At 40.8% G+C, this 72089-nt stretch overlaps 3 protein-coding genes across 3 annotated transcripts in view; all 3 read left to right on the top strand.

Annotated features, from left to right (window-relative positions):
• The first annotated feature begins 22418 nt into the window (after positions 1-22418).
• On the top strand, positions 22419-26885 carry rdh12l (retinol dehydrogenase 12, like). Its single transcript, XM_034150369.1, has 7 exons — positions 22419-22549; positions 22823-22938; positions 23888-24043; positions 24131-24235; positions 25003-25212; positions 25326-25518; positions 26443-26885. Exons 1-7 carry the CDS (start codon positions 22536-22538, stop codon positions 26543-26545), a joined length of 897 nt encoding a protein of 298 aa, XP_034006260.1. The 5' UTR covers positions 22419-22535; the 3' UTR covers positions 26546-26885.
• A 5363-nt stretch (positions 26886-32248) lies between these two features.
• Positions 32249-43525, top strand: LOC117498343 (phthiocerol synthesis polyketide synthase type I PpsD-like). The gene is given in 8 exon segments (XM_034150380.1): positions 32249-32316; positions 32782-32935; positions 36284-36444; positions 36607-36813; positions 36961-37142; positions 37298-37687; positions 37689-42795; positions 42826-43525. Coding segments are annotated over 8 exon segments (6309 nt in total). The 5' UTR covers positions 32249-32258; the 3' UTR covers positions 42876-43525.
• A 17979-nt stretch (positions 43526-61504) lies between these two features.
• Positions 61505-72089, top strand: part of LOC117497946 (solute carrier family 23 member 1-like) — a 15730-nt gene continuing 5145 nt past the window's right edge. Inside the window, exons 1-2 of the mRNA XM_034149984.1 lie at positions 61505-61531; positions 71616-71753. Of these exons, the coding sequence (XP_034005875.1) occupies positions 61505-61531; positions 71616-71753 (165 nt within the window). The remainder of the gene's footprint in view (positions 61532-71615; positions 71754-72089) is intronic.

Raw genomic sequence — 72089 nt, forward strand, 5'->3', positions numbered from 1 at the left:
CAGGTTAACCTTAAAGAAAGCCCTCAGGATTATAAAAGACCCCCATCACCCCAGCCACAAACTGTTCTGTCTGCTGCCGTCTGGCAGGCGGTACCGCAGCATCCGGACTAAAACCACCAGACTCAGGGACAGTTTCATCCCCCAGGCCATAAGACTATTAAACACCTGAATTTAGAAACAACATCCATAACATTCATCTGGCTGCTACTTAGAAATTATTTATCTAATATATCATATTCCAATCACTTGTATATAGACTCGTATTGCACTATTTCACTTTTTACTATTTTACTATTTTTCTTTTTGTATTTACTTGCACTATTTGTTCTGTGTAGCCGATCTGTTTTATTGTGTTGCACTGTTGGAGGAGCCTGTGACCTAAGGGGGGGGGGGGTAGGAAACGTTCTAAGCACATGGTGTAGTCCCATAGCTGAGGATTCTGGGTAGTGTAGTGTCTTCTGCCATCCACACACTCCGAAAAAATATTTGTTTCTCCGAATCGAAAGGGGAAAATACAAAAGCATTGTACACAATTTAAACCAATCAATGTTGTGTAATTAACAAGGATAATCTGGTGTTTTTGAGTTGATGAGTAGTGCAGATATCACTGTAAATAAAATCAATCGACAGTAAGGAGAATACTTACTTCCGGGTGTAAAATCCTCCGTTATCCAATGGGAATGGACGCTCAGCTCTTTGGGTCCGTAATACAATAAAGGGGACTTTATAGGAATAGGAATATAATTATCTTTTAAATAACGTTAACTAAAGGGAACAATTTATTTGACACAGCTGAAGCTCTGGCCTTCCTTAAAAACTAACTCATTTAATAAAAATCACAGTTGTATTACACACAATGCACTGTTTTTTGAGAACAAAAATTGGTGAATAATGCACCATAATACATTCTGACGAAAAATAAAAATTATTATGAATACAAATAAAATAAAAGAAGCCTCTCGTGAGTTACTACAAGCTATAAAGTAGATTTTAAAAACGTTTTATAGAATAAAAGCTCAATGCTGGACGTTGTAGAAATGCGTGTGTGCACCACGACAAAGGAGCCTCATTCACTTTACATTGGGGTTGTTTGCGTGGTGCAGACACGTAAATGTAGCAAAGTTCGTGACTCCACCACGCACTGCGGTGTTAAGGAGTCGTGGTGGAGTCACGCATTCTGGTGAGACCAGCTTGGCTGTTTGCTGTCTACGGGTCTGATTCTGCTGACCACGCCCCACTGCAGGAGAGGGGAGACGTGCTCTGATCAGCTGCTGGGCTGTCAGAAGAGGGGGAGAAAAAGAGATCTCCGTCCTCCGTGTTTTATTATATAGAGTCGTTATTAATTTGTTTTAAAGCTCAATAAATAACAAAGAAGACCTTTGACCGGCATTTTTCTAATTTTGTCCGGAAGATTTAAACTTTAACGGACATCTTGACCGGCGAAAGAAACTGAAACTGAAACTCTGCCGCACGGTCCCCTCGTTCCTTGGAAGAGGCGGAGAGGTGGGTGTTTGTCATCTGCTGGTGGACTAACCGGAGAGAATTACAGTGTTTGCCTCGACGGGAAGGGATTGGATTGAATTAAAGCAGCGGGAGCAAACACTTGCCTCGGGGAGGGAGAAAAAAAGCCACAGCGGAGAATAAACAGAAGGGTAACCATGGTAACTATGGGCGGGAAGTCTTCTTCGCTGCTTTTGTGGCAGACTACAGCGCCACTTACAGTCCTGGCATATGTACTACAGCGTCTCCAGCGCTTTCGAGCGGCAATGGCCGGCCGTGGCCCAACCCCACATTCCCCTGATAGGTGGAGAGTTGGCCCAATAGCCGTAGCGCCACTTCTGTGACGACATAGAAGTGTTCAAATCTGGATCAGTCTGTATCAGATCCGTTGCAGCCCCTTTTGTAGAGATTTGGGTATGGAGGAAAATAGAGAGGGTTGTGTTTTCTGACACTTGGTGAGTTCCCTGGAACACCGGGGACACATATTCATGTATAAAAGACGTACAAAAGTGCATTTTGCATGATAGGTCCCCTTTAATGTAAAACTAACTATTTCGTTGTAGACCTATTAAGTGCAAAGTGTGAGTGAGAGTAACTGTTCAGAGTCTTAGCCTGCTTCCAACAACAACACCGTCTTGTGAATAGGCCTTTCGAGGTAGACAGGTTTAGTGAGGCGCTTTCCCTTTCCATCCAGGGTAGAGTCGCTGATAAGCAGCTTGAGCCTTCTCACTCTTCCATCCCCTCCTGGGTACACTTCCACAACCCTGGCCCGCTTCCATTGGCCACGTGGTATAGTGTTGTCTTGCAGAATGACAATGTCATTTATCTTGACGTTTCTGCGGTCCTTGATCCACTTTGGTCTTTATTGGAGATTAAGGAGGTACACCTTATGATGGGGAAGGCACCTTATTTCTTGAGAGAGTGTTGCTTCTTGAACCATCTTGATTATGGTCAGCTCTGCATTTCTCCTCTCCTCTAAGTGGCTTCACAGGACCTTGGCTTGAGACCTTTAATTTCCTTTGCAAGGCGCTTGAGTCTGGCAAAGGCTTTAACCACTCTTGACCAGTCTGAGAATTTGTGAAAGTGATCTAGTAGCGACTTTACTTCGTTTGCCTGGGTATCATGAACCTGGGCCTTCTTAAGCTCTGGGTCACTACTCACGATCTCTCCCACCTTGACTTCTCCACTTGGTAGCTCTTTCTGCCAAAGTAGGTCTGGGCCTGTGAACCAATTTGAGGCTTGAAGTTGCTGTCCTGTGAGACCTTTGGAGGCCTGATCTGCAGGGTTATCCTCAGAAGCTCTTTCGACAAAGTCAGATTCCAGCACCTCAATGACATCTGCAGGTGAGACTTCCTTAATCTGTGTTCTACAGACGTAGTGTACTTCCCTTGGGAGGTTTGAAGACTGGAGACCTGGCATCACTTGCTTCACGTTTACCTGGTGACTTACTCCAATCATATCTCCAATGTCGAGACAGCGATTGCCAAAGCCGACAACACTCCAGCCCAAATCTGTTCTCTGTGCAAAGCACTGGTTTTCTTCACCAGGCACCACTTCTCTTGGGACGAGGGCTTGAGGACAGTTGCAGCCGATAAGCAGGCCAATATCACAGCTTTGCTGACGAGCGATCTCATCTGCGAGGTGTTCAAGATGAGGCCATGCCTTTGCAGTCTCTGGTGTGGGAATATGGTCTCTGCTTGCAGGGATGAATTCTCTTGAGTAGGTTAAGAGGTATTATCCTGTCCGAGTAGATTCCTCTCACTTGGAGACCAGTTAGCTTCCTACATGACATGACTGTGCTTCTTGAAGCCATTGTGGAGAGCTTTAGCTGCACTGCTTCGTTCTTTGAAATGCTCATTGAAACTATGGGTATTTGTAAATGTTGATAAGTATGTAAATGTAGCTTGTAAATATGTTGTATGATATCCTCTATTGTTTTATGTTGTTTTATGTTTCATGTGGAACCTAATTGCTAAAGGTCTCCCTTGAAAAAGAGATATATGATCTCAAGGGACAATCTGGTTAAATAAAGGTTTGAGGGAGTAGTTTGTGCGAAGAGCCTTTGCTGTTTCTTCAAGGATAAAGGTTGTGTCACTCTGTGTATCGAGGAGTGCATACACAAGTATTTCACTATGTGGCTCACTTGTGGATGACACCCACACTGGAATGATTGTGGATGTATGGGGGTCTTTAATATTCTGGAAGACTGTATTGGATGTTGCCTCACGTGGTGTGCTTGCCGCTTTACTTTGTGGACGTTCCATTGTGCTTTCTCTTGCACCATCATGTTTTGTTGACATTCTTTCTTCTCTGGTGCGATTGTCGTGGAGACAAGTTGGATGTCCTTTCTCGCATGTTTCGCACATCTTTCTGTTTTTACATTCCTTTGAGCGATGGCCAGATTTTAAACAGCCAAAGCACAACTTCTTCTCTTGAACAAACTTGACTCGCTCAGAGATTGTCTCATTCCTGAATTTGTAACATTTGTGAAGACCGTGTCCTGCCTTATCACAGAAAAGACAGTGTGTGGCGTCTGCTGTTTCATTTGTCTCTGTAGTCAATACGTTTGATACAGGACTTCTGTTCGTTAAAATCTTGCCTTTTTTGCTTTCGCTTGATTTTAGAGCATGGAGAGATGTTATTGGGTTGCAAGCTATTTTGGCTTCACGTGTGATACATTTAACAAACTGGCTGAAGGTTGGGAACATGTGATTTTGTTCTTCTATTTCTGTGACCTTTCTGTTCCAACTTGAGGTCAACCAGTCTGGAAGTTTAGCAAGCATCTTTTGGTTTTCGTTGCAGTCGTTAAGTACCTCAAGTCCTTTTATCTGTGACATGGCAGCCTCACAGCTGCGAAGGAAGTCAGAGAGCTCTTAAAGTTCTACGCTGCCTTTGGAACTTATCTTGGGCCATGCATCAAGCTTATCTCTGAAGGCCTTAGCAATGAGGAATGGATTACCGTACCTCTCTTCTAGGATGGTCCACACGGCATGATAGGCTGACTCTGTGCCTAGCAGGAAGTAGCTCTCTACGGCCTTCTTGGCAGGTCCACCCACATACTTTCTTAGATAGTATATCTTTCCTGCTGGGATGTTTTTCCTGTCGATGAGTGTACGAAAGGAGACCTTCCAGTCATTGAACCTCAGTGGGTCACCACTGAACGTTGTAGGCTCAGGTACAGGTAGACGACTTGCACTGATGGACTCTGCAAGAGCTCTGATAAGAGCTGAAGTACTGTCTTCTTGTTTTTGTTGTGTCGCAGCTTGAGGTGGTGAGTGGTTTTGCAGTTGACTGCTTTCATGCTTGAGTTCTTCTTTCACAACCAGAGGAAAATGTTGATGGAGCAGCTCGCTAATTTCTTCATCTGAGCATGCATTCTTTTCATATACTTGATGTCTCGCCTTAGCAGCTTTTAGCTTCCTTACTCTTTCTAATCGCTCTAGTTGTCTGCGCTTGGCTTCTAACTCTCTTTGCCTCTCAGCATGTTCTGCCTCCTGTTTGGCTCTTAACTGAGCAGCTTCAGCAATCTGTTTGGCTCTTAACTGAGCAACTTCAGCTTCAAGTATATCAAGTTCTTCGATCTGTTGTTCTAGCATTACTTCTAAAGTCGCTTCATTTGCAGCAATTTCAGCAGCGGCTTCTTGTCTTTTGATAGAAGAGAGGAATGAACTTCTTGATGTGGCTCTCGAGTTGCTACGAGAATGAGTCGAGGACCTGGTGCCATGAGAGCCATTACTTCTCTTAACAGAGGCAACAGATATGCATACAGACTCTGTCTGGTTTTTACCAATTTCTTCATCCTTGTGACTTTTATCCTTTCTTGTGTCTATTCGTTCTCTTGCAGTCTCAATGATTTTCTTTGTTACTGCTTCACAGGTGTCTACTCTGCAACGTGTGTCATGGTTGGGAATGTCAATGAGCCTCAACTCTTCATAAGCAATATTCACATCATTGGAGGTCTTGCTTACCTTAGTGATGTATTCATGCAGCAGGTCATTAGAGCATTGACCACTCAGCGCTTGTTTGGCTTCCTTTGTGATATCTTTCCACCTCTTGTAGCTCACACTGAAACGGTGTACAAGTCTTGTTACTTGCTCATCGTGCAGTTCTTGGCCCTTTTCCGTTAACTTCCGGACTCTTTGGCTCCTTTGTGGCTCTTGTGTGGAAAGGCTATCCATTTTCGGATCTTCAGTTGCCTGTGGTTGCTCGTTTTCGACTACACTCACTTCATCACTCTTAGTGTAAGACTCAACATCTGACATTTTACTTGTTTACTTACGTTTGTTTTTAACTCTAATATTTAATTATTTTTAAAGCTAAGTAGTTAGCCAATTTAGATATTAGCTTTGAGTTATCTTAAGCTTATACACAGCTATTGAGCCTTATTTAAGTGATAATGATATAGGCAAACAACAAACTTGGTACATTTCTTCAACACTTATTACTTGAACAGTGGCGAGCCGTGACTTTTATACCTAGGCCCTCTGACCCCCACCCCTTCCCTCGAAAAAAAAAAAAAAAAGTAGAGTTGTTACGTCACAGCGTATACTTCAGCGGAATATCAAAACAACGGCCCGGGGTGTAAAACGCATCAATGACAGCGACCCTCTACCACACAAAACAACACCATTTATATAAACACCTATCATGACAGGGCACCCACAGCCAAGTAACAATTACAAATGAATTAAGTCGGCACGGCGGCCCACATTGAAAATGACTTAGGCCTACCTTTGATGATCAAATCACTTAAACACAAAGTCCATCCTCCTGTCCTGGAGGATGGACTTTGTGTTTAAGTGATTTGAGCTTTTTACTATAATCATATTATTTCTTATGTGAGCACGTTATCAGGATCCTATCCAAAAATAGCACGTTTCAAACTGTTTTAATTGATTTCAGAAGAGAGATTTTCTGTATTTTCGTCATATATTTCTGTGCACCAATCAGGATTTAGCAACATTTAAATCATGATGATGAGCATTGCTGCCAATCAAATCTGATCAAACTAAACCTACAGACTCATGAAGAAGCAAATTACATTTGTTGGTTTTATGCAACAATTATGAGTTATTGTTGATGTTACTTAACCAAGCCCCTTTGAATGTAGGTCCCCAATTGCCTGCTTTGATTGGTTCTTTTATGTGTTTTCTCTTTCAACCTTTTATTTTGTATAGTTCTTCACACATCTTATATCAACATATAGGTGTTCTTTATTATTTGTTTTATGATTACATTACATTACATTTAATTTAGCTGACGCTTTTATCCAAAGCGACTTACAATTACCGATTACAGGGACATTCTCCCTGGAGTAACTAAGGGCTAAGTGCCTTACTCAAGGGCAGACTAGTGGTTGTGTTCCTGGCGGGATTTGAACTCACAACCTTCCGATCTTCAGCCCACCTCACTATCCATTAGACCACCACTACCCTGATGACCCTGATCAACCATGAAATTCGTTGGTCTGACAATAAATTGCTGAATCATAATTAAATGAAGTTTGGCAATTGTGTGAGCACCACATAGACAGTTCTATTCACCTCCATTGCACTGATGAGGCTTGATAGTTAATGTTACTACAAGTAAACAGTTACTGCAGCTGTTGTTGTTGACCTTTTAAGCAAATAAACAAGTCTAAAATAATGAATGCATATGAAAATTATGTTTCAATCAAATCACACAATGTGTTATAAACTCAGTTAGTATGAGAGTCATGATTATGAAAGGGGAAATTCTGTTTTCTGCACAGACCTATAGGGCCAAACACTAACTGCACTGTACATACCAAAAAGCAGCTTTAAGGCCATGAGGGGGGAGGGGGGGGGTTATGTTACATAAACTTTGTATTTTTCAAAGAAACATTGCATAGTTTGGATACACAAGGGAGAAAAAGAACGATAAATCATCTCTGGATAACATCAAACAGGACAAACTCTACATGACCTTCCAGATTTTGCATCTGTTCAGATTTCTCAAGAGAAAAAAAAAATCAGTGAGAAAAACCTCTAGCTTGTTTGAAGGAAACTGGTTTGGCAGAGCTAAACGCTACAACGTGTTTCAGTCAACAATGCAATGGTGAGATGAAGGAGTCTGTCATCTGCTGTAACAAGACACAGTTTCACATTTTTAAGGTAGAGATTGGTATCTCAAGAGATATGGTGCAGCAGTTGAAAAGTTATTACAAGTGTGAGATTGGATCAATCAATCAATCAATCAACAACTTTATTAATCCCGCAAGGGGCAATTGGTTATGAGCAGCAGCTTATGTCATATACAAAGGCAGGAACATACAAGAAGAAAACACACACAGATACACCCGGGAGCACAGATGTGGATAATTCCAATTTACACTATAAATAGTTCATAGCATCACAATAATAAATAAATAATCAAGTTAAAAGCCTTTCAAGAATTTAAAAGTTTGAGTGCAGAAGGGATGAATGATTTTGAAAAGCAATTAGTCCTTTGATCAGGTAGAGCATATCCACGCCCTGATGGCAACAGACGAAATTCATGTGAAAGTACATGACCTGGAGAAGTAAAGAAGAGCGGTTTGAGCCAATGAATGGCACCGATTATGTGTTATGTAACCACTCAAAGAGGTGAGGGAGGCTACGAGGGTGAGGAAACTAAATACAGCAGCATGACGGGGGGTGTAGAAAGAACCAGACTAAACAGAATGTGAGAGATGGCCAAATCAGTAGATCTGTACAGAAAAGGTGAGACAGGAGCTGAGGACTCTGGGAGATGTTTATCGAGTCCCACAGTGTGTATGTGTGTGTGTGTGTGTGTGTGTGTGTGTGTGTGTGTGTGTGTGTGTGTGTGTGTGTGTGTGTGTGTGTGTGTGTGTGTGTGTGTGTGGTGTGTGTGTGTGTGTGTGTGTGTGTGTGTGTGTGTGTGTGTGTGTGTGTGTGTGTGTGTGTGTGTGTGTGTGTGTGTGTGTGTTTGTTAGGGGAGGGGTGAGGGACGTGACCTTGGAAAGATATTGTTATAAGGTTGTAGCTCCCTCCAGTAATGACACAAGGCTGAGGTCTTGATTTAAATACGGGGTTTATTTTGTGGGACCTATTCCAACCCGTGAGAACTGGGTTGTAAGACAACAAATATATAAAAGGTCAACAATAAATAAATATGGAATAAATGCATGTCATCACTGTTAATGCCGCTAAATAAAACAATAAACGGCACACATATCCCACACAGCATGTAGCACAAGCTAACAATAGCATGTAGCACAAGCTAGCGCATAGCATACATACATACATATAACCTGCAGCTCAACCACACACATTTAGACAAACAACCAGCACAAAAACGTACCTCGTAGGCTTCTAGTCATCTAGAGGGGCTGATATCTTTAACTGCATTTTTCCCTTAGTTTCCTTAGATTTTCTTTACATTCTGCGTTGCTCTGCAGTTGCGACTATCAAGTGCGACGATTAAACAAACAGGTGTAACACAAAACACCGCAGATTAGTTCCGCCTCTATTAATGTTGCACATAAAAGGTAGGAACCAAAAATACAACGTGGAACAAAATAAACAACAGAGAGTGAAGACAGTTACACTCCCACCAAATCACTTGTGATTTCCATAAACATTTTTAGAAAACCAATATACATTAATGTAAAACTAACTATTTCGTTGTAGACCTATTAAGTGCAGAGTGTGAGTGAGAGTAACTGTTCAGAGTCTTAGCCTGCTTCCAACAACAACACCGTCTTGTGAATAGGCCTTTCGAGGTAGACAGGTTTAGCGAGGCGCTTTCCCTTTCCATCCAGGGTAGAGTCGCTGATAAGCAGCTTGAGCCTTCTCACTCTTCCATCCCCTCCTGGCTACACTTCCACAACCCTGGCCAGCTTCCATTGACCACGTGGTATAGTGTTGTCTTGCAGAATGACAATGTCATTTACGTTGACGTTCCTGCGGTCCTTGATCCACTATGATGCGGAAGGCACCTTATTTCTTGAGAGAGTGTTGCTTCTTGAACCATCTTGATTATGGTCAGCTCTGCATCTCTCCTCTCAGCTTGTGGCTTCACAGGACCTTGGCTTGATACCTTTAATTTCCTTTGCAAGGCGCTTGAGTCTGGCAAAGGCTTTAACCACTCTTGACCAGTCTGAGAATTTGTGAAAGTGATCTAGTAGCGACTTTACTTCGTTTGCCTGGGTATCATGAACCTGGGCCTTCTTAAGCTCTGGGTCACTACTCACGATCTCTCCCACCTTGACTTCTCCACTTGGTAGCTCTTTCTGCCAAAGTAGGTCTGGGCCTGTGAACCAATTTGAGGCTTGAAGTTGCTGTCCTGTGAGACCTTTGGAGGCCTGATCTGCAGGGTTATCTTCAGAAGCTCTTTCGACAAAGTCAGATTCCAGCACCTCAATGACATCTGCAGGTGAGACTTCCTTAATCTGTGTTCTACAGACGTAGTGTACTTCCGTTTTGAAGGTTTGAAGACTGGAGACCTGGCATCACTTGCTTCACGGTTACCTGGTGACTTACTCCAATCATATCTCCAATGTCGAGACAGGGATTGTCAAAGCCGACAACATTCCAGCCCAAATCTGTTCTCTGTGCAAAGCACTGGTTTTCTTCACCAGGCACCACTTCTCTTGGGACGAGGGCTTGAGGACAGTTGTAGCCGATAAGCAGGCCAATATCACAGCTTTGCTGAGGAGCGATCTCATCTGCGAGGTGTTCAAGATGAGGCCATGCCTTTGCAGTCTCTGGTGTGGGAATATGGTCTCTGCTTGCAGGGATGAATTCTCTTGAGTAGGTTACTGGCAGAGGTATTATCCTGTCCGAGTAGATTCCTCTCACTTGGAGACCAGTTAGCTTCCTACATGACACGACTGTGCTTCTTGAAGCCATTGTGGAGAGCTTTAGCTGCACTGCTTCGTTCTTTGTGCGAAGAGCCTTTGCTGTTTCTTCAAGGATAAAGGTTGTGTCACTCTGTGTATCGAGGAGTGCATACACAAGTATTTCACTATGTGGCTCACTTGTGGCTGACACCCACACTGGAATGATTGTGGATGTATGGGGGTCTTTAACATTCTGGAAGACTGTATTGGATGTTGCCTCACGTGGTGTGCTTGCCGCTTTACTTTGTGGACGTTTCATTGTGCTTTCTCTTGCACCATCATGTTTTGTTGACATTCTTTCTTCTCTGGTGCGATTGTCGTGGAGACAAGTTGGATGTCCTTTCTCGCATGTTTCGCACATCTTTCTGTTTTTACATTCCTTTGAGCGATGGCCAGATTTTAAACAGCCAAAGCACAACTTCTTCTCTTGAACAAACTTGACTCGCTCAGAGATTGTCTCATTCCTGAATTTGTAACATTTGTGTAGACCGTGTCCTGCCTTCTCACAGAAAAGACAGTGTGTGGCGTCTGCTGTTTCATTTGTCTCTGTAGTCAATACGTTTGATACAGGACTTCTGTTCGTTAAAATCTTGCCTTTTTCGCTTTCGCTTGATTTTAGAGCATGGAGAGATGTTATTGGGTTGCAAGCTATTTTGGCTTCACGTGTGATACATTTAACAAACTGGCTGAAGGTTGGGAACATGTGATTTTGTTCTTCTATTTCTGTGACCTTTCTGTTCCAACTTGAGGTCAACCAGTCTGGAAGTTTAGCAAGCATCTTTTGGTTTTCGTTGCAGTCGTTAAGTACCTCAAGTCCTTTTATCTGTGACATGGCAGCCTCACAGCTGCGAAGGAAGTCAGAGAGCTCTTGAAGTTCTACGCTGCCTTTGGAACTTATCTTGGGCCATGCATCAAGCTTATCTCTGAAGGCCTTAGTAATGAGGAATGGATTACCGTACCTCTCTTCTAGGATGGTCCACGCAGCATGATAGGCTGACTCTGTGCCTAGCAGGAAGTAGCTCTCTATGGCCTTCTTGGCGGGTCCACCCACATACTTTCTTAGATAGTATATATTTTCTGCAGCTGGGATGTTTTTCCTGTCAATGAGTGTACGAAAAGAGACCTTCCAGTGATTGAACCTCAGTGGGTCACCACTGAACGTTGTAGTCTCAGGTACAGGTAGACGACTTGCACTGATGGACTCTGCAAAAGCTCTGACAAGAGCTGAAGTACTGTCTTCTTGTTTTTGTTGTGTCGCAGTTTGAGGTGGTGAGTGGTTTTGCAGTTGACTGCTTTCATGCTTGAGTTCTTCTTTCACAACCAGAGGAACATGTTGATGGAGCAGCTCGCTAATTTCTTCATCTGAGCATGCATTCTTTTCATATACTTGATGTCTCGCCTTAGCAGCTTTTAGCATCTTTACTGTTTCTAATCGCTCTAGTTGTCTGCGCTTGGCTTCTAACTCTCTTTGCCTCTCAGCATGTTCTGCCTCCTGTTTAGCTCTTAACTGAGCAGCTTCAGCAATCTGTTTGGCTCTTAACTGAGCAGCTTCAGCTTCAAGTATATCAAGTTCTTCGATCTGTTGTTCCTGTTCTAGCATTACTTCTAAAGTCGCTTCATTTGCAGCAATTTCAGCAGCGGCTTCTTGTCTTTTGATAGAAGAGAGGAATGAACTTCTTGATGTGGCTCTCGAGTTGCTACGAGAATGAGTCGAGGACCTGGTGCCATGAGAGCCATTACTTCTCTTAACAGAGGCAACAGATTTGCATACAGACTCTGTCTGGTTTTTACCAATTTCTTCATCCTCGTGACTTTCATCCTTTCTTGTGTCTATTCGTTCTCTTGCAGTCTCAATGATTTTCTTTGTTACTGCTTCACAGGTGTCTACTCTGCAACGTGTGTCATGTTTGGGAATGTCAATGAGCCTCAACTCTTCATAAGCAATATTCACATCATTGGAGGTCTTGCTTACCTTAGTGATGTATTCATGCAGCAGGTCATTAGAGCATTGACCACTCAGCGCTTGTTTGGCTTCCTTTGTGATATCTTTTCACCTCTTGTAGCTCACACTGAAACGGTGTACAAGTCTTGTTACTTGCTCATCGTGCAGTTCTTGGCCCTTTTCCGTTAACTTCCGGACTCTTTGGCTCCTTTGTGGCTCTTGTGTGGAAAGGCTATCCCTTTTCGGATCTTCAGTTGCCTGTGGTTGCTCGTTTTCGACTACACTCACTTCATCACTGTTACGGCCCGTCCACACAGCAGCGCTAAAAATCTTGGTGGTGGGCGTATCTGAAGCTTGGGGATTTTTTGCGAGCAAGGCACCAATAACCAATCACATGAATCTCCCGCCCCCGACATACGAAGCAAAAAAGTTTGAAGTAAACTGGATATAAACTCCCCAAACAGGCGAAAACATACCACTGTCTCTGCCACCTCCCTCCATGCCTGGCTCCTCCGGTTTGTATCCCGGTAGGTAAATAGGGACTGGTCATAAAGCACCGGGTGATTCCCTACCGCTAATTTCTCCTCCATTTTTTGGAATATGAGGAAATGACCTGCGGTATGTCTCTCCCAGCATACACGCGGTTTGATTGGCTAGCGCTTGAACTGTCAGATTTGCATACACGGGATTTGATTGGCTGACGCTTCCACCTCAGCTTCAAAAGTTGAACATTGCTCAACTTTGAATCCTGAAAATCCTGAAAATCTCCGCTCGCCTGCCCACAATGCAGTTCGGCGAAAAGTGAGGCAAAGTGACGTCACCCCATTCAAAGTGAATGGGCAGAAGCGTTTCAAGATTTTTTAACGCTGCTGTGTGGACGGTCCGTTAGTGTAAGACTCAACATCTGACATTTTACTTGTTTTACGTTTGTTTTTAACTCTATTTAATTATTTTTAAAGCTAAGAAGTTAGCCAATTTAGATATTAGCTTTGAGTTATCTTAAGCTTATACACAGCTATTGAGCCTTATTTAAGTGATAATGATATAGGCAAACAACAAACTTGGTACATTTCTTCAACACTTATTACTTGAACAGTGGCGAGCCGTGACTTTTATACCTAGGCCCTCTGACCCCCACCCCTTCCTTCGAAAAAAAAAAAGAAGAAAAGTAGAGTTGTTACGTCACAGTGTAAACTTTCGGACTCTTTGGCTCCTTTGTGGCTCTTGTGTGGAAAGGCTACCCAGCTAGAAATGTTTGGTTCTAAAAACATTCTGAGAATGTTACATTCATTGTTCTATGAATGTTTTCAGCGGGAAGTTTTCTTTTGGTTCCCAGAACGTTCTTCTGAAAGGTAGGATAACGTTCTCTAAAAACATTCTTAAAATGTTTAGTGATAACATTGTTAGAACATTATGCCCTCCTATTCTTAAAACGTTTTCAGCGGGAAGTTTTTGTTTGGTTCCCAGAATGTTCTTCTGAAAGATAGGATAACGTTCTCTAAAAACATTCTTAAAATGTTTGGTGATAACCTTCTTAAAATGTTTTTGATAACATTCTTTAGAACATTATGCCCTACTATTCTTAAAACTTTTTCAGCAGAAGCTTTTATTTTGGTTCCCAGAATGTTCTTCTGAAAGGTAGGATAACGTTCTTTAAAAACATTCTTAAAATGTTTGGTGATAACCTTCCTGAAATGTTTTTGATAACATTGTTAGAACATTATGCCCTACTATTCTTAAAATGTTTTCAGCAGAAGCTTTTATTTTGGTTTTCAGAATATTCTTCTGAAAGGTAGGATAACGTTCTCTAAAAACATTCTTAAAATGTTTTTGATAACATTGTTAGAACATTATGCCCTACTGTTCTTAAAATGTTTTCAGCTGCAAGTTAGATTTGTTTATGTTGCCAGAATGTTATTATTTTAGAGAAAGATAACATGCTTTATATTTCAAACATTATACAAATGTTCTGTGGTAACAATTTTATCAGATCCGTTGCAGCCCCTTTTTTAGAGATTTGGGTATGGAGGAAAATAGAGAGGGTTGTGTTTTCTGACACTTGGTGAGTTCCCTGGAACACCGGGGACACATATTCATGTATAAAAGACGTACAAAAGTGCATTTTGCATGATAGGTCCCCTGTAACTATTGGAATTTGACTATTAACACATGTAAAAGGATGAATCGGAATCAGCTGGTGAAAGTAACATTTGTTTATTAGAAAAGGGGAGCTGGGAGTGGAGGTTGGTTACGGCAGCAGTGGGAAACAGTTGTTCCAGGGTGGAGAGGCCTGGCTGGTATTGGGAGTGTGGAAGGCCTTGGATTCCTCCTGGGAGAGACATAAAAATGAGTGTGAGGCAAAAGCAGGCAAAGTTGTCAAAGAATATGCTGGTAAAAAGCTACAAACCGTTCACGGCAACAATCCAGCAGGGAATGAGTGCAGGCTGCAGGCTTTCATAGTGTGGCTGATGAGCAGGTTGCAGGTGTGGTTGATTGGAGATTGCTCCCAGCCGTGTCGAGCAGACCAGCAGGCAGAGAGAGAGACACACAGTAGAAACAAACACATACAAACACTAACAGGGGTTTCAGGGACGGGCAGTGACAGTCGGTCCGTTCCTCTGTATGTCTGTCGGTCTCAAATCTAAAGGGTGCAATAACGATTTTTATCCAATATGCATAAACAGCAGTCACTGTTTATACGCAGCCCTCACAAACCACACACGGCCAGATAGCTTATCTAACAGTTAGAACCTACATACGAGACACAACCTTTATAGTCAGAAAAAAGTGTGATTATTTTCGGATATTTTACACATATGATATTATGAATACTGTGGGCCTACATACCTTAGTGTGATTATAAGTGCATGTGAGTGAATATTGGCATGCATAAATTCGTTTTTATACATCCTACTCATTGTCTCAATGCGCTCATACATCTTAAGAAAGTTATCACCAAAAATGTTAAGAATGTTTTTCGAGAACGTTATCCTACCTTTCAGAAGAACATTCTGGGAACCAAAATAAAACGTCCCGCTGAAAACGTTTTAAGAACAGTAGGGAATAATGTTCTAACAATGTTATCAAAAACATCTTAAGAAGGTTATCAAAAACATCTTAAGAAGGTTATCACCAAACATTTCCAGAATGTTTTTAAAGAACGTTATCCTACCTTTCAGAAGAACATTCTGGGAACCAAACTAAAACGTCCTGCTGAAAACGTTTTAAGAACAGTAGGGCATAATTTTCTAACAATGTTATCAAAAACATCTTAAGAAGGTTATCACCAAACATTTCAAGAATGTTTTTAAAGAACGTTATCCTACCTTTCAGAAGAACATTCTGGGAACCAAACTAAAACGTCCTGCTGAAAACGTTTTAAGAACAGTAGGGCATAATTTTCTAACAATGTTATCAAAAACATCTTAAGAAGGTTATCAAAAACATCTTAAGAAGGTTATCACCAAACATTTAAAGAATGTTTTTAAAGAACGTTATCCTACCTTTCAGAAGAACATTCTGGGAACCAAAATAAAACGTCCCGCTGAAAACATTCCTAGAACAACGAATGGTAACAAACATTTCTAGCTGGGAACTCACACATGCCACCGCAAACATGCAATATCTGCTTACAGCTTATCATGAATTACGTGCTTGTTTGTTTTTTTCAAAAGAAAAATATGGTGACATCAGATTTTTTTTAAAACATCCTTTTCAAACAAGTTTGTTTTTTAAAGCGCTCTAGAAATAAATCTGACGTTGACCATGACCGGGTTAATATTTGCAATAACAGAAACGTTTTATAAAAAAAGAATAACATCCTGAAAACATTTTCAGAATGTTTCTTGGAGAATGTTCTTCATTTGTTACCATATAACATTGAGGGAACGTTTTATAAAGAACATCTTTAATGTGTTACCCAACAACGTCCAAAACACATCCTTAGAATGTTGCAGGCAAAACGTTCCACCTTTGTTAACATATCACATTAAAGGAACGTTTTATAAAAAACTTTCTGTCATCTCAGGCCTCAATAACATCCTGAAAACATTTTCAGAATGTTTCTTGGAGAATGTTCTTCATTTGTTATCATGTAACATTAAAGGAACATTTTATAAAACACTTTCTGTCATCTCAGGCCTCAATAACATCCTGAAAACATTTTCAGAATGTTGCTTTGAAAATGTTCTTAATTTGTTACCATGTAACATTGAGGGAACGTTTTATAAAGAACATATTTAATGTGTTACCCAACAACGTCCAAAACACATCCTTCGAATGTTGCAGGCAAAACGTTCTACCTTTGTTAACATATCACATTAAAGGAACGTTTTATAAAAAAACGTTCTGTCATCTCAGGCCTTAATAACATCCTCAAAACATCCTCTGAATGTTGCAGTTAAAACGTTATGTCTTAGTTAACCTTAAACCTTATAGGAACATTATTTGAAAAAATAAACATCCTAAAAAGGTTCTTTGAACATCAGATTAAAACGTTTCTTTAAAACCTTATTAGAACCAATAGGTAATGTTAGCCAAAGTTGTGAGAACGATCCCCGCTAGCTGGGATGATGGTGTGCCAGAAGATGTACACGTACCAGCGTCGGGACTTCATGGGTCTGGTCCAGCAAAGGATGACACAAGTGTGACCGCTCTGCTGTCATACCATTTGACAGCACAGATGTTGTGGTTGGCCTCCACTCGGATGTCAAAGCTTCCTCTCCCTTTTTTCTTCAAGCTCTTCACCTCTTCAAGGTTACAGTTGGGTAAGCGCACCTGCCTGGCTGTTCCCAGATCTTGTAGTTCTGACCTTCTGGAAGCGTGGAGGCAAGCTTCATCACAACATCACCTGACAATCCAAGTTCAGACTTGGCTCGTATCCCATTGACACTGCCTTGGTACACATCAAAGTCACAGATCATTCCAGAGATTCCAGTTCTCACCCACTTTCTCCGTTTTAGATGGCAGCAATCACATCCTGCACACTAAATCGAGGACCTCTCTTTGCTGGTGGCATTCTGAAATGGAAAAGTACTTAATAAATATGTATCAATAATACATTATGCTTATTATATTGTAATAGATTAACAGGCTAATAATCATACTAATAGGGATACATCCAAGTGTCCCAAAACATTTCAGAAACTGTTTCTGCCAGAACCAGAGTTAAATGTATTTTTGTAACTAATTAACTGATAAGATACAAGAAGAGTTTAAAATATTGCTACAGATATAATTTCACACTGACCAGTGTTGTAATATTACAACAGAGACATAAACTGCTCAAAATCTAATTTGATGAATGTATTCCACAATAACTAAATATGTACATGTTCTAATCTAGACATTGTAATAATCACAAAAAAAAATATTTGAGGCATTTTACTTACTTGAATCTGACAAATCCAGTCCAATAAAACAAAGAGATTTTGCTGGTTTGAAGATTTGGAAGTTGTGTGAGTGTATGCTCCAGAGGGCAGGACCTATAAACACATTTACTACCCAATAGCATTGTGAGGCTGAACAAAAGGACCTTTTGACTATGTAAATGTAGTATTTAAAAAAAAAAACATTTACTGACTTTTTTAGGATAGCTTAAAATAATGTTGTAAAATTACAACAGTGGGCCTTACAGGGATGCTACTTTGTACTTCTACTCCAGCACATTTATTTTGTACCTTTAGTTACTTTACAGATTTGTATTAATAATATGAAATATAAGCAACACATTAAAAAATAACTTTATTTAAACCTGACATAACATTCACAAGCTACCCTGCAGTATACAAAGTCATTAAAACTAGCTGCACCTTTACCAGCTTTGATAACACTCTAATGATCAATCATTATAAAACATATCATATATATTATTCTGAAATGGACCAATCTGCACAATGACTACTTTTACTTTTGATACTTTAAGTATATTTTGATGCTTATTTTGTTCTTTTAATTTGAGTAACATTATGACTGCAATACTTTTACTTACAGAGTATTCCTACACTCTGATACTTCTACTTTTACTCGAGTACAAGATCTGTGTACTTCTTACACCTCTGCACTTTAGGAGTGCAATAACACATTTTTCTAATTACAATTATTTGTATTTAATTATCAGCACAGTGTTTTAATGTTGATGAGACTGACCCATACTTACTCTATATTGGTAAACACGTATTTTGGAGCCTGAATCTTGAGCAAGGGACACAGAAACAGGACCCACCTCATAGAGAGAGACACCTTAAACAACATGAAACTAAAGCTTGAAACATTCGTTATGATGGTGTGATGGAGGTGTGAGATAGGATGTAATCTGATGCTTGGACAAGTCTGAAACTATCTTGAATAAAACTAATCCAGAATAAGTTCTTAAGTGACATGGTAATGACATGTTAGAAATGTCTGATTTAACAGCCATCAAATGAAAAGCACCACATTGTGTTCTTCTTTCTGTCTCTTACATGATGTGTGTGCTGTGTTGTTCATGGACACTTCCAACTTTAGGCGCAGTCTTTTTCTTTATATTGGCAAAGAAAGTTTATATGTGAGATTTTGGCATAAAGATATATTGAGTCAGCCATGTTTTCCACCCTCAGACTGCTTAAAAAGGCATAGTTCAGGGAGAAATGAATGAGTGACACTTAAAACTGCACTCCTGGCGGCTAAATGCTATTTGTCAGGCATGTGTCAGTGCACCAAAAAAAGATTCTAGACCTACATGCTCCAGGGTACAAAAATAACAGCTCAAACTTTCAAATAAAATCAAAGGTGTATGACTTTATCTATGAAATATTGTGGACATGTGCCATCTGCAATAATAGCATGATATAGCAATGCTTCAACAAGGAGTACACATGTTGCTACAAACACTTAAAACACGAGCACTTCATGAGAATTTGATGACGCCATTTCACCTATTTAATACGGTCAACATTTTAACATTGGTTGGTAATAAATAAATGGCGCCAAAAGTACTAAAAGTTTCACATATTTTTTATTAAGGAATCCCTTCTTCTTCTTCTTCTTTTTCTTGTACAGGCAGCAGTCAGCCTAAGGTGTTTGATAGCAGCTGTGCCCCTGAAACATATTTTCTATGACATATTTTGACAGGTTTCTCAGTGCTATAAATCCTCCCACACAATCTTTTTTTAATGTTCCCCAGGTCATACAGGTGTCTCCAAATGACCTTTTCCAGAACTGTTTTGAATGGATTGTGTAATTCTTAGGGCTGTCAGTCGATTTAAATATTTAATCGCGATTAATCGCATGATTGTCCATAGTTAATCGCGATTAATCGCAAATTAATCTTAATTTTTTTATCTGTTCTAAATGTACCTTAAAGCACTGTCATTACCTTTCACAATCAACAAAAAATGGTTTTCTTCTGAGCTCACTTGTATAAAAAAAAAAACCCTGCATCGTCTTTCTGTCTCTCTGCCAAAGTAAAGTTAATATCCAATTATAGCTAATGGATTGTTCTCATCGTTTATTCAGAGCATCCTCCTGCTTTTCCCATTGTTGTTCGCCTCTGGGAAGTTGCTTATGCGGCGCCAGTTATAACTTAGGTAAACTGTTTTGTCTGATGTTATCTCACTAATGACAAAACAGAAGCCAATCAACAATAGCAAGCATCCAAAGGGAAGAATCATGGGCAGATACATTGTGTCATATCATTAAAATGTACCTTAAAAAAACAGAAAAGGTTAGAGCAAGTATAGAACAATATAATTAATGTATACCTGAGTATTAATAATGTATCCATTCTTTTATTTGTAATATTATTATTACTATTATTTTATAATTTATGTTCATATTTGTCATCTGTTATGTTAATCTATATGTACCTAGATGTGTTTATTTTTGTTATGTATGGTTTGTGAATATTTTCTTAAAATGCAAATAAAAAAATTGAATAAAAAAAATAAAAAGATAAAAATAAAAAAACTGAAAAAGTCACCGGTCCTCTTGGAAAGTATATCCTCTTGGTTATGTAATTATTTGTTTGTTTACCTGTTTAATTACAGAGCACCTGTTACATAACAAAATAATGAATATGGCATGTTGACTACAGTATATGAGGTAAAAAATTAAAAGCCACCTAAAACAAATCTTGTCCCACTAGGCGCCACTTGTTGCATAAATAAACATGGAAAAGGAAGAGAAAGAGGGGGAGGTAGAGGGTTAAGAGGATGCAATCAGGATGAGTGCACACAAAGTTCATTTGGTGTTTTTAATCTAATTATGCACACTCCTACCTATCTTTGTTCTGCATATATGCACACACACACACACACATAATACACATGCACTTTTTTGCTGACTGATCCCCCAGAGAAAAGGGAAGGAAATGTTTTCTTACGCACAATCAGTTGATGACGGTGCAATGTTTCCTGTTTTAAAGGCCTCTGTCCATACAGTCTATGGTCCAGCCGCAGCCTGTAATCCCACTGTATGCCGTGATAATGTATCTAAGGTATGAATGAGCCATTCATGGGGTTTTACGATACGATACGATACGATACGATATACTTTATTGTCCCCGTAAGGAAATTTGTTCTGGACTCCGTCCTGCAGTTCTGCATACATGTACATATACAAACATAGTGGACATTAAGAGACATACACATATCATCAGTCATACACCGTTTGAACAAACACAATACACAGACGCACATACTGACAATGGCGACCTATTGCACAACCCTCATGGCCAACATTTAAAAAGTACATTTCATTACATTTGACTACATTTCATTTCATGTGAATGTTAAGAAGCTTAATCGACATAGGTAGGAATGAGTGCTGATAGCGGTTCAGCCTGCTCTGGGAACCCTGAATCTTCTACCAGAAGGTAGGAGCTGGAATTCTGGGTGGAGTGTGTGGGTGGGATCAGACACAATTTTGTTTTGCCTGTCTGATAATGGACTGCTCGTATATGTTTTGGAGAGATGGGTGTTTTTTAACCCCCTTCATTTTCTTAGCAGTCTGTACCAGGCGAGCGATCTGTGACTTTAACTGCACTGTCAAGTTACCATACCAGGCAGTAATACCATACCTCATGATGCTCTCCAACACTGCATGATAGAACAGTAACATGAACTTCTGGTCGACTCCGAAAGCCCAGAGTCGACGCAGAAAGTATAACCGCTGTTGAAGTCTAGAGCACAGACCTTGAACATGCGCCTTCCAGCTGAGTGTATTATCTAGACTATTATTATCTAGAAACCAAGGTACTTATAGGAGCTGACCTGAGTTATGGGTTCATTGTGGATTTTGCTGATCTTTGATGGGTCATTTCTGTTTATGGCTAATTATTTGCCCAACATAGTGAGATCTCAGCCAAGGACAAGACTTACCCAAATACCAGCCTGTTAATCTGTCTATAGACATAACAGCAACACAGGGCTAGTGTCAAAGTAAAACAGTCTCCCTCAGCTGATTCACGGCGGTGGGTGGTCATTTGCTGCCACCTGCTGGAGAGGTATGTTTTGGTCTAGAGAGGGAGCGGATCTTTTTTTGTTTTGTTTGTTTGTTACTTTATTTTATTTGTATTGAAAGGACATACTCTTTTTTTTGTATTGTAATCATAATCCAATGAAAAGTGTATCGTGTGATGTACATGTTGTGTTCAAAGACTGCAAAAATAAGACCTGTATGGCTATTAGTTAAAATCGCTTATTTATTTGGTTTGATAAAACAATGTCCAGTCAAATAAAAATAAAAATGTTGTGTGTTATTTATCTGTGTCTATATTCATTTTTATGATAACAACTTTTGCTGCAACTCTAATTGTAGGCCTACTGTACTATTTTTACAGGGTTTAAAAAAATGTAGATTGAAATAAACAAATTAAAGTAGATGATGTTTAAAATATGTCGCTGATCACATTTACATAAATAAATAAAGAACTGTAGTTTAGTTTCTACTGTGAAATGTACTCCCCACCCGCCCGGCAATGGCCCGCGTTCATAATCGAACACACCCAACACAAAGATCTTGCCCATAACCTGAAGCTCAACCAATCCGTGTTGTCCGAGAGAGACCGGGTCACAACTGATTGGCTGAAATCCCAGCCAATAAATTATGACAATTAATTCACACTTCCGCATTTTTAACCAACATACTTTTTCGTGACGTTAGTGGTGCTGTTGAATTAGAATTTTTAAAACATTTGTTTTGAACGTTTGTTCGTAAGGTTTTACACCAACCTGACAGCTGTAGTCAAGTGAGATGCAGGGTATAAGGTGAGGACTTGATACATTCATGACAGTACTTAATCTGTGTAAATAGCGTACGTTCGTTTAAATTATCCATACATGGGAAAATAGCCTAATTGTAGAAGACTGTAATAAATTCAGTACTACATAATAGTGTATGGTAGGTCGTGTTTCTTTAACTTAGTTGAAAGTATATTAGTATTTGTTCTAAGCATATTTACTTTATATTATCTTATGTCACACCCATTCAGCTGCTTGAGTCAGCTAAAGTTAAGCAACAGTGATTTCTCAACTCCATAGAAACCTCTTCCGGTCGGCCTGGTCCTCTGCTGAGAGGCTGGAGGACAAAACTGTTGTCATCACTGGAGCCAACACAGGTATCGGAAAAGAGACAGCCATTGACCTGGCGAAGAGAGGTGGGTACACATTATACTGGTCCTCACATCAAATATTAGGATTTATCTAGCTCTGTAAAAGGGACTCTTGGATCATGTAGTGTTTTACCACTTCTAAAATGTGTTGACATTGTTGCTAATATATACCACAACAATATTGAGTATGGCTTCACATCGAGGGAAATATACACATTATTTACTACTAAAACACTACTAAGCCATATTCATGTTTTTTTCACTTTGTCCCAACACAGGGCAGCTATACCAAAGAAATAAAGAGGTTGACATTCACAAAAAAAATGGTATTAACTGCTTAATGTGAAAAATGTGACTGGAATGACATTGAATTAATTTGTGATTAGATTTGAATAGAGGTCCTACAAAAGAACAATCAAAGTACATCTATAATATATATTTATAGAGCCAAATATCTATATAAAATATCAGATAATAAGACATAGGAATCTGATCAAGCCAGCGATGGTTACCTGAGACAATCAATTGTACAGATTTTGGTTTAGACAGGTACCAAGCTCTAATAAATTACGAAAGTTAAGGAAAAATATGATAACATTTAAATTACATTAAATATTGTCTAGTAAGATGAATGTGAAACTTATTTGTCCCTCAATGTGAACATAAGTCACACACATTATTATTTCTTTCATGTAATTTAATATATTCATGCAGATGCTTCAAACAAGTAGACATCAGTTGGATTGGATTGTAAAATCTGCATCCTAAACTAAACATTTCAAAAACCCAGTAAATTGAGTTATATTTTCTTTTAAAAGGTCTATGACATAGAAGGAAAAAAAACACACTTCTTACTTCTAAGAGGTTAATAATGTCTCTCCTAATTCCCCTTAATTATTTTTGTAAAATACACTACACATAATGTACACCTTTTGTCACAAGGGGGTGCTCTTCACCTGCTGTTATACTCACTGCTGTTTATTCTTCTGTTTAGGTGCAAAGATCATCATGGCCTGCAGGGACATGGAGCGAGGGGAGGCCGCTAAGAAAGAAGTCATCGAACGCTCGGGCAGCGAAAATGTCCTTTGCATGAAACTTGACTTGGCAGATAGCAAATCGATAAGAGAATTTGCTGAAGCCATCAACAAAGGTTAGCTAATATCATCCTTAGGAATCTGTAAACATTTAAAATCTTTGAAGCCACACACATATAACTTCTTAATGTTGTTTTGTACAGATGAGCCGAAGCTAAACATCCTCGTCAACAATGCTGGTGTGATGGTTTGTCCATATGGGAAAACAGCAGATGGCTTTGAGATGCAGATCGGTGTCAATCACTTTGGTAAAAAATAACATTATGTAGTGCTCTTACGTGTGTCATGAGGAAAGGACTCCGATAGAGATGTGAGTCAAGCATGGCCTGTCCTTTGTCGAAATCCAGCACAAAATATATGATTTGACACCAAAATATTAGTATTATGGAGTCATGTTCTTACTTGTCAAAATCTATTTAATCTGCATTTAGTTGGCGGTTAGGTAAGCAGAGCTAATTGTATCAAAGAAAATACACTATAGATTGTTATACATTGAAATGATAAAGAAGTAAAGATAGCTTTTTTGGACTTTTTTTCAATGGTAATGACAGAACTTTAGCAACATAATTTCCCAAATCTTGGATTGATCAACATGATGCTTTTTCCATTGTCTAGCTGCCCAGTTTTTATGTTAGTTAGTACTGTTTTTTTACTTTGGTGTAGGTTTCCCGAGCAATTTGTCAGTTACAGTCCCTCTCAGTTGATAGTTAATAGTTTAAGTAGCAATATTCAAATATACTGACATGTAATTGCCCTTATGATCTCAGAGTGTCTGTTTAACTATCCTTAAACTTAGACATTTGTCACTCATCACAACATCTATTTGATACAGTGTAGATTCTGGATACAAACCTATTAGTAAGGGATATTCAGCAGCCATTCTGTAAAGTATATGAAGCTTGGAAATGTAGAACAAAACTTAAATTCCTTAATTATTACTTTTGCATCATAAGGTGCCTTTTACCGTTTTCTCAATGTATGAATTGATTGTGAAAGTCATGTCCTTGTTCTCCAGGCCACTTCCTGTTGACACATTTGTTGATTGACCTGATTAAAAGATCGGCACCAGCCAGGATAATCACGGTGTCCTCCATGGCTCACTCCTGGAGCTCCATCAATTTGGAGGACATAAACAGCGAGAAGAGTTACGACAAGAACCGGGCCTACTCTCAGAGCAAGCTAGCCAATGTCCTCTTCACCCGCTCATTGGCTAAGAGACTAGAAGGTGTGCGTCATACCCTCATATCCGTGATTTTATGCATTTGTTGTACTTTCTTTCTGTTATTCACACACTGTTTCACTCCTGTTGTACAGTGACATTAATTTGATGTCTTTCAGGCACAGGTGTGACGACATATTCTCTACATCCTGGAGTCGTGCAGACAGATTTATGGCGTCATCTAAACGCCCCTCAACGGGCCATCATGAAGATGGTCAGTCCTTTCACCAAAAACTCTTCCCAGGGAGCTCAGACGAGCATTTACTGCGCAGTGGAACCATCACTGGATAAAGAGAGCGGTGGATATTACAGGTACATTTCTGCAACTCATCAAATATTTCTTATCAACATCATCTGATACCATTGTTGAGGTCAAAAAGATAACTGGAAGTGAACAAGTAATAAGTAATTACTTTATTGTCTACAAGTTGTGACAACACTTCAAGAAACAATTCTCCTTTTTAGATAAAACAAATGATAAAAAGTTTTTTGTTTTTGTTACACGTTGCATATTAGGGCCATACAAAAAAGATTATGGAGCTGAGGGAATTGTGTAATATTCCGAGAAGACACTAATCTAAATTAAAGTTGTAAATTAACATTTAAAAGCTCAGAACATTTTTACCAAATCCAGCTATTAAAAACTTAATTAATTCATTTGGGAGCAAAACAACTTAGAAAATAAGCTTCCTGACATTAATCTTTAAAATTGTGTGTTTTACTCACAATTTTTTTATCCCCCATTTTATAAGTTGCTTCCTTTTTTTTCAAGATTGGCAATCACAGATCTTATAAACAATATATATTAACCCAAGCGGTGACATTTTAATTGTGGTATGGGCAATTCAGTCTTACCTTAACATGATATATCTAGTTAGATTTGTTTGTGACCGGCACTATATAACAGATAGATGGCTTTGTTTATTACCCATCATACTTAGAATAGCAGACACTGTTATGTTTTACTTGCAAATGACATACTTTTCCAGTATACAATAGTTGGCTTGTAGATAAGATTGTATTAACAAGAAAGCAAGAAGTTACTATTTCCCAATAAGTTATTACCTAAGATACGTTTTAAATAATCACTTTCAAGTTAAGAAATATGGATTGAATACTATCTGATTGAGCCATAAACTCATTGTGTATTAAATAACCTGCACTGAATGTATGAAAGAGATGATTTATCAATATTTAACGCCACTCTTATATCTTGTAATTTGCCTTTTCATACAGCGACTGTGCTCCTGCCAACTGTTCGGCAGCTGGTAAAGATGACGTCGTGGCGCAGAAGCTGTGGGATATGAGCTGTCAGATGTTGTCGTTAACATGGGAATAAGCAACCTGGATTTAGAATAAGTGTTGCTTTTCTCAATATGTTTCAATGATACAGTCTTCCATTAAAGACATTTCCTAATCAGCACTTTTTCAGCACTTCTTGGGTGTTTGTTTAACATACTGACATACTGTACAGTATTTGCACAAAATGGCATTACTTCCTATTAAGTAAATACTAATATATGTAAAGTATATAAATGAGTTCGATTTAAAGTACTTTTCTTTTCCTTTTGATAATAACTTTCTAATAATATTTGGGAAAAACTGTGGAATAGTTCACTTAATGTTGCACATTTTTTAACTGTATTTTCTGCTATTAAACCTGGTGTTGACCAATCAATTATTTTTGTTTTGTTCCTTCCTGCACATCATTTCACTTAACTGAATACGAAAGGGCATATTTTTGGCCATCTTCATACTTATTTACAATAGAAAAGAGAAACAGGTAGCACCACATCTGCTATCGCTGACATTTCTTTTGATAGATTTATGTTTGAGAATAAAAGTAGCTTACACTTGAAAATTAAACTGGAAAGCAATAAGTTAATTACATTATTTTGTGATTGGCTTTTAATTAATTTTCCTGGCTGTCGTTACAAATTGATCTCAACAAACGCCTGGAAATTAACCAAACCTAAATAAAGAAAAAAAATGGCGAAAACAATTTCGCACTGATTTGATCAGGTTGTGATAAAAACACCCCAGTCAATAACTTTAAAGGGCCCATGTCATGGCCATTTCCACTGATCATAATTCCATTGTTGAGGTATACTAGAATAGATTTATATTGTGCATGTTTCCAAACTCACATTGGTTTCTCATACAGCATCTCTGTAAACTACGTGTATTCACTGAATTTCACTCTATGCCTTTAACGGCTCGTTGTAGCTCCAATAGCTCCAGCCCCCACCCTCCCTGTGAGCACAGTGTGCTCTGATTGGTCGGGACGTTGTGAATCGCGCTGAGCTCCGTGGAGGTGTTGTTTCCTTGTTAGCGATACACAGCCAAACACAGCCAAACTCATCCTGAGCACACACAAGTTAAAGTTAAAGCCTTTTATTGTCATTGTACACAGAGTATAACGAGATTCAGAGTGCAACTCTGTCCCGGTGTGCAAAAAATACAAACACATACAGAACACTAAAAAACACGGCAATAGGACAGACAACATAAACAATCATACGGGGGAATAAATAGTTAAAAATATTGATATAAAAATAGTATATAAAGTGCATTAAAAGTGTGTGTATGTGTGAGAATGGTTATGGTTATTGCATTATGTTTGGTGGTTAAGCAGCCTGACGGCCCAGGGGTAGAAACTGTTTTTGAGGCTGTTTGTCCGTGACTTGAAGCTCCTGTATCTTCTCCCAGAAGACAGGAGAGAGAACAGTCTGTGACCTGGGTGAGAGCTGTCCTTAATTATTTTTGTTAGCTCTGTTGCGGCAGCGGGAGGTGGAGATGTGTTCCAGAGAGGGCAGGGGGCAGCCGATGGTTTTCTCTGCCATCCTGATCACTCTCTGCAGGGCTTTCTTGTCCGCAGCTGAGCATCCTGCATACCACCCCGAGATGGAGTATGACAGCACGCTCTCGATGGTCGCCCGGTAGAAGGACACCAGCAGCTTCTTGTTCAGTCGGTTTCTCCGAAGCACCCTCAGGAAGTGTAGTCACTGCTGGGCCTTCTTAACTACTGCAGTGGTGTGTGCTGTCCAGCTGAGGCTCTCCGAAATGTGAACCCCCAGGAACTTAAAGGTGGAGACCCTCTCCACTCTCTCTCCATTGAGGTGAAGGGGGGCGTGTTCTGGACGGTGCTTTCTGAAGTCTATGATGATTTCTTTTGTTTTGCTTGTGTTCAGATGTAGGTTGTTAGCTGAACACCACGCAGACAGCTTCAGGATCTCGTCTCTGTATGCCGACTCGTCGTCTCCCTTATATATTTGGCCAACCACAGTGGTGTCATCTGCACATTTTATAATGGAGTTGGAGGGGTGAATGGGAGAGCAGTCGTGTGTGTAGAGTGTGTAGAGTAGCGGGCTCAGCATGCAGCCCTGCGGGGAGCCAGTGCTGAGGGTGCGGGTGGAGGAGCAATAAGGGCCTATTTTCACTGTCTGAGGACGGTCTGTTAGGAAATTATTAATCCAGGCGCATAAAATGGAGGGGAAACCTAGGCTTGACAGTTTTTCCACTAGTATGTCAGGTATGATGGTGTTAAAAGCTGAGCTAAAATCGACAAACAGCATCCTTATATAGTTGCCTGGGCCTTCTAAGTGGCTCACAGCTGTGTGAAGGACCGTGGCGATGGCATCATCCGTGGATCTGTTGGCTCAATAGGCAAACTGATGAGGGTTGAGGGAGGGTGGGAGGCTGGCTTTGATGTAGTCGGCTATCAGTCTTTCGAAACATTTCATCACCGCCGATGTTAGGGCTATGGGCCTGTAGTCGTTGAGCTCTCTGACTGGTGTCTTTTTGGGGACAGGAATGATGGTAGCCGTTTTCAGACAGGATGGAATGCAAGCTTGTGACAAACTCACAGCCGAAGTAAAAACAATAAGTGTGGCTTGATATTGAGTAAGAAAAAGGTTGATAAACGCTGTGAGAATGGGTCTGCAGAGAGAATTTTGCCGCGATCCCAACTGCCTGTTATCAGCCTGCACAGGGAGGAGAAATCAGCAGAGCTCCCTGCACTGAGTGTGTGTGTGTGAGGAAGTCCGTGGATTGGTAAATTTGGACCAATCAGCGGGGGCTTAACGTAACGGTTCCGCGGACGTAACGTAACGGCTCCGCGGATTGGTCCATTTCGTTCCGGGTACGGCATGACATCATGCCGTACCCGGAACGAAATGGAAGAATCAAATGGACAATGACGTATCTCCAATGAGGCGTTTTGGGGAGGTATTTTCTGTGTTAGAGTTTTACTCGCTACAGGGTGTACTTTGAGGGTTTGTGACTCGGCACACCGTTTACATGCATAAAAACCTTCATAACACACAAGGGGACGGGTAATAACCGGAAAAGCATGACATGGGCTCTTTAATACCGCACTATGATCTGTGTGACTTTAGTGGACTGATAAGGGCAATGAAATAGAGATTACAGCAAAACCCTTTACATGACGGGAATGGAAACTACGACAAGAATGACCATCAGTAAAATGAACCAGGTGTTTTTTGTTCTGCTTTGTATAGCGTTCTATGATACTTGTTTTTATCAACTACTTGTCAAGCCCAAAAGGGAATATTTGTTATAGTGTGTGGCTTTTATGATTGGTTTTGGTGAAATCATGATTTCATTTGATTTAAATGTACATTATAAAAAAACAGTACACATGAAAAAAAGAAAATCAATCTACCTTAAACTCAATGTTAATAAAAACATAAAGATAATGAAACATCAGTTAAAGATGATGGATGAATGAATGACTCAGATGAAGTTGAATGCATTATACAATTCATTGGAGTAATGATTACCTTTTTGTCTTAAAGGGCCCATGTCATGCTTTTCCGGTTGTGTGTTATGAAGGTTTTTATGCATGTAAACGGTCTGCAGAGTCAAAAACCCTCAAAGTACACCCTGTAGCGAGTAAAACTCTAACACAGAAAATACCTGTCTATGCTGCCCCAGAACGCCTCGTTGGAGATTTCTCATTTTCCATTGTTTGCTTCCTGGGCTCTGTGACATGTGAACACCCAAATCAACAACAAATGACCGGATTGGCCCAAATGGACCAATCCGCAGAGCACCTCACACACCAGGATCCCTTGGCTAACTAACAGGGAGTCCCATTGACTTGCATAGAGCTCCCTGAACGCTGATAATTGACGAGTTGGGATCGCGGAGAAATGCTCTCCGCAGACCCATTCTCACAGCGTTCTAAACCATTTTCTTACTCAATATCAAGCCACACTTATTGTTTTTACTTCGGCTGTGAGTGTTTGTGTGTGCTCATGATGAGTTTCACTGTGTTTCGCTGTATCGCCGACCCGGAAACCTGTCCGCTCCTCGCAGCAGCTCACAGCAGCGGCGAGCAGCAACGAGCCTCGCAACGAGCCTCGCAACGAGCCTCGCAACGAGCCTCGCAACGAGCCTCGCAACGTCCCGACCAATCAGAGCACACTGGGCTCACAGGGAGGGGGGGGGCAGGAGCTCCAACAAGCCTTTTAGGACAGAGAGTGAATACCTGGTGAATACACATACTATACAGAGATGCTGTATGAGAAACCAATGTGATTTTGGAAAATTGCACAATTTAAATCTATTCTAGTAGACCTCAACAATGGAAATATGATCAGTAGAAATGGCCATGACATGGGACCTTTAATATTTACTTACCTATATCTTAAAAGTGGTAAGTAAATTGTTTAGATGGGTGAACTTACATTTAACATTGCCCATAGGAATAAGGAATTTAAACTTGATGTCCTAGATCAGGGGTCGGCAACTAGGCACACTAGGAATAAGTGGAATAAGTGTGCAAAATATTTAAATTGTATTTTCGGATCCTAAACGAGACCGCCGCCAGAGCGCGTCTCCCCGTTACCTGCAGAAGGAAGCCATGCACGCAACGCAGCCCCGCTCTGTTTAACTCCAGGTGGCTTTCTGCCGCTTTCCTCCGTAGTGCAGTGCTGATCGTTTCACCACGGAGGAAAGCACAAATTGCAGTATCCATAAGGAGCTGTACAAATGCCGCAGTTTTTGCGTGGCTGTGTCTTTAGTTGAAAGCCCAGTGGTGATCTGCTCATCTCTCATTGAAATAATATGCTACAAAGGGGCGGACTGGCCATCTGTGTGTTGAACTTTCCTGTCGGCTCCCAGACCGTAGTCGAGGAGGGCAGAAGCAACAAGCTTCAGGTTCAATAACCCACTTTATCTTAAATGACTGGAGAGAGGCGAGCTCTTCTTGGGAGGCCGTTGCATTTATTTAGCTGTTCTTCTGTTTCACAAAATACATCACAGACCTCTGTTTTTCTGCTGCCTCGTTTCACTTCCAGAAACATACACACGCTCGCTCACTCTCTCTCTTAAAGGGACAGCGATCTCATTTCACTCTGCATGACCCTAATATCATAACATGTGTGTTCTGGAGAATCACAGAACGGACGATCGTCCTTATTATTATGCCGTTTAAACCAATTATTTAAATGTATTTGTTAAATTTGGCCCTCCTGTTGATAGTTCACCAGCGTCAAGCTCCTCAACCCCCCCCGTTGATAATCGTTGGCTCGCCGATAACAATTTTCTTTTTTAATGGCACTTCATATCAAAAAGGTTGCCGACCCCTGTCCTAGAGTGATAGGTTGATTGTTATAACTGTGATAAACTACAATAAATGAAACAAGACCTGAAGTCACCCCATCATTGGATAACATGTTGATTTACTTATTCAACTGGGTCTAATCATTTGCAAGGCGCCATACATGCCTGAAGTCCTTCATCTCCATGGCCATGTATACAATAAATCATTAATGTTTAATTAAGAAAATAAGCTGGCTATAAGAATAACGTGCAAGTCCGGCAGTGATACCATCACTGGGGGTAAAAGGCAACAGAATGGATGTAAGGATGCACCGGTGCATGACGAAATCGGACTAATTAAATAGTTTGCAAGAATGCTAAATACATTGACTTTCTGGATGCGAGCGCTGCATGCAAGCAGCAGTGATACTGTGATGATGCAGTAAAGATTTTTGATTTTTGATCCTCAGTGATGTACAGTCAGAATGGAAGAAGCTGAAGACGCTATTGCCTTGGTAGGCATTGGATGCAATTTTCCAGGGGGTAAGTCCTTTGAATTTGTGAACGTAGTTTTTGTTTATTACGTTTTTTGTGTTAATTACTGTCACATTGACAGATTTTGCATTTGCGTGTTAAGACAAATGGAGAACATTACTGTGAGTGTAAAAAAAACATAAAAGAAGCTGCATATGCTTACAATAAAAGATTGGTTTAGAAATAAACACAATAAAAATAGTTGTACTTGAGACATACAACCTCTTAAAGACCATCATGGCTGGTGAAATTAATTCCCCAAAACATTTCTTCTTTTTATTCTATTTAAATCTAATTTAAAAAAAAAAATTGTATTAGTTCACTAAGCAATTCTTTACACTTTTCAACATAACTTTGTGTTGCAAACCAAGAGCATTGTGCAATTGACAGTGGGCATTGTTCTCCTTATCTGCCAACTACAATTTATATTACCACAGTTGAGATTTGAAGTATGACGTATGTCTTTTCAAACAGGAGAAGGGCTTGACAATTTCTGGAAGGTTCTGGTGGAGGGGAGAAACTGTTCTGTGCCAATTCCCAAAGAGAGATTTGACATATCCAGCTGGTATGACCCTGATGACAACAAGGCGGGTAAATCCCGCACAGCCAAGGCTGCACTTATCAATGGGTATGCTGTTTATAAATGATTTTCCAATTTAGATCAAACGACTCGTGTTTTATAACTTATAAATTAAAACTGATGTAATAACATGTTTTCCTTATTAATAAAGGTATCTCTGTAATGTTGTACAAGCTTAGTTGAGGCTTCTCGTAATTATTTGTATTGGGTAAATTAAAACAGGGGTGTCATTTCTTTGTGGCCCTTCATTTAAAGTGGACCTATTATGCTATATTTGAAAAATATATTGTCGGGCCATACCTATACAAAACATGTCTGTGAAATACCAAACAGATCACCCATTGTAGCCATGCCTCATACTGCTCATACCCCTCTATTTCAGCCCTGTTCCAAAAAGGCTGATTCTGCTTTAAATGGAACGGCTGCTGCTAGCCACGCCCCTTTGTAGCGTCATGCAGCTTTCCCCTGCAAGAGAGTTTTCTACCGGGAGAAACTCAGCTAAACGCTGCCGTGATTAAATGCCATATTATGCTCCCAACCGCTTCAAGCATTATTTCTGAAACAGTATGGAGCTCAAACCTTTCTCTCTCGCAGGGTTTGCCACAAGGACATTACGTTACACATAATATTCTCTCCAGTAGCCTACAGCGTTAGCTCTGAGTGTTAGCATGCTTGCTAATGTAAACACAGACCATATTACTCCCAAAACACGCAGCGCATTGTTTCTGATACAGCACATAGCTTGACATGTTCTTTCTTAAGTGTTTACCACTAGAACAGTGCCATTATATGTATTATAACAACTTTACTCTAAGTGCCTCCTGCAGACATCCTGCTGAATACACAGACACACAGCTGCGAGAGGGGATTCAGCTAGACACAGAGACGATAGGTTGGGACGTGTCACGTATGCCGGAGACGATAGGTTGGGACGTGTCACGTGTGCCGGAGACGATAGGTTGGGACGTGTCACGTGTGCCACATGTCGCCAATGACGTCATAGGAGCCAAAATCCTGGATCTGCTCATTAGCACCCCCCTTTTTAATTTGTTTCAGAGAGGAAAAGAGAGAGGGTTTTGTTTTCTACTTTGTGAGTTCCCTGACACACCGGGGACACATATTTATGTATAAAAGTCATCAAAAAGTGCATTTTGCATAATAGGTTAAGGTTTTCTGCGTTATTGAGATGTCTATTAAACTGTGAACTCAGATGTTGATGATGTCACTGATTTTGTATTAATTCCAGATTCCGGGTCGATGCCGGATCTATTCTAAATCTATATAAAGGCCATCTGACAATTGTACTGAACTTGCATTGAAAAATAATGTGTAGTCCTTTCCGTTATATAATACACAGTCCGAGCTTAATGTACTGTCATATTCCCCTTAATATAAACCTCATCCATCCATCAAAAGACGATGTTAAATCTGATTAAATACAAACTGTGTAACTCGATATAGAAGGGATTTTGGATCATCAAAAATGAAGAAGGGACACTGGACCACCTTACAACTTTGGAAGGGGGTCTTTGCACACCACAAACATGGTTGTGTGTGTAAAAATCCCCTTCTTTGTTTTATTGCTTCTCCCTAAAAAGAGCTCTCCCTGTGAAGAGCATAAATGTTAAAGTATGGTTATCACCAGCAAAGAAGTTTCACTTCAGGCAATTCAAGTAATACATTATGAACTAGAGAATGCAATTCCTGAAGAAATTGCTAGTGGGAATGCTTTATGCTGAAAAGCTGACGCTAAACTGCTATGCTGAAATGTAATGTGTAAGAAGAAAGTGAATAATTTAGATTGAAATGATACATGAACACTGGGGGCTTGAATGTGTGATAAGAGAAGAAAAGAAAGTAAAAAGGCTTGGAAAAGCAGCAGAATATTTTAACTGCAAACTTTTGAACTAACTTGATGGCGAATGATCTGTCGCCATGCCAACAGCATTTGATGACATCCCATAATACGCTTAGATGCGTTGATGGCTGCATCGTCACCAAACCTGTGAAGTTTTGGGCCGTTTGGAGCATTTTCACTGAAGTTATGAGAAAACCGTGTTTCATGGTGAGCATTGTGTTGCCATGGCAACGGCATTTGAAGAAATCTCAAAACTTTCCCCTATATGTCTTCACGGCTGGACTGTTAGCACACATGTGAAGGTTGAGCACTTTTTGAACATTTTCATAGGAGTTATAGCGACATCGTCTTTTATGGCGAGGGATTTCCATGGAAACGACATATGAATACACCCCATAATTGACGTAGAGCTGTTGAGGGCAGGACCGTTAACCATTATCTGAAGTCTGGTGCTCTGAGCATGTCAGTTGGAGTTATGACATCATCGTGTTCCATGACACAGGTGTTTATATTTGAGCTAACGATGTGTCCAGAGATCAAAGGTTTCCATGGTGATGTCAGTAATCAGTTAGAGGAGAGCATTTTCATTGTTCTGAATGAGAGATAAACCTCTTACATGTGAATGTTTTGTTGAAGAACCATAACAGATATCTGTGAAATTTCAAAGCGTGAAGCATGTCAAGGAACTTGAGCATCTGAAGTGTACTTTTTGTGTACTTTCGGGTTAATAATGTGGCCTTTTTGGCAGATTAACTAAAGGTGTGCGGCTGCTGTGGTGGGGAAAGGTTAGGCTGAACTTACAATGGGGTTTAATGGAGACATGTTGAAAGTTTTTGTCACTTCATGCCCTCAAGAGGCATTTTGTTTAATTATTTTGCTTAATTTATTTTACTTTTCAAGCTACGAGATGTTTTCCTACGTTTCTCATGAAGAATTATGTCTCAGGAATGTAGGGTTTGGGAATTATGTCAGGTTTAAAAGAAAATATGAAGGCAAAATTAAATCTGTCCTCCACTCTAGCTGTGACATCACGCACTCTAAAATCTGAAGAAGGCCTCTTTACCAAGGTCTGAACAATGTTTAATATCTCTAAAAGTAGGAATCAGATTTAAAAGTTGTGTTACACGTATAATTTCAGAAAGATGTGTAACATTTTAAAGTTGGAATGAGGTTTCTGAGTGAAAGTATGAAGGAGCAGTTAGCAGTTGAAGTTGCATGAAGATTGTTCAAGTCTGAAGAGTTTCTCCATTGACTTCCATGTTAAAAATGGGATGAATTATGGGATGTATCTCTGGAATTATGAAAGTTATGAATAATAAAAGTAATAGCCATCTATTCCCGACCGAGCTGAACGTTTTGATGTTTGAACAGAGTATCTGCGATGTGGAATGTGGGAGAAGAAGAGGTGCAAAATAACCCGGCGGAATAATAAAGAATTTTGTGCGTAGCATAACAGATAGTTGGAATGCTGTGTCAGCATTCCCACTAAATTATTGCTAAATCACTACATTTAATTTAATGGATTTAAATTGTTTCAGGTTCAATGAATTTGACCACAGATTCTTTGGCATCAGTGACAGTGAAGTGGAACAGATGGACCCTCAACAAAAACAGCTCCTTCAGTGTGTCTACAGGGCATTGGAAAATGCCGGAATCCCTATGGAGAAGGCCAGTGGGACCAGGACTGGAGTGTATTTCGGTAAGTCGCTAAAACTATTTTGCCAGGGAAATCTTTTTTTAATTTAGTTTTGTTTAATATTTCCATCAGACGTTACCACTTTTCTTTGAATATTCTCCATGCAATAACCACTAGGTTATGTTATGCACGTTTCTTATCAGTTTAATGTTGCTTTTATTGTAGGCATCATGAACAGAGATTATGAGACAAATGCTGCACACGTGCACCCAAGTGTGATCAACCACTGGACTGGCACAGGCCTTGCCATGAGTATTGCTGCAAACAGAGTGTCCTACATCTTCAACTTCACTGGGCCCTCACTGTCTCTGGACTGTGCCTGCTCATCATCTCTTGTGGCTCTTCATCTTGCCTGTCAATCCATTAAACAAGGTCTGTATAGTAGTCCAACTAATATTAATGAGACTTTTTAGAGCAGCCTGTAAGGTACAGTTGATGGAAATCTGTAGCGTTGTGGGTTTAATTGCAAAGATACTGTTTAATGAGGGCGAACACATGCAACATGTTTTATTTCATCAGGCGATTGTGAAATGGCTGTTTGTGGGGGAGTCAACTGTATTATAGAGCCAAGAGTGTTTGTTGCTCTCAGCAAGGCCAAGATGATCTCACCTGAAGGGACCAGCAAACCCTTCTCCAACAAAGCAGATGGTTATGGTAGAGGGGAGGGCTGCGGAGTTGTTCTGCTGAAGCCGCTGAAAAAGGTAAGAATATGAAGAGTCATAAAGGTTGAACAATGTAATTGTTATCTTTTTATTTTCCAGTAACCATATCAGTAACTGGTTTATTTTAAACATTAAACAACACACAATTTATTCCATAATACATACTCTTTTCTTTTCTTGTTTTTGCTTTACAGGCTATACAAGACCATGACCATATCTGGGGTATCATCAGCAAAACAGCCGTTAACCAAGATGGACACTCAGTTTCCCCAATCACCAAACCATCCATGACACAACAAGAGGAACTCCTGCGCAGAATCTACTCAGAGTCTGACCTTGTGAATGTCCAGTACATAGAGGCACATGGGACAGGAACCCCAGTTGGAGATCCAACAGAGGCAGGAAGCATCTCAAATGTCATTGCTAAAGCCAAACCTCCTGGTTCAGAGATACTGCGGATTGGCTCTGTGAAGAGCAACATTGGACATACAGAATCTGCAGCGGGAGTGGCCGGACTCATTAAGGTTCTCCTCATGATGAAGCATGAAACAATTTGCCCCTCAGTTTTCTATTCTGAGGAGACCAGCCAGTGTAGATGCTAAAGCCCTGAACATTAAAGTTCCTAAGGAATCAGAAAAATGGGAAGCCTTAGGTCCAAGAATTGCAGGAGTTAATAACTTTGGCTTTGGGGGTACCAATGCACACGCCATTGTCAAACAGCACAAGCAATCACACATTGAGCAGAGAAATGGTGGGAAACAGAAAAAGTATTTTGTCATGTCGGCAAATTCACCAAAATCTCTTACTCTGATGACAGAAGACACCATTAAACAGCTAGATGCAGATAGTGAACTTGATGTAGATTCGCTGTTGTACACATCAGCTTGCAGAAGGAGCCATCTAAAACATAAATACAGAAAGGCCATCATTGTTTCATCCAAAGTTGAGCTTAAGGAAAAGTTAAGTGCCACTTTAAGCAAAAATGTTCGCCCTTCCCTTTCAGATCCAAGGCTAGTGTTTGTGTTTTGCGGAAATGGTGTCACTTACCATGGCATGTGCAAACAGCTACTTAAACATGAGCCTGTGTTCAGGGGTAAGATCAAAGAGATTGGAAAACTCTTCCAAAGACTGAGTAAAACTAACATTTTGGACACACTTGAGAGTGAGATTGAGGGTAGTGACTTCAACAAGCCACATGTTATCCAACCACTCCTCTTTGCTATCCAAGTTGGCATTACTACCCTACTCAGGTACTGGGGTGTCAAGCCCGATGCAATACTTGGACACTCGGTTGGCGAGGTTGCAGCTGCTCACTGTTCTGGCCTCTTGTCTCTTGAGGATGCAGTAAAAGTCATCTATTTTCGCAGCACTCTCCAGAACAGAGTCACTGGGGGAAAGATGCTTGTGATCAGCAACATGGCTATATCAGAGGTAACTGCTCTTCTCCCTTGTTACTCTGGTAAAGTTTGCCTGGCTGCTTTCAACAGTTCGCAGTCCTGCACCCTCTCAGGTGATGCAGATGCAATTGAGAGCATCCATAAAGAGCTAAGCACCTCAGCTAACAGTCAGAATCTGTTCCTCCGTGTTTTGGACGTTCCTGCTGCTTACCACAGCCACATGATGGACCCGATTCTGCAAAAAATCGAGGAGACAATTGGCTCGTTAAAGGTCAATGATCTCGACACAGAGTTGTTCTCAACAGTGACTGGCAAGGAAGTCCAGCATGGGGATTTCTGCAAAGGGGAGTACTGGGCGAGGAACATCCGTGAGCCAGTAGCTTTTGAGCAGGCAGTGAACTCAGCAACCAAAGGCAAGAAGAATGTAGTGTTTGTAGAGATAGGGCCAAGAAGGGCACTACAGAGAAACATCATGGAATCTCTGGGGAATGACACATCTGTCCTTGCCTCTGTGCAGCCAGAAAAAGATCATGAGACATTACTGTCTGTTGTTTCTAATCTGTTTGAACTAGGTGTTCAAGTAAATTGGGACACCTTCTACAGAGGATATGAGACGATGCCACTGCCTATTCCAAAATACCAGTTTGATTGTTCGGACAGGGATGTTATCATTGGAGCAGCACAGAAAAACACAGTGAGCAATCACCCTGTGCTCTGTCAGACAGGGAGTGAAAGTAACATTTTCAGTTGTGATCTGATGTCTGAGTCTTCTTTCTACCTGAAAGAGCACAAGCACAACAACATACCCATAATTCCTGGGTCCTTCTATGCTGAGTTGGGTTTAGCCGCATTCATGGCCAGTGCCAAACCAAAAGTACCGCTCTGCTCACTACAGGTCAGTGTCAATTTCCACAGTCCTTTCGTTTTAAGCCAGAATTCATCGGAAATGAAGGTGCAACTAGAAAAAAGAGAGGAAGACACTAAGTTCATGGTTCTCTCTCCATCAGCAATGTATGCATCAGGCACAGTGGTTTCAAAGAAAGAGAGGCTGATTGAGGAACAGTGCATTTCATTAAGCTCCATCTACAAAAGATGCAAATCAGTAGTGAGCTCTAAGGAGTTTTATGGGTATCTCTCTCGAGGAGGCTTTCAGTATGGAGACATCTTCAAGAATAAGTGGGATGTGCACTATGGAGAAGATCTCAAGGAGGCTTTTGCAAAAGTCACTGTTCCAGAAGAACTGCGGTCTCAGTTGCATGACTACTACATCCATCCTGTTGTTTTGGATTTTCTGATGCAGCTTCTCCCAGTTACAGTGGAGCACATTTTTACTGGTAGACCAGGATTTCCTGCCAAAATAGGAAGTTTGACAGTGTTCGAACCTTTGCAAGATGAGATGGTTGTCTATCTGAGAGCAATTGATGTGGGCAAAGATCATTTTGAGATATGTGGCTGCTTTGCAGATAAACAAGGGAAAGTGTTGGTTGAGGTGAAGCACGTGATAATCAAGTACCTTGGTAGTCGCTCTCATGTGGTTGAGGAGTATTTCTACCATAATGCCTTTAGTGTCATCCCTGAAGGTGTCACATCTGCTTCTCCTCCTAAGGCATTGGTCTTTGCTGACAGTAAAGGGATCTCAAAAGGCCTGCAACAATATTTGGACTTGAAGTCTATATACGTTCCCTTCAAACATGCAAAAGACATCTTGAGCAATGGGTTTCCTACACTCCTGGCAAATCTTAATATTACCGACATTGAGAACAACTTCGATGAGGTCTTATTTTTGTGGGGCAAAGAAGACCTGACTTCACTGTCAGCTGATGTTGTCTTGCAGAATTTGGCGAGCTGCTTGGAGACTTTCCGCCAAATAGTCCTTAAGCTAAAGCAAATTCGCTTTCCAAACTCCATCAGAGCAGTCACCTACTGTTCATCTGATATCACAGTGGACCACATAAGTCCAGGTTTTGCCCTCGCTGGTATGACCAGATCAATTGCTGCAGAGATACCAGATCTTTCCTTTCAGCTGATTGATATCAGCGGCACCTCTGCCAAGGACATTGCAGCTCTATCTGAGGTCCTAAGATTGCATCCTTGCAGCAAGTACCCAGAGTTGGTTGTAAAAGATGGGCAGATTCTGAAACCTTCTATTGTCCGCACTCCACCTGAAATCATGGACAGTTCAGTGGGCAGGTTTACTTCTACAATGTCAGAGCCCTGCATCCTTCAGACAGATGAGGCACATAACATGACCCACTTGAGTGCCATTCACTGTAAGGGGGACCCCGAGGCAGTTAGGGACAGATCAGTTGAAATTCGGCCAAGTAAGATATGTGCTCATTCACCAGATTACTTCCCTGTCAGTGCATCACATCTGAATTTTGGCCAGACGCTGTACTGGAATAAACACTCATCACAGAAACACAAGCTACTGGCGCTTGATTTCAGTGGTACTATTACAGCAGTCGGAAAAGATGTCAGGAAATTGAAAGTGGGAGACCAGGTTGCTTCCTGTTATCCTGTGGTAGCAGCCAGCAAGGTCAGAGTTCCAGAGGATGTGTGCTACAGCATCAAGCAGTTCCCATTTCTTCAAAAGACACCTTGTGTTTCCTACTTTGTGCTAGCATGGGAGATCCTTCATCGAGCCTTGTCAAGAGCCAAACATAATCTGGGAATCATATCCTCTGTGCCTGATTCTGCTCTGATGAAAGTCTTGGCACTCACTGCTTACAAGTCAGGCTGGAACGTGATTGTTGGCACACAGTGCAATGGCTCTTTTGTAAATGTCAATCAAATGGATGTTTTTGTCATCCTGCCTCCGTTTGATGAATCACTGATTGCTAATATATGCAACTTTCCAGGTATACAACATGTTGTCTTGATCTGTGAATCCCAGATGCAGTGTTTGCTTGCTCAGGATGTGATCCAAAGTGTTAAGGACAGTGTTCATGTTCAGACAATTCAGATGCCTGTCATTTTGCAAAAGGGATCCTTGAGTGCACAAAGGCCTTACATCTATCATTGGTTAAAATCCTTGAACTTGAACAGGAAATGTTCCCTTGATAGCTATACTTATCAGAATGTCCAATCTGAAAGCATTGAGATCCTTAAGTCAGAGACACCACAATCATACTTCAACTCAAAGAAACTGGCTGTTGTGGTTTTGGAAAAAGATGGCAGCAGTACGCCGTCTGACATTCCCTTGCTGCCAACAAAAAAACAGCTTTTCCGAAAGAGGGCAGTGTACATAGTTGCAGGTGGTCTTTCTGGTCTGGGGTTTGAAACCGTCAAGTTCATTTCACAAAGAGGGGGTGAGTATGTTGTCATACTCTCTAGGAGCAAGCCCACACCAGATGTGGAGCAAGAGATACACAATGTGGAGAAACAGTGTGGAAACTGCATCACTTCCATGGAGTGTGACATATCTGTGTCTGAGTGTGTGCACAAGGTTATCAACGCCATAGGCAAGACATTCTCTGGTTGTCCAATCAAAGGAGTGTTTCACAGTGCAGTTGTCTTGGATGATGGGCTGATTGAGTCCCTCAACAGATCTCTTTATGAGAAAGTACTGAAACCCAAAGTCAATGGTGCACTGAATTTGCATCATGCAACAAAGCACTGTCAACTGGATTACTTTGTGTGTTACTCCTCCATCTCAGCTTTTCTGGGAAACGCATCACAAACAAACTATGCAGCAGCCAACACATTCCTCGACATGTTCTGTCAATACCGGCGCAAAATCGGGCTGCCTGGGCAGTCCATAAACTGGGGAGCCCTAAACCTTGGCCTCCTCTTGAACAAGGAACATTTCCAGCGGTTTCTTGAGGCAAAGGGGATGATGGTGTTGGATGTGGCTGAGATTCATAAAAGTCTGGAGCAATGCCTTGTGCTCAATTTACCCCAACAGGCGGTTTGCAGGTTTCACTTCAGAAACATCAGGTTCAACATCCTCTCACAAAATGCGGCCTTGACCATGCGCCTGTCTGCATTGGTAGAGGAGGCTTTCCAAAAATCCAAAGAGACAGATTCTCAAACCAAACAAACTCAAACAGTGTCACCAAAAGATTATGTTGTGTCTCTGATTTGTGAGACCATCGGCATGGATAAAAGTGAGCTGAAAGATGAATCACCTCTTTCATCTTTAGGCATTGACTCCATGCAGGCCATGACTCTGCAGAATCTCATCTTTCAGGAGAGAGGTGTGAATGTGCCTTTGGTGAAACTGTTGGATCCAAATGCTACTCTCTCAACGTTAGTTTCTCTACTGAGTGAAGGTAAAGGTGAAGGTGAAGGTGAAGGTGAAGGTGAAGGTGAAGGTGAAGGTTCCAGTGATAACTTGGAGCCTATTCCCGTTAGACGCATTAGTACAAGATTGTAAAAATGACAAATGCAGACACAGAATTCTAGACAATCAGTTATTAGACCATCATAACAAAGGAATACCTGAACATGTTATTGGATCTAATATGAGGCTTATAATGGCCATTGAAAACAATGCACATTCCTACTGAACTTTTCTTATTTAAAAAAAGAAATTGTAAATGTTTGCTGTTGTTATTGTTTATGTTCCTTTGGTATATTTGTTTTACATTGTAATACATAATCTTATTTTACTCACTTTTTGAAGATTTAGAAGAGATGCTTTATTTTACCCATTCTGTTTAGTGATATGTTCATGATGTAAACTTGGAAAAGATCAGCATTACAATAAAATGCACACTTATTTATGTAAAAACATGTAAATGTTCAGGCTGCATTATATAGTACAAGTGTAACTTACTTTTGCCTCGCTGTCTTACATTCCCTCATCTCCTACAGTTCATGGCCAGTTGTTATCACAGCCGGCTCAAAGATTCTGATTAATAATCTCCTTTATGATATTGATGGAACAAAACGTGTGATACTGTATTCTTGCATGTCTCATAAATGTTTAATTGAGGGCATCTATAAATACTGAGCAACCCATTATAATTTGCGCTGATAAGGACATTGTTCTCGAGGAGGACATCGACACACATGCAAATAAAATGAAAACTGTAAAATATGATGTCAATATAGTATTGCTTTCATTCATTTATAATCATCATTAAGGAACTCCTAAATAATTTGGCTGCATGAGTAAACTTATATTTTGTATTGCATCTTATGTAAAACATGTTTCACATCATAGCAATTTTGAATGACCATAAATGTGCGCCTCATAGGGTTGTGTTTTTAACAAATACTCTTTAAGCAGATTACACAATAACAATGTTACAAAACTGGCAGGGACTGGCTCCAAACTCCAAAGGTTGATTGTTATAACTGTGATAAACTACAACAAATGAAACAAGACCTGTGGCCTGTACTACGAAGCAGGATTTGCGGTTAGCGAGGTAACTTCAGGGTTAACTCTGGGTTTCCGGTCCCAAGACGCTGGTTCACTTCTTACTGGGGTAGATCTTATGCTGAACACCAGGGACGTGCGCTGACATTTGGAGGGGCTATTGCTCTAAACAGGAAAAAGGGCCTCCCCCCCGAAAAAAAACATAAGACCTTTTGAAAATTCGAACTTGTTTTTTATGTAAAATAAACCAAACGATTATTACATTAACTAATTTGAACAGTAATTCACATCATCATCTCATAACAAGATAAGCTAAGGTGACTACTTGCATTCGGTGACTTGAGATGGAAGGTGTTGGAGTAGAACACTTCTGCTACGCGCCGTTCGTTGGATGAGGCTGGATCTCTATTAAATTAAGAAAGGAATTGAAAACACCGGAATCAAAGTTATAACAAATTATCTGAGTTTACTTCTAGTAGGAAACCAAACACATATACAAGTTATACAGAGTACTCGAGCACTCCGGGCTTTCAGGTTTGTGATGCGATGCGGATAAATGCGTCAGGATCAAACCACTCATCAAACCAAAAAGAAATTGGACTTCAGGTTTGTGATGCGATGCGGACACAGTTATCAGGACCTGCCACTCACCAAACCAAAAAAGCATTTTTACACTCAAAAACATCAGTATTCATATCTGTCTTTGGGGCGGAGATTTGTCGATTCTTCCTTCCCACTTTTCTCCCAAGCGAATTAGAGAACCCCTGGGGAGGAGCTGTTTAAACTGCTCACCTCCTCCAAGTGTCCTGATTGGCTGGATTCGCTTCTGGCCGAGGTCAGTCAGAGTTCCGAACAGAGAGTGAGATCCCAAGCCACACCAGGTCAAAAGTCAATGTTTATCTTTACCTTATCTTACTCTACATTCCTTTCCCAGAGGATATTTTCACCTAAACTATCCTCCTTCAGACATTTAAACTCTTCTCCACCTATTTAACGATGTCTTTTAACGACTTAATGACGACATCTGCTTTTAGGGGTGAAACCCAGGCAAGGTGTGTGTATACACAGAATCTCTGGATCAGTGAGTTTGGAAAGTAAGAATAACATTCCTATTCTATATATAATTACCCAAACCGTTGTGATTACATAAAACAGTTCAAACAATACATGTTTACTTCAATACAGTGTAGAATCATATCTTTTTACTTCAATCCCTCTTTTGATCTCACCTCACGAGATCAACATATAGTATTTGAAACATTACCACTGTCAATTTTCTTCTTACTGTGTCTGTCCCAACATTTATATAAACCCATCAGAAGTTGGGATATAGAGCACTTTAAACCTTTAGGAACAGTCCACAACAACAACTTATTATGACAGTGGAGGGAGAATAAAATATGTCTAAAAAGCAAAGTCCTTGTCAGCTGAGTCATCTTTACTCTACCCTCAATGGTGGAACTGATGAGTCTAATGAGCAGATACAAGGCACACAACAACAACCACATGTCACTAAAATGGCAATAAAAGTAGCCACAGAAATTAGAAAATACATTATCATACTTTTCCCTCTTTTGGTAACACATAGTTCTGTAGAATAAAAAAATACAAATCCCTTAAATTATGGGATATAAAAATAAAGTTGAAAGTTCCTCCAAAAAATGGATTGTTCAGACAAAGTTCCACACCGGCTATATCAACCTGTTTCAGCGGGAAATGGAGTTCCCTGTGCCGTCTTGGTTTGCCATGTCTTCGTCCCCCCAGCCCGCTGACGGCGGCTTCTGGGGTGCTTGCTAGAGAGATGTGGCCTGATTGTCCTCCTTCGGCCCGCTGATGGCGGCCTCCGGGTCGATGCTGGAGAGATGTCCCGATCCTCCTCCTCCGGCCCGCTGATGGCGGCTTCCTGGTCGACTGTTGGAGAGATGTCCTCCCGATCCTCCTCCTCTGGTCCGCTGATGGCGCCTCCTGGGTCGACTGCCTTGACGAGAGCCAGATCTGTTCTGATGTCGTCTAGGGTCCTCGCGACGAGGGCCAACTCTGTCCTGATGTCGTCTAGGGTCCTCGCAGGTGTTTTTCCCGACCGCACACTGGCTCCAGTGGTACCAGTTGTCTCCCTTTCCATCTAGGCGGACGGCATGGGAGGTCCCCTCCAACCAGACGTAATCTGCTGTGTTGGCCTTGTGTTTCTCGGGTCCCCCTTTTAGCGTCAGCAGCCTGTGTGGAGAAGTCTCATACCAAGCCCTTAAGTTGCTGGAAATATGGTTTTGAAATCATCTTTTCTACTTCTTTAGTGTTTATTGGCGGCACCAACTAGACTGGAGTGTGGACAAGAGACTATGCAGAAAATAATAAACAAAAAATAAGAATAAAAAATAAAAAATAAAAAATAAAAAATAAAAATAAAAAATAGAACAAAAATAAAAATAAAACAAAAATAACCAAAGCTAGATTATTTTAAATGTATCAATTTCTCTTAAACGCAACAAACAAAACAAAACAAAAAATACCAAAACTAGTATTTTAAATTGATAAATTTCTCCTAAAGACGTAATAATCTCACATACATATTGTCTGATGTATATCCTATCCTTTTCCCCCTTTTTCTGAAATAGAACGCCGTTAACGGTGTTCTTATTTTCAGAAACATCGAGCCTTATACATCAGTTATTTAATATTAGCTATATATTTATTATTACTATTACTTATATATCAGGCATTAAATGTCAGCCTTCTTCCATGATTGACCTCGTCTATATTATCTGACTTATATTGATACGTGTTCGTTTGTATTTATTTAATATACTGGGCAATTAGTGCTTTAATTCTAAATATGTAGTATTCAATTTTTTCAGAATGTTGTAGCACTCCCTGTTCGCCACCAGAGAGCAGCAGCTAACCACGAATGAAGTTGCCTCCACCCACTTGGCTTCATCAACTATTTGTCCCCTTGTGTCAATTATGCTTCTATTTCAATTATTACACAGATTTGACGTAAAAAATCACACAGAGTTTTTCATATATTCACACAGTACAGTCAGGCAAATTGTTATTGTGCGATGTTTATTTCAACAGATAGCGTGACTTCCAGAAGTAGGCTTCTACAATCCCCTTACGGCGACTGCGACTTCTGGCCAGGAGTTAAAAACTCAGTCAACAGAATCTCTTTATCGTCACGTTTAATGAGCCAGATCAACCCCACAACAAGAGTTTTGATGAGAGTCGGTCGTTCCAAATAATTAGTTGGAGGTCGCGTCTCTCTCCTCTTGTCTCACCCACCATATAACAATTACAGAAATGTTATACATTTAAAGCACCACGAAAGGTAACCGCATTAATCACCCTCGTAGTCTTTAATAGAAGCACTGCAAAGTAACCGTATTAATCAATGTTATTTTGACTTACGGGGAATTTAACCTATACTTCTTTTACCGCCTTGCAGTCTTCGTATTTAGTGAGTGAAGGGCTGGGACTGACCTACCCGCCTCTCTCAAACACTATTTTTGCTCTAGATCCAGGACTGAATACCCTTCTCTAAGCACTTCCCCAATATCCCCAACTTGTAACATGTATTGTATTTCCCACCGTGACTAAGAACAGTGAGAACGCTGCTGACAACTCTAAAGTTTTAGTATAATCAATCACAGATTTTTGATATTCAAAACAGGTGTCTGCTCACCTTTTGTGTATAGCGCGCTTGCAGTTGTCAACAGTGTCCCTTTGTCCTCCCCCTGGACTGGATTCTGTCCCCTGGCTGTCGGCGTCCCTTTCTAGAGATCAGCTCACAAACGTCGGGAGTCACCACTTGTTGGAGTAGAACACTTCTGCTACGCGCCGTTCGTTGGATGAGGCTGGATCTCTATTAAATTAAGAAAGGAATTGAAAACACCGGAATCAAAGTTATAACAAATTATCTGAGTTTACTTCTAGTAGGAAACCAAACACATATACAAGTTATACAGAGTACTCGAGCACTCCGGGCTTTCAGGTTTGTGATGCGATGCGGATAAATGCGTCAGGATCAAACCACTCATCAAACCAAAAAGAAATTGGACTTCAGGTTTGTGATGCGATGCGGACACAGTTATCAGGACCTGCCAACTCACCAAACCAAAAAGCATTTTTACACTCAAAAACATCAGTATTCATATCTGTCTTTGGGGCGGAGATTTGTCGATTCTTCCTTCCCACTTTTCTCCCAAGCGAATTAGAGAACCCCTGGGGAGGAGCTGTTTAAACTGCTCACCTCCTCCAAGTGTCCTGATTGGCTGGATTCGCTTCTGGCCGAGGTCAATCAGAGTTCCGAACAGAGAGTGAGATCCCAAGCCACACCAGGTCAAAAGTCAATGTTTATCTTTACCTTATCTTACTCTACATTCCTTTCCCAGAGGATATTTTCACCTAAACTATCTTCTTTCAGACATTTAAACTCTTCTCCACCTATTTAACGATGTCTTTTAACGACTTAATGACGACATCTGCTTTTAGGGGTGAAACCCAGGCAAGGTGTGTGTATACACAGAATCTCTGGATCAGTGAGTTTGGAAAGTAAGAATAACATTCCTATTCTATATATAATTACCCAAACCGTTGTGATTACATAAAACAGTTCAAACAATACATGTTTACTTCAATACAGTGTAGAATCATATCTTTTTACTTCAAAGGCTGGCAGGCAGGTAGGCCATCCAGTTATTTTAGCCGGGCCGGCTAAAATGATTGGTCGTGCTTTTTACAGTACTACGACTTCTACAGATAAAATGTTGCTATGGATTTTTTGTCAAAGCCAGTGGCGAGCCGTCAGGGCCCTCTAGGCCCTCTGTGAGGGCCTAAGATATTCTAAAAAATTATATTTGAAAAAATAAAAACATTTATTTTAAATATTTTTTTGTTACATTTTTCATTAGTCTTACCAAAATAACTTGATTTAATTGTATTTAAAATAACATTTCCAAAGAAATAAATTCTTCGAATCTGCCTGTTCAGTTTCTGTTGGAATGTGAAGGGTTAAATGCCGTCTCTGCGAGTTACCCCTAGATGTGTGTGTGTGTGTGTGTGTGTGTGTGTGTGTGTGTGTGTGTGTGTGTGTGTGTGTGTGTGTGTGTGTGTGTGTGTGTGTGTGTGTGTGTGTGTGTGTGTGTGTGTGTGTGTGTGTGTGTGTGTGTGTGTGGAGACACTGTGATGGATCGTTGGAGCTATGTGCAGCTCAAGGCATATATGCTCGAACGGGAGCTGCCTGGACGCTGCAATCATGTTGCGCGCACTATCCGTGCTGAGTGTGCTGACTTTTCGTACAATGTCCCACTGTCTGGCTACCTGCATAAAGTCAAGTGCTCGGCGCAGTTGTCGGCGAAATGTCGCTCCTCTGTTTTCATTGAAACTGCTCCTTATACCCGTTAGCGCAGCTAGCTAGCACCAGATGCTCGCGCCACACGTACACACACCCTCCCGGTCCTCCCGATGGCCAGTCCGGGCCTGCCGGTGAGCGTGGAAGTGTGGTCTGCCACAAGCGGGCGGCAGGAGCGGGGCTGTCAGCATCAACTTGTAGATGGTATTTTAAACTCGATGCGCTCTGAAACTACGGGGCGGCCGAGGACAAAAAATACACATGCGTTAATCGCGTTAAAATAATTAGTGGCGTTCATTTTTTTTTGCATTAACGCGTTATTAACGCGTTAACTTGACAGCCCTAATATATATTTAAGCAATTTCATTTCATTTCAAACCTTTATTTATTCAGGTTGTATCCCATTGAGATCATTGACCTCTTTTTCAAGGGAGACCTGCTCAAGTAGGTTCCACATGAAACATTGAAAACATAAACAGAACAACAAAAGGACATCATACAGTAACATTACAGGGATTACAAATTACATACTATCCACATGCACAGGTACCAACAGCTTCCGATTCAGTAGCATCCAACCGAGCTTTAAAAACATTTAGTGGCACCAGATTGCTCAGTTTCCATTTTAATTGCAGACTATTCCAGGACAGTGGAGCTGCGCATCTAAATGCTATTTTCCCTAAGACAGTCCTAGCAGTTGGCACATTTAATAAAACCATAGCATGCGATCTCAGGCAGTAGCCACTTACAATTCGCCGTGAGATCAGGGAGCAGATGTAGGATGGAAGTTTCCCTAACATGGCTTTATATATAAAAATGTACCAGTGACTGAGCCTCCATACAGTTAGTGAAGGCAGACCAGCCCTTGCATACAGGGTACAGTGATGAGTTAATGCTTTACAGTTTGTCACAAATCTCAGTGCACTGTGATACGCAGCATCTAACTTGACCAGGCAATTGGCAGGTGCATTCATATAAATCAGATCACCATAGTCCAGCACAGGTAAAAAGGTCACAGTGACTAGCCTTTTTTTGGCCTCGAGCGAGAAACAGGACTTGTTCCTGTAGAAGAAACCTAGTCTAACCCTCAGTTTTTTAAGCAGGTTATTGACATGACGTTTAAAAGTGAGACAATCATCAAGCCAGATACCAAGGTATTTGTAACAGGCAACCACTTCAAGTTTAATTCCTTGCATAGTTAAAATATCTAAAACAGGCTCTGGTGTCTTTTTGGCTTTTGAAAAGAGCATTACCTTGGTTTTATCAACATTTAAAAGAAGCTTTAGTTCAGAGAGCTGAGTCTGAATAATGTTAAAAGCAGTTTGCAATTCAACAACAGCCTCCTTAATGGAGTGACATGCACAGTACATAACGGTATCGTCCGCATAAAAATGTAAGGTTGCTCCATCGACATTTTCACCTAAACTATTGATGTAGATGGAGAATAAAAGTGGACCTAAAACAGAACCTTGAGGAACACCATTAGTAATGTTTAACCACTCAGAAGACAGCCCATCAAAATGAACACATTGGGACCTTTCAGAGAGGTAGTTCACAAACCACCCCACTGCATGACTGGATATGCCAATACTGAGTAGCCTCTGCTTTAAGATGCGATGATCGACGGTATCAAACGCTTTGGAAAGGTCAATAAATAGAGCTGCACAGCTCTGCTTATTATCTAAAATACTCGCCACATCATTCACCACTTTCATTGTGGCAGTGATGGTGCTATGTTGCTTTCTGAAGCCTGACTGATGTTTAGACAGGGTGTCATTTGTACATAAAAACACCTTTACCTGTTCACTCACTAGGCGTTCAAGAACCTTAGCCAGAACTGATCATTTAGAGATGGGCCTATAATTATTTAAAACAGTTGCCTCCCCTCCTTTCAGCAAAGGCAGGACATACGCTGACTTCCACAGTTTTGGAATTGTGTTTGTGCTGAGGGAGAGGTTAAAAAGAGTAGTGAGAGGTGGAGCAATAAAATCTGCAGCTATCTTTAAAAAGAAAGGTTCCACGTTGTCCGGGCCGGCCGGTTTCTTAGGATCTAACTTGGTTAAAGCTTCACGAACAACATCAACAGTAAAAGGAGTAAAACTGAAAGGGTTTTCCAGACCACATTGTTCAGAGTCACCGACTGTGGTGTTCACAGAAGCAGAGTTTGTCACAGAATCAAACATAGAACCGCAGGACACAAAATGCTCATTAAAACAATTTAACATAGTAGCCCTGTCCGATATAGAGCCAGATGTTGTGGTAATGAACGGAGGTAGCTCATTTCGGATCTCACCGGTGGATAGCGATTTTATGGCTTTCCAACATTTCCTAGGATTATTTAGGTTTTCTGTAGTAACTGACAAATAGTACTTCGACTTAGCACTTTTGACCTGTGAAGTGAAGCTATTTCTTAGTTGCCTAAAACGCAGCCATTCAACCTCTGAGCCTGATTTCCTAGCCTTTGCCCAGGCCTTGTTTCTCTCATGTAGGAGACTGGACAGTTCAGCAGAAAACCAAGGATTGTCTCGTCCCTTTACTCTAAAAGTACGTAGGGGTGCATGTCTATCTATAATTTCCATAAAACCAAGATAAAAATAAGACCATGCAGTTTCAACATCAGCACACAGATCGATTTTTCCCCAATCAAACCCAAACAGATCATGAACAAAACCCTGCTCCACAAAATGTTTTATCTGTCTCTTAATAATAATACGGGGTTTAACCTTTTGGACCTTAGTGTCCCTAATTGTGGCTACAACACAGTGGTCACTCACATCATTTGCAAATACTCCCACAGATGGGTATTTATAGGGAACATTAGTTAGAATGAGATCAATTAGGGATGATTTATTAGGGGACTTAACGTTAGGGCGAGTAGGACTGTCAACAATCTGAGTAACATTCAGAGAGATACAAAGGTTTTTAAAATCCTCTGATACTGCAGTTAACCAGTCCCAGTTAAAATCTCCAAGTAGCACTATTTCCTTGTAGTCTAGTTGTGATAAAAGTTTTGCTAGTGAAGACAAGGAGTCCTTGACAGCTGAGGGGGGTCTGTAACACCCCACCACCATGACTTGTTGCCCCTTTGCCACTTCTATATTTAAGGCTAAAAATTCGAATTGCTTACTGACAGATTTGGAGATCAATGTGGTTACACTGAACTTATTCTTAACATAAATGGCAACTCCACCACCTTTATAAGGCCGGTCGGTACGATACACATTATAACCATTTAAGGATATGTCAGAGGCCAAAATAGTTTTATTTAGCCATGTTTCTGATAACACAATGACGTCAGCGTCAGTCGAGCTTGCCCAAATGCGGACAAAATCTAGTTTAACAGACTGCGCACATTCAAGTGGATGAAACCCAACCCAGATCTAGCTTTAAAATCAGCAGGAGTAGCGATCTGACTACTACTACTGGGCGGACCAGGGTTAGGTTGAACATTTCCTGACAGTAATAACAACAAAAAAACCAGGCATCTTTTCCTCTTAATCGACACACACACATTGTCATCTACTTTAGAATCACCGGAAAAGTCTGCGAGAGTGTGATTTGAGCTTAAGAAGCAGTCCTGAAGTACCATCATCGCAGGCAAACAAAAAAGACAAACATATTTTGTCGAGCAGATTGTCTGCGACAAGGTGACCGGTAACTGTTTGTGTAACACATCCGACCCTTTGCAGGGGATGCCTACTGCGGGTGGCAGAACAGACCTGAATCCAGTAGGCTTCTCAGGATGACTAGAGATCTTCTCATAGTCCAGAACAGTTAACAGGCACAGCAGAATCACGATATGGGCCATCCTCCCAGATCAGCACACAATATCCGCGATGTTCCCGGGACAAAAATCCTCCTCCTCACAGCAGCAAAGGACAGGCGAAAGCAGCAGCGAGGAAGCGCACCGGTCTCTCCGTGGTATCCCCGGGGTAAGAGGTCTCCTCAGCAAGCAGCACACGACACTGGAACACACGACAGGCCGTGGTATATGGCCATTATATCACAGTTAAGGGGCGTGTTTCTTATCATTTCTGTTAGGAAAGGACATACCTGAAGGACACAACTGCCCCACAAGAAGAAAATGAAAAGCTGATATGAGATTAAAGACCAATACAAGACATTCACTAAGAAACTACACTTTTATTGTGAACACAAAGATCTGCACACTGAATAGTGTGTAGTTAAACAGGACCATCATTTGTTTGTGACAGCTGTGCCCAGTATAGGCTCACAGGTGCAGTTTGGTGGTTTCTTCATCAGGCCTGGTCCTCCTCCCAGAGAAAGACCGCTCCACCTCAATCCTCTCCAGCCAAACCCACAGACAGGACATTCGTCACGCTGAGGTTTCTCCCAAAGTCTCTGCAGCTCCCTGGACACCACGCTGTCTCAATTGATCCACACTGTGAATATGAGAGGGGAAAATGTGTGTAATAAATGCTTTAGACAATAAGAAATAATAATAATAATAATAACTTCAATTTTTATAGCGCCTTTCAAGAGACCCAAGGACGCTTTACAATGGGAAACAAAACAACAAAAATAATAATAGTCACACAGATACACAGGTTTGAAAAAGAACAGGTTGCTGGGTACTGCATTTTAGCTGAGGCCAAAGGCCTGAGTGAACAGATGGTGTTTGAGATGTTTTTTGAAAGTGTCAGAGAGTCCAGGGCTTAGTGCGGGTGAGGAGCCTGGCTGCAGAGTTCTGGACGTACTGGAGCCTGTCCAGGGCTTTGCTGGTGACCCCGAACAGAACTCCATTGCAGTAGTTCAGGCGAGAGGAGATGAAGGTATGTATTAATGTTTCTGCAACGAGGTCGGGGAGACAGGGCCAAAGTCTGGAGATGTTTCAAAGGTGAAAGAAAGCAGTTTTGACACTAGACCTGATGTGGGAGTTGAAGGTGAGGCTAGAGTCCAGAGTTGAGTAGAGTCCCAGGCTGCGAACCTCAGGGGAAGGGTGGATGAAATATGAAGTTAACTGTAAGGAGTGGCTTTTAAAATAAACAATACTATTACTGTATTTCAATATCTCACGTCTGAAAGTTTAATTTAAAAGAAGAAAAGGCACCTAAAATGAAGATTGTTATTTCAATACATTTAGTTGAGTTTGTCTTTTTAATTGTTTAAAGTAAAGTAGATATAACTGGTACTTAAGATTTTTAATACAGTCTGGTTGTGGAGGAGGCACACAGGTAAGAGCACTAACTAGCTACCATCACATGTAACTAAGCTTGACTTGAATTTATTAAAAGTATAATTAAGTAACAGCAAAAAATCTTATTTGGATCAGGCGGGAGTTAGACTCTGACGTCACTGTCGAGACGTTAGTGGCCGACACCGCCTACTTTAGGCTTCTCGGCAACTCTGCAGAATCCTATGGGTGACGTCACGGACACTACGTCCATTTATATATACAGTATATGGTAATAACCGGAAAAGCATATGATGGGACCTTTAACCAACCTTTAATCGCCCTGGATATATGTTAGAACACCTGATTTACAAGAATTGCACTGGGGGGTGGGGTTGTTTTTGGCATCACAACATTTGCATGGATTTAGGGGAATCCTTCTAATTGTCTTGTGTTCATATCTTGTCACCTTTCATTTTATTTTGGTAAATGACTACCCTCTCGTTTCAGGTGTCTGCACTTACTGTCCTTGTGTGTCACCTGTCAGCCTGATTGTTGTTTCCTGCTCCTGATTGTTTCCACCTGTGCCCCATTACCTAATGTGTGTGTGTGTATATAGGCCTATAGCCCTTCTCTCCTTTTGTCAGTTCGTCTTGTCTCCACGTCGAGTCCATGTCTGTAACATTAGTGAGCTGTTGAGCAACCTAGTAGAACCTAGAGATCTTGTGAGAATCCTAGTAGAACCTACAGTAGTGATCTTTTGTTTGTAGCTTTAAAAGTATTTTATAAATAAAATATATTTTGAAGTCAACTGAATCGTGCATCTGAGTTCCTGTGAGCCCTTCATGTCAAGGAGAAGCCTAACTGTAACTGTGTACATGACAGAATGTATGATTACCCAGAAGAGCATGATGCTAAAAACAACCCTACCCCGCCCCCCCAGTACATTTCTTGTAAATCAGGTCTTATAATATCCAAAAACCTCAGTTTCGGAGATTGCGAAACTGAGGCCCAATTCCAAACCACACCCTAGCTACTTCCCCTCTGTGATGGAGTTAACTCCGTCTGTAGTCACACTCGCAGCTTAACGAGGCTCCCTTTTTCCAGGTGGAGGGTGTAAAAACAGCGGCAAGTTTAGGGACGAACTCCCCTCTCTCTGGCAGAAACAGGAAATGCCCTAACTTTTCGTAAAAACGGTTTTAAATTAGCATATCTTGGATTAAAAATAACCCCGAAAATCTTTTATGGTGTTTCCTTTTTGTTAAACACTTTTTGTTTTAAAATCTGATGTTTATAAGCTGCTTGGTTTTTGCAACAGTCCCTGCCTAAATCCATCACGATGGGGTCTAATCTTCAAAGTGTATAATATTGCCCCTTGTACACACGGCAATAAATATGTTATCACACTAACAAACTAAGTCTCTCCTGATCTGTCACGCTGGAGGGGCAGGGCCTATATCCTGATGGGCGCCATCCCATCCCGCCAGGAGACCGTCACCATAGGTGCATGTCTCTCAGGGTGGGGTGCAGTGCGGCAGGGCAGGACTGTTCAGGGTCAGTGGTCTGCCCAGGAGGGTGCACGCCATGTCAACGTGCTAGAGCTTCGGGCTGTGCAGCTTGCACTCACGCACTTTCTACCCCAACTGGGGGGCAAGCATGTGCTTGTTCCTTGGGACAGCATGTACACTGTTGCCCAGACAGCAGTCCCTTCTAGATAGTGGACGTTCTCACTCCACTCTGAGAGTTTATGTGGCTGCTATTTCTGCCCGACATGTTCGGGTCGATGGCGCCACGGCGGGGTGCCACAGGTCGGTGTCCCTCTTCCTGAGAGGGGCTTTACGGCAGCGTCCCCCTAGCACCCCGAGGGCTCCGGCTTGGGACCTGCCCCTGCTGCCGGATGCCCTATCATCTCCTCCCTTCGAGCCCCTGGCCCAGGTGGGGCTTAGGTGGCTGCCCACGAAGGCAGCATTTCTGCTTGCCATAGCCTCAGGGAAGCGAGTTGGGGAGTTGCATGTCCTCTCCGTAAGCGATACATGCCCGAGGTGGGACTCTCAGGTGTTGCCCTTTGGGCAAATGTGGCATTGCTGCCCAGGGTGCTTCCACAAACCCACTTCAATCAGCCTGCCCAGCTGGCACGCTTTGACATTCAGGAGAACGGCACGTTAAAGTTGCTGTGCCCTGTGGGTGCCCAAAGGGCGTATATCGAGGCTACTACCTGTATACGGCAGTCGGAGCAGCTCTTCGTTTGCCAGGGCGGCACTAAAGGAGGTTGTGCCCTCTAACCAGCGGCTGCCCCACTGGGTTGTCGATACCATCTCACATGCCTACGGGGCCAGTTGCCGCCCCCTGCCATCAGGGCTGAGATGCCACTCTACAAGGAGCGTCTCAACATCTTGGGCTGCCCTGAGACTGGTGCCCCTGGAGACCATCTGCGCCGCGGCGTCGTGGGCGTCTTCTGGCACATTCTCCAGTTTTTATCGGGTTAATGTCGCCACTCCCTATTCTTTGGGCGTGGTCCTTTTGCCGAGCTCCGCTGCTTCCAGTAGTGAGCAAGGGCTTGGATTCTTCATGACATGGTTGGTATAAGTCATCCAGTGCTAAAGCACCGCCTCTGGCGGTCAGTAGGGACGAAATAGAATGATAGTTACGGCTGTAACTACGGTTCTATGAGTCCCGGATGACCGCCAGAGTATCCTGTCACTCAGAATTCTTGTGTGCTCGCGAGAAGATTCTGGGAACAGATCCTCTGATGACGCCGGCCTATGTAGCCGGTGTCACGTGGGTCACAGGTGACTTTGTTGTTATTTGTTTGTTTGTTTATTTATTTAAAGGACAGTGCACATTAATCAACATTGCTGTAAACGTGCCAGTATTAGCCAGCAGGCTAATTTAGTGGGAATGCTGATACAGCATTCCAACTATATGTTATTCTACGGACAAAATTATTATTATTCCGCCGGAATTTTGCACCTCTTCTCCTCCTGCATTGAACATCGCAGAAACTCTGTTCAAACATCAAAACGTTCAGCTCGGTCGGGAATCAATGGCTATTACTTTTATCATTCATAACTTTCATAATTCCAGAGATACATCCCATAATTCATCACATTTGTAACCATTGAAGTCAATGGAGAAAATCTTCAGACTTGAACAATCTTCATGCGACTTCAACTGCTAACTGTTCATTCATACTTTCACTCAGAAACCTCATTCCAACTTTAAAATGTTATACATCTTTCTTACATTATTCGTGTAACACAACTTTTAAATCTGATTCTTACTTTTAGAGATATTAAACATTGTTCAGACCTTGTTAAAGAGGTTTTCTTCAGATTTGAACATTAACTAGAGTGCGTGATGTCACAGCTAGAGGGTAGGAAATCTTGAAATTTGCCTTCATATTTTTTTTTAAAACTGCCATAATTCCCAAACCCTACATTCCTGAGACATAATTTTTCATGACAAACGTAGGAAAACATCTCGTAGCTTGAAAAATGACAAATAATTAAGCAAAAATAATTAAACAAAATGCCTCTTGAGGGCATGAAGTGACACAAACTTTCAACATGTCTCCATTAAAGCCCATTGTAATTTCAGGCTGATATTTCCTCACAGCAGCAGCCGCACACCTTTAGTTAAACTGCCAAAAAGGCCACATTATTAACCCGAAAGTACACAAAAATTACACTTCAGATACTCAACTTCCTTGACATGCTTCACATTTTGAAATTTCACAGATATCTGTTATGGTTCTTCCACAAAACGTTCACATGTAAGAGGTTTATCTCTCATTCAGAACAATGCAAACCTTTGATCTCTACAGAGCTCGTTAGCTCAACTATAAACACCTGTGTAATGGAACACGATGATGTCATCACTCCAACTGACAGCAGTCAGTTCTAACTGTTCATTTCATACTCACACACACACTCTCTCTCTCTCTCACAAACTATCTCTCTCTCTCTCTCTCACACACACACACACACATGGGGTGTCATCAAATGCCGTTGCCATGGCGACAGACCACTCGCCATGAAACACGATGTCGCTGTAAGTCCAATGGACACGGTCCAATCGTCCCCCAATCTTCACTTGTATATAACCGGTCCATGCCTCAACAGCTCTACGCCAAATCTGAAATCTCACCATATGCCGTTTCCATGGAAACGCATCCCTCGCCATAAAACACGATGTCCCTTTAACTCCTATGAAAATGTTCAAAAAGTTCAACATTCACATGTGTGCTAACAGTCCAGCCGTGAAGACATCTACGAGACAGTTTTGAGATTTCTTCAAATGTCGTTGCCATGGCAACACAATGCTCGCCATGAAACACGGTTTTTCATAACTTCAGTGAAAATGCTTCAAACGGCCCAAAACTTCACAGGTTTGGTAACGATGCAGCCATCAACGCATCTAAGCGTATTATGGGGTGTCATCAAATGCCGTTGCCATGGCGACAGACCACTCGCCATGAAGCACGATGTCGCTGTAAGTCCAATGGAAACGGTCCGGTCGTCCCCCAAACTTCGCTTGTATATCACCGGTCCAGCCCTCAACAGCTCTACGTCAATTATGGGGTTTCTTCAAATGCCGTTGCCATGGCAACACAATGCTCGCCATGAAACACGGTTTTCTCATAACTTCAGTGAAAATGTTCCAAACGGCCCAAAACTTCACAGGTTTGGTAACGATGCAGCCATCAACGCATCTAAGCGTATTATGGGGTGTCATCAAATGCCGTTGCCATGGCGACAGATCATTCACCATCAAGTTAGTTCAAAAGTTTGCAGTTCAAATATTCTGCTGCTTTTCCAAGCCTTTTTACTTTCTTTTCTTCACTCATCACACATTCAAGCCCCCAGTGTTCATGTATCATTTCAATCTAAATTCTTCACTTTCTTCTTACACATTACATTTCAGCATACAGTAGCAGTTTAGCATCAGCTTTTCAGCATAAAGCATTCCCACTAACAATTTCTTCAGGAATTGCATTCTCTAGTTTCAACTGTTGTCCGTGGCAAGATGTTAAATAACCACAACAAGACTAGAGAAATAAAAACATAATTAAAAAGAATACAACAGACAACAGCAGTACAACAATAAATAGCAGTACAACAATAAATAGGAACAGCAGTACAACAATAAATAGGAACAGACAAACATGCAAACAGATGAAATACTATCATACTATGATACAGTTAAAAGTGTTCACATTTTTGATTGCTTAAAAGCCAGTTCTTATGGTAGTGGTTAAATGTATGATAGGAGAATTGGGCCCAGGATAGATCCCTGGGGTACACCCAGTTCATTCCTCAGGGGTGGTGATGTTTCGCCACTTACCCTTACACACTGAACTCTATCCGACAGATAGGAGCTCATCCAGTCTATTGCACTGGGTGAGAAATTAAAATAAGACATTTTGTGAATGAGTGATGATTGACTGTATCAAAAGCTTTCTTAAGATCTAAGAAGATTGCTCCAACAATGCCTCCTTTGTCCATTTTTGATTTAATATTTTCCACAAGGAAACAATTTGCGGTCTCAGTGGAATGATTGGCTCGGAAGCCGAATTGCATGGGGTGTAGTGTGAAAGGACTACTGTTAAGATGTCCAGTCAATTGCTCAGCTACACATTTCTCAGAGATCTTAGACATGACAGGTAAAATACTAATGGGCCTATAGTTGTTTGCATCAGTTGTGACCCCGGATTTGTGGACTGGCACAACAATGGCTAACTTCCAGGCTTTTGGGAATTTTCCCTCCCTAAAAGAGGTGTTAATTATTTTAGTAATTGTCCCTGTGAGAGTGGTAGCATGTTTCTTTAGAAACAGAGAATCCAGTCCAAAAGTGTCTTTTGATTTGGAATATTTTTAAGAAGAAACCCCCCCCCCCCAGTGCATTTCTTGTAAATCAGGTCTTATAATATCCCAAAAAAACCTGGCGGAGTGGAGATTGCGACACGGAGGCCCAATTCCAAACCACACCCTAGCTACTTCCCCTCCGTGATGGAGTGAACTCAGTCTGTAGAAACACTTGCAGCTTAAGAAGGCTCCCTTCTTCCAGCTGGAGGGTGTAAAAACAGCGGCAAGCTTAGAGACGAACTCCCCTCTCTCTGGCAGAAACAGGAAATGCCGTCACTTTTCGTAACAACGGTTTCAAATCAGCATATCTTGGATTAAAAATAACCCCAAAAATCTTTAATGGTGTTTCCTTTTTGTTAAACACTTTTAATTAAAACATCTGATGTTTATAAGCTGCTTGGTTTTTGCAACAGTCCCTGTAAATATACACAACTTTTTTAACTTTGGACCGATCTTATCGACTTTCTTTGGGGGCCCCTTCTGGTCCGGGGCCCCAAGCAGTTGCCTGCTGGCAAACGGCGCCCTTGCTGATGCTATTCTGGGTAATCATACATCCTGTCTATATCCAGGGCGATAAAAAATGACACTGATTGGTTTAGATTTTCTGTCAGTCACTGCAGGATAGGGTTTAATTGGCCACTTTCTTGAGTGTCTAAGGGGCGGAACTCTTTAAAATCTGAACCCATACAACAGCGCAAGTTCAACTTTCTTGCTGAGCATCAAAGTTGCAGGTGCATCATACGGTAAGGCATATATTTCCAATTATTTTGTAATATAATTAATATTTTATTTAAAGTTGCACCTGTTTTAATCCAGTATAAATGTATATATGTATGTACAATGTAGTCACTGGAATGTTGTGAGGCCAAAAACAACCCCACCCCACCAGTGCATTTTTTGTAAATCAGGTGTTCTAACATATATCCAGGGTGATAAAAAATGACACTGATTGTTTTAGAATTCCTCTCAGTCACTGCAGCAAGTGTTTAATTTGGGCACTTCATTGTTTGTATAACAGGCTAAACTTTAAATTTGATGTCACTCTTTATTTATTTTGTCAAATAGAGTTAGTTTTTATTAACTTCTTATTCATTTTGGATTTTTTTATAGTGGTGCCATACTGTTGTAGTCTTTCCTAGAAGTGAAACTGAAATTATGAAGCAGCTTTTGACAGCGCGCTATGCATGGGGCCCCCTTGAGGGGGTTTCCCGACATGTCATTGCAGTAAATTAAAGGGGGTTTCATGTTGTCGTTGCTGTGGACCGATTTTATCGACCTTCTTTGGGGGGCCTCTTCTGGTCCGGGGCCCCAAGCAGTTGCCTGCCTTGCCTGCCGGAAAATGGCGCTCCTGCTGATGCTCTTCTGGGTAATCATACATCCTGTCATGTACACAGTTACAGTTGGGCTTTTCCTTCCCCTAAATCCATCACAGCACGATAGGGTCTAATCTCCAAAGTGTATAATATTGCCCCTTGTACACATGGCAAAAAAATAATAATTATCTTTTAAATTGACAAGCATCATATGTGTAATTCGTGGCACAATTCAAACGGGATCGAAAGATAACTTTTCTCTCGCCATTGACTTCAATACATAATTTTTCCGAAATAAGGTCCCATGGAGGTCCACTGGAAAGGGAGGGACTTCGCCTCTATTCACGAACACTACTTCCTCTTTCAACCATGAACTTTCAAAAGAAAACACAATATTTGTAATTATACATTTTAGTCTTTTAAACATATTTATTACACTTTCCCTTTTTAAACTGTTAAATATCTTTTAATCGTTACCTTTGCATGAACTAGATATTTTAACCACACTTATAACCAAATGACATATTTATTATCTTATTTTGTGTCTGTAATGGTGCGTTCACACCGGCCGCGATGCGATGTTTGCGGGCGGCGCGATTACAGGTAAAGTCAATGCAGAGATGCGGACCCAAAAGGCCTGCATAGAATAGAAATGGCCCAAAAAGACGATTATGCCCTGATTGTCTATGCAATACAGGATTTAAATGATCCTCATTACCAGACAAATAGAGGATGGCTAATTAAAATGTATAATTCTTAATTATAAAATCTCCTATTCAATCGTTAAGCTCGTTCTGTTTCTGTTTAAAATGAGAATAAGATCCAAATCCATAATTTGTTTGATAGGGAAACTGGAAATTAACCGTGGAAAATAAAAGTGAAATTAAAGTCCACAAATTGTCCTTCTGCCATCACCAGTGGCGGCGCCAGAGCATTTTTGTTGGGTAATCTATGGTAGGGCTAACACATACAGTGGTGGTGCTCAAGTCAGTATTTGCAATGTAATTACATACACGCTATATCGCCCCCCTTGACAGTGAAACGCCACGCGTGAGGTTTAGATTATTTCCCTGTCTCAATCAAAATGGAACTGTATGAAATAAAACGGCACATTTGTCTTGTAGTAAATAAAAAGGGATCACTGTGAACGTGACTTATGATAGTACACGTTGAAGATCCAATGGGGATACTGAATGGCGGTTTCGATTGATCTCAATCAATAAGGCATGACGCAGATCCAACGTTGCGTTGCTCTGATTGGCTGTAGGTCTATTCAAATTGCATTCGGAGGCATTTTGATCTGACCGCGGCCGCGCTGATATTATAACGCCAGAGAATTTCCACACCTTTAGTGTATAAAACTCCCCCACTACTTAGACTATTCCTTGCACCCCTCTGCATAAGCCCGAATGGTCTCAACCATATTGCATCAGTAACGTGCACTTGTTGTTACAGCAGGATCAGTTTGTGTGCTGTGTACACGACCCGTATATTTTCGCAATCCGTGTTCTCAACATTTAGCATTTCGCTTATTATTTAATTGAATTTGCATCACTTTTCATGGTGGGGCTATGGTGGGGCTAAGCCATTTCTTGGTATGGCTGTAGCCTACCCCAGCCATACCCTGGCGCCGCCACTGGCCATCACCCATTGGAGTGTTTTTTTTTTGTATTTCATAATGCAGGCATTTCTAGTAAAACTATTTTCTTTCAGTAATATTAGTAAAGTTAAAGATCTTAATGAGGTCTTTTGGGGCAAAATGATGATGAGTACCTTCAAGGAATTATCAATTATGAATGAGGCAAAGCATGCCAGTCTTTATGAATATTTTGATAATACTCAAATATTATTGTTGTTGAAATAATAATCACTATTAAGCCAGTTAGTTGCTTGGGTGACTGTGTGTGGTCGGCTACTTATCATTGTTGTTAACTGTTTCCTAAAGGGGTATGGCTAAAGTCCAATAAAGGAGGATATGGAGGGGAGTTTTTCGGTGCAGTATAATGTTTTTGCTTTTAGTTTTAACGGTGATGTTTTTCATATGATAACATGATCATATTTTTGCCACATACCCATTAGCCCCACCCCTGTAACACCAGCTTTACTCACTGTACTGCAGGACCAGCTCATTTCATTAATGCAGATAGCTATTCACTGAAATATGCTAATGATTTAACAGTGTCATGGATTTGCATTTGTTGCAAATGATTTATACCTTTATCTCTGCTCCCTAGCATACAGAGTTGTATTATGTCAAAGTTACTCATATTGACATGATGATAAAAATGATTGATGTTGCCTTCAAGCATCTTCCCTACTTTGACCTTCAGCTCTTGGGTTAAATTGACGCTGATGTTAAACATTGTTCACAGGGGCGTTCACATTGAGTGGTATATGTCAACATGGAGAGAGAGAAACTGGATTACTTTGTTTAAACCCTTCCTTAGGTTCAAAGCAAGGCCGCCTTAATGCACTGGCTGACCTGGGCTGAAGCCCAGGGGCCTATGGAGATCGGGGGCCTATCATGAGCCAATAAAAAAATGCATTGTTTTGTAATTCGTCAAATGTTCTGTCCATCATTTGATCTGAATGTATGTGGCTGGCGATTGATACAAATTATAAGACACCCCCGTGCCAATCAGAATGAGAATATGTTCCACATGTGACTTATTCAAAATGCGAGTGATCGAGTGACAGATGAAGGTTGTTTAGGTGAAAATGTCGGAGAAGAAAAAGTTTGAGAGTGGAGCTCGGAAAAGGAAATTGTTGAGGGAAAAGAAGTTTCGAGACAAGCAACTATTACAAAAAATGCTGAAGCTTACAGGTTATTTTAAACCTGTAAGCCAGGATGAGGAGGAATGACAGATGAGTTCTGTACCGAGCGGCAGCGGTGCCCGCCGCGGCACCTCGGAGCCAAGTAGGCATATGTCTGGTTCTGATAGCGATGGAGTAGCGGGAGAGGAAAAACAGACAGGAGGGACTTTTGTTTTGCCAATGTTGAACTTTACAGTCGGCTCCCAGACTTTAGTCGAGGAAGCAGGGAGATGACTCTCTGTTGTCTCCCAGGGCAGAAGCAACAAGCTTCAGGTTCAATAACCCACTTTACTGAAATGACTGGAGAGAGGCGAGCTCTTCTTAGGAGGCCGTTGCATTTATTTAGTTCTTCTGTTATACACAATGCTTAACAGACCTATATCTTCTGCTGCCTCGTTTCACTTCCAGAAACATACACACGCTCGCTCACTCTCGCTCTACCATACCCACATACACATCCACGTGCCACACCCCTCTCTCTCTCTCTTAAAGGGATAGCGATTTCACTGCATGACCCTAATATCATAACACTACCCCCACTCTGGATGGCAATTGCACACAATTATAATCCAGCACAGTAAATTACATGACCCTTGCCTAAAATGCATACCGATAAACATCCACATTTGCATTCAATCCATTTACAAGTGGGCGATAGAAAAAGGGTACAACATTTCAGTGCAGATATGCAGTTATATCGCAGTCTTTGTGTGCACATATCACTGTGGAGCATAAGGAAACCCTGAAAAAGGCATTAATAGCTGAGCTCTAAAATAGCAGTCAGAAGGCATTCAAAACTTAAATTCTCCATTAAAATTACAACTTTAAATGGCAATATCAAAGACAGAAATATAACTTTAATCCCATAATGGTAATATCAACCTGCTCTCCTTAAGTATGTTTTCCTTTGTATTCATGGTGCTGAATTAGGGGTGTGTGTGTGTGTGTGTGTGTGTGTGTGTGTGTGTGTGTGTGTGTGTGTGTGTGTGTGTGTGTGTGTGTGTGTGTGTGTGTGTGTGTGTGCGTGTGCGTGCGCGTGTGCGTGTGCGCGCGCGCGTGCGTGCGTGCGTGCGCGCGCACAATCTATTCACAGAGCCTGCCGAGGCTATAAATTACTTTGATTTGTTGTTTAAATAGGGGGCCTACAAAACCCTAACCCTGGCCCCAGGGCCTGATGGCAGGTTAAGGCGGGCCTGGTTCAAAGGTTGAGCTGTTGTCACTTATGGCGCATTTCCACTACACAGCCTCGCTCGGCCTCGCTCGGTATGGCTAGGCCTCGTTATGCCTTGTTAGGACTGGCTCACTTTATGGCGCATTTCTATTACAGTTTAGGAACTGGGGTGGTATCTATAGTAACACAGTGTAGGCGGAGCCGTGACGTCATCTTCAATGAGAGCCCCAGAAAAACAACATCAGCCGTTAGCTGTTAGCACTCAAGCTCACAGCTCCTCATATCTGTTCAGAAACTAGACAAAAGTTAAACAAGTACAAACCACAGACTGTCTGTGTCATGGCGAATACAGTCGCTGGTTTATTTATGTCTGTATAGGCCGTTGTTGTGAGTGTGGACGGTCGGAGCATATAAAACGTTAACTTAGCCAATCTCCATTCAGAAAACACGCATTTTAAAAGGTTTTTCGCCTGCCGTCTGTCTGCAGACTTGTCAAAGCATTAATTCATAGTTTTTACTAACCGGTATCAGTATGTTGTTACTTCGGCATCATTTTGAAACGTGTATTACAATTAAATCACGGTCAAATATGTTCATCTTGTTGTAGTTGTAGCCCCCTTGCCAGCGATTCTCTCTCTAGTTTAGCATACTCAGCCCTGTTTGTTGGCCTGGAAAGAACCTCGATTTTATGGGGCCAGAAAATCTGGAAATAGTACCCGCTAGCCGGTACTACGCTAAGTGGAAACGCAACCAAAAACGGGCCCTGCACGGCTTGGCACGCTTAAAGCGAGCTCCGCGCTGTAGTGGAAATGCGCCATTAGACTGATCAACAGATCGACCACACTTTAAGGGCAACTTCTCCGTGACATTCAATGAGGCCTTCTTGAAAGGTAACCTTTGACCAGGATTTAAATAGCAAATCTTATTATGCCAACAGGAGATGGCATTCAAACATGTTTTTCCAGCCTTTCTGTTCAAATCACATGCATCCCATTGTGAAGCATTATTTGCACGCTGGCTGTCCACAGAAACTGGATCAACTCCAAGTGGACATCTGTCACACTTATTCTGATCATTCAACGAGGGAGTGAACATGCTCGTTGTGTTTGTTGTGCAAATGTTTCGCTAAATATTCAATGACTGACGCTGCAATCTGTAATGCTGCTTAGCTTCGCTTGAATTTCTATTTGTGGTCCCATACAAAAACACTGAAATGTGAACACAATGCATCAATTCAGAGATTGTTTGTGTGCTTATTTTCACACAAAACACTTGCATACTGTATAAAGGAACTGATATAAAAGCATATGACAAAGTAGAGACTAAAATCCGGACAAGTGTTAGAATAAAAGCAGGCTGTACATTTTGAGCTTCTTGTTTGCATCAGTAAATCAATAGCACAGAGGCTGCCTCTTTGCAAGGAAACTCACACTGGTGTCAAAATCAATGGCAGTTTGGTAACAAAGTTGTTTTTTACTTCTTACCTTGAATGGAATTGGAATGGATTGATGCTGGCACTTGTTTGCTTTGAATATATCACCATACAGCCATTAATGTGATTTCACTCTGGAGGAGTTGAGGCCAGAAACATGTGGATGTTTGATGTAAATCTTACAGATCGTCCACAGGCTGAGTCAGTCTCTACTGGTTTGTCTGAGGGGAGACATGAATGCCTCACTGCTCGCTATTACTCCTGCAGAAAGAAATGAGAGAAGCAAAAGTAGGCATTGAAATAGCATGAAGCCTTTGATACAAGGTGTAACCTACGGAGCCCCCTAGGGGACATGGAGAAGAAAAAAAAAAGGAAAACTAATTTTTTGCGAGATCTCGCAAAACCCCTTTGCGAGATCTCGCAAAACCCCGTTGCAGTTTGTAGACGGTCCCTAAGCACTCCTCTCCCTCCTCCAGCTGCAGATTGTGACCAATTCTTGAAGTTTAGTTCGGATGACGGCGCGTATCGAACTGTTCTGATAAAAAAGACTCTGTAGCTCGTTGTCTACCTTGCTATGATTGTAAAGTCATGTTGTTTGTATTTTTACAATGTTATGTTCATGAGTTATTGATCCGCGAAATTCGAATCTGTCAATAACTCAGCTCATAGTAAACTTTGCGACGTGCATGTCCCCTCGCTCTGAGTGTTCTCTTGAGGTGTCTTTCACTTATGTGAAACCCGTGCCTATTGCCAAGCACTGATGTTATATCTTTATATTTAAGGCCAAGCTCAAAGTAAAATCGATGAACCGCTCCATTGTTGTGGTTTCTGTGTTTCCGAACTGACCAGGAAGTACATTGAGCTAAAAATAAATTCTAGCTCAATGATATCTTGCAAAACATTTTCTTTTTTTTTTTTTTTTTTATATATATTTTTTTCTTCTCCATGTCCCCTAGGGCAGTGGTTCCCAACCTGGGTGGCGCCAGGCCTTAGATGATTTGAGGCCAAATATCATATTTAGACTTTTTCTTTTTTTTTTTTACAAATAATTGTAAAGCAATACATGATTGTCACTAAAAGCCTTGTCTCTACATTACAATAAAATCTAAAAAATAATTGATTAATTAATTTGAATAAAAATTCAAGTTAGTAGCTATTATAGGCATAAAAAGACAGAAATGTATAATTCTTTCTTTAATAGAAATGTTTCTTCTGCCCGTAAAGTGTCCAAACCAGGCTTTTCTAAATAAGCGCATTTTTAAAACATAGTCATTGTCCATGCCGGTTTCAGTTGGATTATTTGTCACAGTTGCTCCGATCAGATCGGTCTCCTCCATTTTGTAGATTATTTACGACTTTTGAATCCACATAAACACATCGGCAAAATCCGGCTTACTTTGAGCATGTGTTTTAAACAGTTTAATCCCTTTGTGAATTGTTTCCACTTGCGCCGTCCTTTATTTTCTTCATACAGCGGGAATCCAAATGAATTAATCCTGAGTCCAATAACCATCAAAGTCACTCCAATAGTGCTCCTTAATTACGCTTTCATCCTCCTTTAACAAAATACTTCACATTCATCCAGTAGTTGTAGCATTTTTGCGACTTTTAAACTTTAATTACCGCTGTTGCGCCCCCCCCCCCCCCCCCCCCTGGGAACCCCTGCCCTAGGGGGCTACATAGTAACCTCCCTGCTGAGTACCACAAACCGAAAAATGAATTGTTAATTTTGCACAAACAGGACACAATTAAAATTAATTGTAGCATAATTAGCTAGTTGCTAATTAACATATTTTGTCTCAGTGCAGGTAGACAAAAAAAACACCAGAAAACAACAAATATGCTAGATAAAAGAACACAATACATAAAAGTCATGATCTTTTAAACCCTGTTTTTGAGAGCCAATTCAACTGAGCAATATCAGAGGCATTAGAAGTTATGAAACATGCTGCACTAAATATGCACAGAGAGCTTTGAGTCTTTCTACTCTGTGTACCCTCAGGCTCCACTGAGACACAGTGGCTTGTTGCTGGATGAACTGATACTCTATGCACAGTGACATCTGCTCACTGAATGTTCTTTGTTGCTTTCAAACCCCCCTGTTCACAGCTCTGCTACCTATCGCTGTCACACTTTGTCTATTTGGGAAAAGTTATGTACAGATTTGCAACGTGACTCAGTATTTCATATATGCACTCTGTCACTTGTGGCAGTCATTTATTTGTATCCCTGTACAGTTTGCCTTTGCAGGAGCAGTTACCGTAGAGAACAAAGACAAATAACTAATTAGGGAGTACATTTCTTTGTTTTAATGAGCAGAGAGCTGAGTAAGAACTCAAAGCATATTATCTCCCCATACATTGCCCGGATTGCTTTTCTTAACACTGAACATGAAAAATTGACTTTGCTGCTCACAGAAATGTCACAAAGTGATAAAGCACTGTTATCTATGAAAATGTCACTGAGAGTTAATGATGTGTTTCATCGCAGCCAATGACATTCAAGTTTGGTGCTTGCAAAGTGCGTCCTTAACAATATAAATGTCTCCCTAATTGCAGAGCCCAACTTCACACATAAACCAATACGCTTAGCATTGTTATAAAAGTAAAGAACATCTGGAAGGGCTTGCAATTTGTTGTTGTTGATTAGCCCCCCATGCCTTGGTTTTTAATTGGTTAGAATCTTTCATTATATCAGGATAAATCCCTTAAGATGTATCATCTAATTTTTAAAGGGGGGAGGAAACAAACACTCCCAAAACAAATGGAAGACAATATAATACCAGACATGATGTTATATAACACAAGATTCAAAAAAGAAAGAACAAATAAACAAACAAGTAACAAACTAACCAAGAGAGAGGGAGAAAAAGTGTCCAGAAACATTTATTTAGTTACAAAGCTGGTAAAGATCTAAATAAGATCTGATCAGAGCATCTTAGTAAATTATTGAATGTTTAACAAAAAAAAATAGTTTTAGACAATGAGGATAGTTAAAGCTCATATATTTAAAAATATTGGTTCCATGATATGTTTGACTTATAGCAAAGTGTGTTTAAAACTTTGAAATAAAATGAATAACTTCACATAAAACTGCATAATCTGTTATATATTACAATGAGTCCTTGTGCTTTAATCCTGTGAAACAGTTTCTCCTAGTCTCATGATCCATCTCAGTAAGAACAGACGACATGAGGCTTAGGGGAGCAAAGGATTCTCGGTGACTATGACCTGACATCAAACACCACTATGGTACCCAAGGTCACAAGGGGAAGGCACTATACTTGAACTTGTCACTCTTTTATAATTGTAACAATCCTCTCGGTTGTTAGAGTGTATGTTGTTTTACATTATCATTTCCCAAGATGCTTTGCTGCACCTGCCTTTTCACATTAATCAGCATCAAGCAGAGAGATCATATCAATTCTCCACATTCTCCTCCGCCTCGGAGTGAGTGGCACATCTTCTATTTGAAGGCCTAAAGGTCAACTGATAGTGACAGTTTGAGGTAAGAGCTAAATTAGAACCGCGCTCAAACAAAATCGTGGAGAAGAAACTGTCAGAGTTCTGGCAGTTTATCTACGGTTTATTCTTCTACATGAATTTATTTAATTAAAAAAAGTAAGCAAACTGTTTTCGTATAGGAGAAAACATAACTTTACCAATATTGGAGCTATAGATTAAGGACATTTTCAATCCATCCTATTTTTTCTGTTAATCAATTTATTCATTTAGCACCTGAAACATTTCACAAAGGCAACCCATAATGTACAGACAGGAAAAGATTATCCCAGGCTTGCTTAATTGTCCCTTTATTTGTTGTTTATTCTAGCTACTGAGTGTTTAAAGGAAGCAATTTGAGTTATAGCTTTGACCCATTCAGTGAGTTATTGGGTTTTTGGGTTTGTTCAGTTTCGCAAATCAAGTCTTGCTGCAATGATGGAACATGTCAGTATTAATCCAAACTATGCTTTGGTGACACACTGTGGTAAAATGGTTTTATTATCAAATAGTATGAATTGTTCTCCATCGTTTTATGTCCATCCACTGGAAGTGCTTTGCCAAGAGGTTTATTTCTCGATATAGTCCTTAACATTTCCACATAAGAATCTCCTTTCTTCTACGATGACAAAGTACCAATTAAATCGTTTTTATACAATTTCCACATTTTAATGAAACATAGAAAGTAATGATTAACACATAATATGTAACTAAATTACTATTGAGCTGGACTTTGTCCTAAGATGAGCCTACATTACCAGCAGAAAATTAGTCCCTGATGTTGTTCCTGGTTGTTACTTCCACAGTTGTCCTTTTTTTACCAATTCCTCCACCTCAGGAAGCCAAAACCACATTTTGATCTTATAGTGGACAATGACTTTTCATGTAAATGATACCATGTATTGGCATTTTAAATATTTGTAAATAGTGAGGATTGCTCTTCAATGAGTTCTGATTAATCCTGATACACAGTGGGCAAAGGTACAGACATGGGAGGTCTTTAGGTTGGAAGTTTATAAAAGTTGTGCAACTCTTTCTAAGGGTCCGCACTCAGCCATATTTGTTTTTGATTTGGAAGCTTTACACATTTTCAAGTAATACAGAAACACAAGGACAGAGATGTGTTTCTGTTGTCTATTATGTCTTTCTACGTGAAATGTCCATCTGTTTCAATACACTTAAAAATCCCAATAGGTTAAATGTTGTATATGGTGTTGCAGATGGATGGGGATCATCAAAGAGGAGAGGAGGGAAAGACATGCGGCAGCAGCTGTGTAACAGAGGAAGACAGAAATAAACCCACCTATTGTGTGACTGATGTTCCTCCCTGGTACCTTTGTATTTTTCTGGCAATGCAGGTGGGTGTGACAAAGCCTTGTGGAGGTTTTGGTTTCTGTGGGTCATAAAACAACATTGTAATTGGAGCAGTAAAAATATGATTAAATGTTTTATGGTTATGCCGTTACTGTTTTCTTCATAGTTAAGTCTGACAGGCCAAGGAACCGAGCAGTCACTAGGGTAATCATAGAAAACAGATCAAACAACATGGAAACTGATTTTCTCAACTCAGATTTGTTATATGTTGTCCTAAATCACATAGGAACATATTTCTTTAGTCTGAACAGTAAAAAGACACTGAGTGACTTCTGGCATTTATGTACATGTATAAAAGTAGCATCCATTTATCATTAATA

Source organism: Trematomus bernacchii, unplaced genomic scaffold (genome assembly GCF_902827165.1).
Source record: "Trematomus bernacchii unplaced genomic scaffold, fTreBer1.1, whole genome shotgun sequence".
NCBI classification, from domain to species: Eukaryota; Metazoa; Chordata; class Actinopteri; order Perciformes; family Nototheniidae; genus Trematomus; species Trematomus bernacchii.

Coding starts and splice junctions, on each gene's coding strand:
- rdh12l (XM_034150369.1), top strand. Junction 24,236..25,002: donor GATCGGTGTCAATCACTTTG/GTAAAAAATAAC, acceptor CTTGTTCTCCAG/GCCACTTCCTGTTGACACAT. Junction 25,519..26,442: donor GAGAGCGGTGGATATTACAG/GTACATTTCTGC, acceptor CTTTTCATACAG/CGACTGTGCTCCTGCCAACT.